Source organism: Schistocerca piceifrons, chromosome 3, assembly GCF_021461385.2.
Source record: "Schistocerca piceifrons isolate TAMUIC-IGC-003096 chromosome 3, iqSchPice1.1, whole genome shotgun sequence".
NCBI classification, from domain to species: Eukaryota; Metazoa; Arthropoda; class Insecta; order Orthoptera; family Acrididae; genus Schistocerca; species Schistocerca piceifrons.
In genome coordinates, this window is record NC_060140.1 from 486,289,674 (window position 1) to 486,361,762 (window position 72,089).

A 72,089-nucleotide genomic window follows, 5' to 3' on the forward strand; every position below is an offset into this window, starting at 1 on the left:
AGGTCATTGTTAAACCTAATCACGAAGATGGCGAAAGTTGAAATTGAAAACTTATCATGAAGTAAGAACAATTAATTCGGAGGAATATTTCGCTTCAGTAAGGTACCTTAACTCAGCAACGTTATTGAAAATAGACGATGGACAAAATACTGAGAGTTACATCCTCACTCAATGCACCATAGTAATATTAGACCGGCTGAAACTCTTTGCTGTCTATGAAGGTGAATGAAACAATGATTAAAAATGTTAAATTTGAAGGATAAGATAGTTACTGTCTGATGCTCTAGAGAAATCGACGACTTATGAAAGAGGTTGCAACAGTCGAGGAGGGTGAAGAAGACACTCGTGATTACACGGTTGCTGGAAGTCACAAAAACAAGCTCTCGTACTCCTACTGAAGTGCGCATGCAAGCTAGTGTACTGTGGAAGCGGAATTTGAAAATCGTCAGAGTCAACGCAGAAATGGCTCTGAGGACTATGGGACTTAACTTCTAAGGTTATCAGTCCCCTAGAACATAGAACTACTTAATCCTAACTAACCTAAGGACATCACACACATCCATGCCCGAGGCAGGATTCGAACCTGCGACCGTAGCTGTCGCGCGGTTCCAGACTGTAGCGCCTAGAACCGCTGGGCCACCCCGGCCGGCGTCAATGTACAGATTCTGACATTCTAAAATAATATAAAGTATTTATAATTATTTTGTTTTACGTGACGCTGTAGATAAAAATAATTAGATAATAAAGAAGAAAAATGTAATTGCTGCTCATGGGTTTCTAGCAACGGTTGAATCATGCTGGTAAAATTCGCTTGCACAATCATTAGTGGAGAACGAGTGTTGAAGACCACTTTCTGCCAAGTTACTGCAATTCGTTAGCATAGTCTTCACACCGTTTCGATATGTGTTTATCGAAGATCCACCGTTCAGAAAGACAAGACCAAACTTAATACCTAGGAAAGAATAATTGATCTTAACTCACACATCGTTCAGGCAATGGCAGGCGATCCTGGAACAGGGAAAGGAAGTTTTTGTGCAACGGTAAATGATTGTATACTATGCTATATAAAGAAATGAATTAACTCACCTAAGAAATCTCATCGACTTAGTATTAGTAGAATTTACAGTCAACATTCTTGTAGGTGAAGGTGAATACTGTCGTGTCACAGGAAATTTCTACAACATGGTGCATGTCATGCATCACTAACAGAAAACAAATCATATTATTACGAAGAAGATCTGTTTTAATCTTCAAGTTTCCATCATACTGCTACTTAATTAAATGTGGTGTTCCACAAAGTTACATCTTAGGACATTTAAAATTTGTTATATATATTAAAGGCATTTCATACTTTAAGATGGCATGTCATAAGTAAGATTAGCATATGATAAGTTTATTTTATCTGCAGACTATACAAGACCATGAACAGCAACTCAAGTAGAGTTTTTGGATTAGCTTTTGAAGAAAACTTACGCTAGAGCGTAGAAGCCCAGCCGCCCATGGAAGAGCAGCACGCAGCAGCAACATCGGTTGTTTGTGTTTGCGTAAAGCATTTATTTTAGCGCTTTCTCAAGAGCGTCTGTCCAGAAGACGATCTTATCTGTGTTCTTTTCTGCACTATCTAATGTTTTATTACATTTTCTAGGTGTTAGCTTTACTTTTTCCACACATTAGGTTCTGCATGAGCTGACTTTCCAGTGAAAAGTGACTGTTTATAAATCTGTTTTCAGTAGCGTTATTTATTTTTGTTTTAAGAGCTTGAGGATTTTTCTACCTTATTATAGACTCAGAACATTGTAGAGCAGATGTTAGTGCTAATTTTTTTCTTGTTTATATTTTCTTGTTTATATTAAGTGTGCATCACAATTCAGTAACGCCGCAGTGAGATGCTTTATGTTTCTCTGAGTTCTGTTTGTTATTTCTCAATTAGTCCTCACTGTTTTGTACTCTTTTAGATTTTATACACATTTTACACAATATAAAATGGAGTGCACTTATTACGTGCGGACACAAGGAAACTTGGCCCCTTCCGAGAACAGTTGTTGGCTGCGCTGGCCACTTTCGACTGGCTTCAGGCAACTGCTAAAAGTTGCAACGATACAGAACCACAAGTGGTGAAAGTTGCTATACCTTTTATACCATTCGAATCCCATGGAAACCGTTTGTCACCGTTCACAGAACACTAGGAATGTGAGAAATCGAAGTGCAGAAATAAAATGACATACTTTAGGCCAGTAAGGATTCACTATCCGGGTAAATACATTTTTAACAACCAGACGACAAGCATAAAAATTTTGACTATCAGTACAGTACCGTTTAAGGCGCCTGCTCGTGAAAAATGATCAAAAATTTGAAAAATTATTTCTGCTCTATAGAAGAGAACATTTCATGCCGATTACAAAAAATTGTGTAGTTTATGAAGATTTTCATTTTCCATATGTTTGTAAATTTAGTTTGAACGTAACGTTGCACATTTACCACTTCATTCTGTCATTTTAAAGTACATAAAACACCTAAAGTATTCTTATTTTCCTTCCTTTTTGAGCTTTTAGATATGGATCGTAAACACAGGTGAGTTCAAGAAGACTCTGACTGCTAGAACTTAAGTACAGCTGCTTCTTGAAGTCTGTGGCTTAGATGCAACCAAAGGTCTTATGATATAATTATTTACTGCTTGCTTTCGGAATCTGAAACACATATGCTTCGTAGTTATTGCCATGTTTTTCTATGTTACTGTATGTGTTTTTTGAGTTATAAATGGTCGAGGATAAAAAAAATTAACACTAAACGCAGGTTTCGAGGCAACCAGTTCAAAGCAACATCCAACAGGACACACCATTTGGTTCACCAATGACCTACAGAAATTGGGTGTGCGGGAATACATTACACTCACAAGCATTCCTTGCTGTTATTGAGGTTATTATGCCTAAATAGAGGCATCTGGAAAATATATATTTTCTTAGGAGACACGTCCATAGTCTCCCACACAATCCCAAATAAAACTTCAACAGCTGCGTTTGGGAGCGAATACTGGAAGCTGTAACTGAAGGCTAACAGTGCTTAAGAAACTTGTAGCGGATGCAGTAGCAATTATCAATGAGGGTTCAGTTTCTAGGATTCATGTTCTGAAAAAGACTTCCAGACTGGAAGAAATATGGCTATTAATCGGCTGCGAGTAACTAAAGCGGAGAGAGCTACAGAAGCTATTACCAAGGAAACTAGGATAAATAAAGAAATGGAAAGACAGAGTATGGAGGGTAAATAAACTGGTGACCAATAGGAAAATACATCTGGAATGTTCTAAAACTGCAAAGAACTGACCTAACAAGTTCGTAAATCTTCTTTTTGCGATTTATTTGAAACCTGAATTTTTATCATTCAGGTACACTTTTCTCCTACGTGACTGAAGATAAAGACCACTATTGACACATATAATTAGAAGTACCTTCTCTACCTCCGTTGCCTACTATTTTCAGAAAATTGTAAAATACGATGATGATGATGATGATGATGATTTGTGTCATAATCAACCTACATTTTTAAATGTATATCTGAACCATGGACCTTGCCGTTGGTGGGGAGGCTTGTGTGCCTCAACGATACAGATAGCCGTAGCGTAGGTGCAACCACAACGGAGGGGTATCTGTTGAGAGGCCAGACAAACTTGTGGTTCCTGAAGAGGGGCAGCAGCCTTTTCAGCAGTTGCAGGGGCAACAGTCTGGATGTTTGACTGATCTGGCCTTATAAAATTAACCAAAAGGGCCTTGCGGTTGTGGTACTGCGAACGGATGAAAGCAAGGGGAAACTACAGCCGTAATTTTTCCCGAGGGCATGCAGCTTTACTCTATGGTTAAATGAGGATGGCGTCCTCTTGGGTAAAATATTCCGGAGGTAAAATAGTCCCCCATTCGGATCTCCGGGCGGGGACTACTCAAGACGACGTCGTTATCAGGAGAAAGGAAACTGGCATTCTACGGATCGGAGCGTGGAATGTCAGATCCCTTAATCGGACAGGTAGGTTAGAAAATTTAAAAAGGGAAATGGATAGGTTAAAGTTAGATATAGTGGGAAGTAGTGTAGTTCGGTGGCAGGAGGAACAAGACTTCCGGTCAGGTGAATACAGGGTTATAAATACAAAATCAAATAGGGGTAATGCAGGAGTAGGTTTAATAATGAATAAAAAAATAGGAGTGCGGGTAAGCTACTACAAACAGCATAGTGAACGTATTATAGTGGGCAAGATAGACGCGAAGCCCATACCTACTACAGTAGTACAAGTTTATATGCCAACTAGCTCTGCAGAGGACGAAGAAATTGAAGAAATGTATGATGAGATAAAAGAAATTATTCAGGTAGTGAAGGGAGATGAAAATTTAATAGTCATGGGTGACTGGAATTCGACAGTAGGAAAAGGAAGAGAAGGAAACATAGTAGGTGAATATGGATTGGGGCTGAGAAATGAAAGAGGAAGCCGTCTGTTAGAATTTTGCACACAGCATAAATTAATCATAGCTAACATTTGGTTCAAGAATCATAAAAGAAGGTTGTATACATGGAAGAATCCTGGAGATACTAAAAGGTATCAGATAGATTATATAATGGTAAGACAGAGATTTAGGAACCAGGTTTTAAATTGCAGGACATTACCAGGGGCAGATGTGGACTCTGACCACAGTCTATTGGTTCTGAACTGTAGATTAAAACTGAAGAAACTGCAAAAAGGTGGGAATTTAAGGAGATGGGACCTGGATAAACTGACTAAACCAGAGGTTGTACAGAGTTTCAGAGAGAGCATAAGGGAACAATTGACAGGAATGGGGGAAAGAAATACAGTAGAAGACTAATGGGTAGCTCTGAGGGTTGAAGTGGTGAAGGCAGCAGAGGATGAAGTTGGTAAAAAGACGAGGGCTAGTATAAATCCTTGGGTAACAGAAGAAATATTGAATTTAATTGATGAAAGAAGAAAATATAAAAATGCAGTAAATGAAGCAGGCAAAAAGGAATACAAACGTCTCAAAAATGAGATCGACAGGAATTGCAAAACGGCTAAGCAGGGATGGCTAGAGGACAAATGTAAGGATGTAGAGGCTTATCTCACTACGGGTAAGATAGATACAGCCTATAGGAAAATTAAAGGGAACTTTGGAGAAAAGAGAGCCACTTGTATGAATATCGAGAGCTCAGATGGAAACCCAGTACTAAGCAAAGAGGGGAAAGCAGAAAGGTGGAAGGAGTATATAGAGGGTCTATACAAGGGGGATGTACTTGAGGACAATATTATAGAAATGGAAGAGGATGTAGATGAAGATGAAGTGGGAGGTACGATACTGCAGGAAGAGTTTGACAGAGCACTGAAAGACCTGAGTTGAAACAAGGCCCCGGGAGTAGACAACATTCCATTAGAACTACTGACGGCCTTGGGAGAGCCAGTCCTGACATAACTCTACCATCTGGTGAGCAAGATGTACGGGACAGGCGAAATACCCTCAGACTTCAAGAAGAATATAATAATTCCAATCCCAAAGAAAGCAAGTGTTGACAGATGTGAAAATTACTGAACTATCAGTTTAATAAGTCACAGCTGCAAAATACTAACACGAATTATTTACAGACGAATGGAAAAACTGGTAAAAGCCGACCTCGGGGAAGATCAGTTTGGATTCCGTAGAAAGGTTGGAACACGTGAGGCAATACTGACCTTACGACTTATCTTAGAAGAAAGATTAAGGAAAGGCAAACCTACGTTACTAGCATTTGTAGACTTAGAGAAAGCTTTTGACAATGTTGACTGGAATACTCTCTTTCAAATTCTAAAGGTGGCAGGGATAAAATACAGGTAGCGAAAAGCTAGTTACAATTTGTACAGAAACCCGATGGGAGTTATAAGAGTCGAGGGACATGAAAGGGAAGCAGTGGTTGGGAAGGGAGTGAGACAGGGTCTTAGCCTCTCCCCGATGTTATTCAATCTGTATATTGAGCAAGCAATAAAGGAAACAATAGAAAAATTCAGAGTAGGTATTAAAGTTCACGGAGAAGAAATAAAAACGTTGAGGTTCGCCGATGACATTGTAATTCTGTCAGAGACAGCAAAGGACTTGGAAGAGCAGTTGAACGGAATGGACAGTGTCTTGAAAGGAGGATATAAGATGAACATCAACAAAAGCGAAACGAGGATAATGGAATGTACTCGAATTAAGTCGGGTGATGCTGAGGGAATTATATTAGGAAATGAGACACTTAAAGTAGTAAAGGAATTTTGCTATTTGGGGAGGAAAATTACTGATGATGGTCGAAGTAGAGAGGATATAAAATGTAGACTGGCAATGGCAAGGAAAGCGTTTCTGAAGAAGAGAAATTTGTTAACATCGAGTATAGATTTAAGTGTCAGGAAGTTTGAAAGTATTTGTATGGAGTGTAGCCATGTATGGAAGTGAAACATGGACAATAAATAGCTTGGACAGGAAGAGCATAGAAGCTTTCGAAATGTGGTGCTACAGAATAATGCTGAAGATTAGATGGGTAGATCACATAACTAATGAGGAGGTATTGAGTAGGATTGGCAAGAAGAGGAGTTTGCGGCACAACTTGACAAGAAGAAGGGACCGGTTGGTGGGACATGTTCTGAGGCATCAAGGGACCACAAATTTAGCATTGGAGGGCAGCGTGGAGGTTAAAAATCGTAGAGGGCGACCTAGAGATGAATACACTATGCAGACTCAGAAGGATGTAGGTTACAGTAGGTACTGGGAGACGAAGGAGCTTGCACAGGATTGATTAGCATGGAGAGCTGCATCAAACCAGTCTCAGGACTGAAGACCACAACAACAACAACATCTGACAAGAAAATAAATTTTGTATATTTTTACAGATTAGCATCAGAAGAGGGAACTGGAGGCATAACGTACTTCTTTGAATGTCATCTGTAGCCAGATTGTCTTTATAGACTGTACAGTCATGTGTACCATAGAAAATGGTACCTTAGTTAAACATTGTGCTGTATTTCTTATTTTTTTCAACTTTTCCCAAATATTGGTGTCAACATCACAATATGTTAGCTATGTAAATGGTTTTGTCAAAAGTGATTTGATTAATAATCATGACTGCTTGTACAAATTTTGAGCTACTTCTGATTTACAGATCATTAATACCGTGAGGGAGAAGAAAATGTTAAAAAGGCAGCCCGTTCACTAGCGGGTATCTTTAAGAACTTACGGACTTGTTTGTGACCAACTCCTTGTACGCAGTTCTTAGCAGAATCATGTGATGTATTTGTTGTTAACAGTGTCACCTCTTCAGTATAGTAATGTGCAAATAACAGCTGTAAACTGTCTTTCTTCAGATGCTTAACTACGGCAGCCTAGGAATAACTTTACTTACTTTGGAACGCCTACATTTCCTTTCTTGTGGTATGCTTGTTATTCTCACTGGCCCATTGGGGAAATGGAATGATTCACGTTCCCGCCGGACGGTGATATCGAGATGAGCTTCATAGGCTTATTTAACAGAGGAAGGTACATACCTGGTACCCCTTGAGGTGGCAAAAGGCGAAGAGAGACGGCAAAAGGCACAGCTTCCGGCCCGCAAGACACGAAGGCAGCAGTGCAGCCGGTAGGCGTTTTGCTGTAACGAAGCCCTTAGTACCGGGCTTATACACTTACTGCAGCGATTCCACTGTGGCTTTCTCTTAGGTTACCATTGGACCGTACTCCTCAGCTGCCGATGAACGCCTTGAGATTTGTAGCGGTACGACTGCTCTCTCTAGTCACTCACGAAACTAATTTACTGATGAAATATGATATTGTATACAAAAATAAGTTTGATACTGTTTTGTGAACGAAAATTTGATTAAAATTTTTTGACCTATTCCATACCATTCATGACTATTTCAGTTATTACCTGTGGAAGACACATAATGATATTAGTTCCATCTTATTATCTGTATTACTTATAAGTATTTCTTACTTCTCGCTGAAGCGCCAAGGGAACTGGTATAGGCATGCGTATTCAAATACAGAGACATGTAAACAAGCAGAATACCGTCCTGCGGTCGGCAACGCCTATATAAGACACGTGTGTCGCACGGTTCTTAGATCGGTTACTGCGGCTACAGCGGTAGGTTATCAAGATGTAAGTAAGTTTGAACGTGGTGTTACAGTTGGCGCACGAGCGATGGTACACAGCATCTCCGAGGTAACGGTGAAGTCGGGATTTTCCGGTACGACCATTTCACGAGTGTGCCGTGAATATCAGGAATCCGGTAAAACATCAAATCTCCTACGTCACTGCGACCAGAGAAAGATCCTGCAAGAACGGTACCAACACGACTGAGGAGAATCGTTCAATATCAAAGAAGTGCAACCATTCCGCAAATTGCTGCAGATTTCAATGCTGTGCCATCATCAGGTGTCAGCGTGCGAACCATTCAACGAAACATCATCGATATTGGCTTTCGGAGCCACTCTTGTAGCCTTGATGACTGCACGACACAAAGCTTTACGCCTCGCCTGGGCCCGTCAACGTTAGGACTGTTGATGACTGGAAACATATTGCCTGGTCGGACGTCTCTCGTTTCAAATTGTATCGATAGCATGAACATGTACGGGTATGGAGACAACATCATGAACCAATTGACCCTGAGTGTCAGTAGCGGACTGTCCAAACTGGTGGAGGCTCTGTAATGGTATGGAGCGTGTGACGGTGGAGTGACATGGAACATATCATAAGTCTAAATACGACGCTGACAGGTGACACGTACGTAATCATTCCGTCTGATTACCCGTACCCATTCATGTCCATTGTGCATTCCGACGAACTTGGGCAAATCCAGCAGGACAATGCGGCACCCCACACATCCAGAATTGCTACAGTGTGGCTCTAGGAAGACTCTTCTGAGCTTATCCACTTCTGCTGACCACCAAACTCCTCAGACATGAAGATTATTGAACATGTCTTCGATGCCTTGCCAACGTACTGTTCAGAACAGATCTTCACCCCCTCGTACTTTTATGGACTTACGGACAGCGCTGGAGGATTCATGGTGTCAGTTACCTCCAGCACTACTTCAGACATTCGTCGGGTCCATGCCACGTCGTGTTGCGTCACTTCTAAATGCTCGCGGGGGCCCTACTTGATATTAGGATGGCATGCCAGTTTCTTTGGCTCTTCAGTGTATTTTCTGACTTGTTCAGCATCACCTTCTGTCTGCTCGCTAAGGATCAGTGAAAATACAAATGAAGCTCTTAATCAAATCTACAATTGTCGCTGAAGGAAAAATGATGTAGTTCTGCTTTTCTTGTAGATGACCTCAGGTCGTCGTTTCTTTTCTGCGACGATGCCGCGGGAGAATATTACAAGGAAAATTCCCGTATAATGCTATCTGCCATCTAATGACAGTAAGAAATGAAAAGAGTGTATATTATCCGCGAAAAGAAACCATTCAAATATCTTGGTGACTTTTTCATTTCACGACGGAGAGGTATGGCTATAGTTACAATGTAAAAGTCTTTGTTTCAAACTGACATAACATATTGAGGAGCTCTGATTTTGTGTCAGACGTTAATTGCATACTAGGTTACCTGGCCACGTGGTGTGTACTCATAAAGAGTGAACTTAAATGGTCGAGAGATGACAGAATTTATTTCTGTAAGTTTGGACACAAGCTGTAATTATTATTCTCTTAAATAGGTATTAATTAATTTTACCATTACCGAGGTACGTCAGCTAACGTCTTTCCAAAGATTATTAATTTCACAGAATTTTACGTATTTTTATTGCTTGACTTCCGGCAACCACTGCCACATACAATTGTAGTGAGGTGTCGAAAATTATAAATTTCTGTGAATACATTCATTAAAATACCTTCAGATTTTTAAAATATTTTTTCAACCGAATTGGAGCTTATAAATATATTATTCATCATAGTTCGTAGACGTTTTGCTGTATATAGATGCTCTACTTTATCAAGGAAACATAGAAATTCATCAATCTCTAGAATATCCGTAGCACACAGTTCGACCACCATCCAATCTCTCGACTGCAGTATGCTTGGGCTTTGAGAAGAGGCCTGGTATAGCCTGTTACTGCAGAAACTGTGCTCAAAAGTACTCTGATGTATATCAGAAGAAAGAGAAAGAAAAAATTATAGTTTGTATGTTTGATTATTTCACTGAACCTCTTGCTTTAATACATTTATTGAAAAAACATGTAGTTACAACAACGGAAAGAAAATTTCAACGCCAAGAAATAGTTGCACGACGTAAACGAAAGTTGGTAGGAGTGTTTCCCCATCTTAAAGATGATGTTTATTCAGATTTCACACCAGTCTCGTAAGAATGACGTTAGTAGTGCCATTATGAATATACAAATCAGATTTGTTTTAAATATACGCTGTAACGATTTTGAGCGTTAGTTATCTTTGACATTCACCGCGGTGAGTTTTAAGGCGATAAAGACGACTTTATCAACACCTCACTGAATTTTAACGACGCCGTGTAATAGGGCTACTAGAAACTGGACGTTCCTTTTTCAATACTGCGGAAAATTTTAGCAGGAATTTAGCGACTGCACATCACCGCCGGCTGCGGTGGTCCCGAGAATGTACAGTCACAAGAAGACCGGGCCCTCGCCATCCAGAAATAGCATTTACCGTCCCTGTACTGACCGACCAAGTGCAACAGGCATGGAACTTCATCCCACAAACTGACATACGGCACCTTTACAACACAATGGATGCATTGAAACCCATAAACACAGCTTTGGGTAAGACAGGAAAAGCATGGAATGGCGAGCCCAGAATAGCAACGTCATTTGTCCTTTGAATGGTTACATTTATTTAACCACCACATAATAGCATGAACATTTAAATACAGTAACCAAAAATAATTATGAGCGATAAAGTAAGGCTAATTAGTTGCTTACAGAAATAGTCGGCCTTAACGAAAGATTTTGCCTCAGCAAGCCACAAAACAGAGGGCTCTAAGCACTATGGGACTTAACAAGTAAGATCATCAGTCCCCTAGACTTAGAACTACTTAAACCTAACTAACCTAAGGACATCACACACATCCATGCCCGAGGCAGGATTCGAAACTGCGACCGCAGCAGCAGTGCGGTTCCGGACTGAAGCGCCTAGAACCCCTCGGTCACATCGGCCGTTGCCACAAAACATAGTGCAAGAATAAGTATGAAACATTTAAATAATAAAAGAAGTACTCCTTTCCTTAAGGAAGAAAAGGTGCTCATAGGGCAACATCATTGGTCTCTTGAAGATAATTTAAGAAAAGATCACTTAATGACTTCAAAGGATTTCCGGAAAACAATTTTTGTTAATCAAACAGGCCCTTAACACACAAGAGGGAAAACACACTGCTAAAATCAGCATAAAGTCTATCGAAAGTGTTATCCAGCACCAAAACAGCAAAATAGATTGTTGTCCACACGTGAGGCAAAAACAATCAGAACTTAGGCTCAACCAGTAATAATGTTTAGATGATTTGGAAATATTCGCATAACATAATCATCAAGACATTATCTCGTTCTTAAGCAAGTTTAGACAAAAACTTAGCTACTCGAAATTCATAACATGGCATATTCCAAAGGAGATGTACGACCTTAAGTAAAACTTTAAATAAGGTTCCATAGATCAGAGCATTAAGCAATATAGCCTCTACTTAACTTAAAACTTATTAGCAGTCAGCGCGAACCGGCGCGCTATGGCAATCGCGGACACGCCTCCAAGGCGCCCAGTAAATACCAAGGCGGTGTGCAACAGTAACAAGCCACCGCAACCGCCAGCCGCTGATAAATCGGCTCAGAAGACTAAGGAATAGCAAAGCCAGACAAATCAGCGGGTGCGGTCAGAAGGACGCGGTACTCAGCTCAGTGTCGTAACTCCAACTTCACCAGTTACAGCAAGTCTTGACATAAACAGAGCTAATGGCTATCTGAACCACTGTGTCCGGAACTCGACCCGTGGTGCCCTCTCGTCCGCTGTCACTAGCTGCCTCGCTTCTTAATGCCCCATCAACCCTGCTCAAGGCCTACTTTAGGACTTGTTCTGGCAGAGATAACCAGCGACAAGCTACCATCGATTCGTGCTGCAAATTGTAGCGCCAGTCAATAATGCCCGAAATGAAGGTACGTGAAATAGACTGTGAGATCCCCATGGCTCATTCATGTTTGCATGGTTGCATTCCACTGTCTAGAGATCACGCAGGTTATTAATGTACATGCATTTCACAATCGCATTGGTTTATCTCGGGCTTACATTAACCTGTAATCTTCCAAAGTTAATCACTTAAATATGTTACCCAGACAAATGCATTCCCGAATTATCGATTTTGTTATTGTGGTCTTCAGTCCAGAGACTGGTTTGATGCAGCTCTCCATGCTACTCTATCCTGTGCAAGCTTCTTCATCTCCCAGTACCTACTGCAACTTACATCCTTCTGAATCTGTTTAGTGTACTCAGCCCTTGGTCTCCCTCTACGATTTTTACCCTCCACGCTGCCCTCCAATACTAAATTGGTGATCCCTTGATGCCTCAGAATATGCCCTATCAACCGATCCCTTCTTTTAGTCAAGTTGTGCCACAAATTTCTCTTCTCTCCAATTCTGTTCAATACCTCATCATTAGTTATGTGATCTACCCAGCTAATCTACAGAAATTCTTTTGTAGCACCACATTTCGAAAGCTTCTATTCTCTTCTTGTCCAAACTATTTATCGTCCATGTTTCACTTCCATACATGGCTCCACTCCATACAAATACTTTCAGAAATGACTTCCTGACACTTAAATCTAAACTCGATGTTAACAAATTTCTCTTCTTCAGAAACGCTTTCCTTGCCATCGCAAGTCTACATTTTATATCCTCTCTACTTCGACCATCATCATTTATTTTCCTCCCCAAATAGCAAACTCCTTTACTACATTAAGTGTCTTATTTCCTAATCTAATTCCGTCAGCATCACCCAATTTAATTCGACTACGTTCTATTATCCTCGTTTTGCTTTTGTTGATGTTCATCTTATATCCTCCTTTCAAGACATTGTCCATTCCGTTCAACTCCTCTTCCAGGTCTTTTGCTGTCTCTGACAAAATTACAATGTCATCGACGAACTTCAAAGTTTTTATTTCTTCTCCATGGATTTTAATACCTACTCCGTATTTTTCTTTTGTTTCCTTTACTGCTTGCTCAATATACAGATTGAATAACATCGGGGATAGGCAACAACCCTGTCTCACTTCCTTCCCAACCACTGCTTCCCTTTCATGCCCCTTGACTCTTATAACTGCCATCTGCTTTCTGTACAAATTGTAAATAGCCTTTCGCTCCCTGTATTTTACTCCTGCCACCTTTTGAATTTGAAAGAGAGTATTGCAGTCAACATTGTCAAAAGCTTTCTCTAAGTCTAGAAATGCTAGAAACGTAGGTTTGCCTTTCCTTAATCTATTTTCTAAGATAAGTCGTAGGTTCAGTATTGCCTCACGTGTTCAAACAATTCTGCGGCATCTAAACTGATCTTCCCCGAGGTCGACTTCAACCAGTTTTTCCATTCGTCTGTAAGGAGTTCGTGTTAGTATTTTGCAGCCGTGGCTTATTAAACTGTTAGTTCGGTAATTTTCACATCTGTCAACACCTGCTTTCTTTGGTTACTCTAATTATTTCTTGGTGTTGCGTTTTTTTACGTCAGTGTATATATGTATGTATGTATGATAAATCCTCCTGAAACACTGCACCGCTTTCCACCAAACGTTTTACACATATCACTTACAGTGGGGACTGATTCGCTATGGGTGTAAGAGTCACCTTCCTATCAAAGCTGCGGGGGTGAAAAAGCGGTGTAACCCAAGACACGCCAGTGTCCATACTTTGGTCATCCAGTAATGGAGAACGAGAGAACTTAGTGATTTGCAACAAACCATACACATACGAGGGTCACTCCAAAAGAAATGCACACTACTTGTGTAAAAATACAGTTTTCAGTCTGCATGTGTGAAAGTATCACAGTATGTAGATACATCCTTCCCGCTTGTTTTCAAACTTAGTTCAACCTGTTCCCGTGAGTGGCGCCGTCGCAGCATGTCTTCAAGATGGCTGCTACATTTGACGTTCGTTAGAAGCAACGTGCTGTCATAGAATTCCTGTGCTGTGAAAACGAGACAGTGGGAAACATCCACAAGAGGTTGAAACAGATGTATGGAGATGCTGCTCTCGATCGCAGTAGAGTTAGTCAGTGGGCAAGCAGCTTACGTGATGAAAGCGGGCACAGCAATATTGAGGATTGTCCTCGCAGCAGCAGGCCTCCTACTGCACACACTCCAGACAATGTGCAGAGAGTTATCGAATTGGTGACTGCTGACAGACGCATCACAGTGAACAAATTGTCACGCTACGTTGGGACAGGGGAAGGAAGTGTTCACAGAATGAAAGTGTTGGCGTTAAAAAAGGTTTGTGCCAGGTGGGTTCCCAGGATGTTGACAGTGGTTCACAAAGAAACAAGGAAAACGGTATGCAGCGAACTTTTGGAACAGTTCGGGAATGGCGGAGATGAATTTCTTAGAATAATTGTGACAGGTGATTAAACATGGCTCCATCATTTTTCACCAGGGACGAAGAGGCAATCAATGGAGTGGCATCCGCACATTCATCCAAGAAAAAAAAATCAAAAACAACACCTTCTGCTGGAAAAGTTATGACTATGGTGTTTTTGGATTCCGAAGGACTCTTGCTTGTGGACATCATGCCAAGGGGAACCACCATAAATTAAACAAAATACTCGGATGGACAACACTGAAACACCTGCCTTACAGTCCTGACCTGGCTCCATGTGACTTATCTTTTTGGGAAACTGAAAGACTCTCTTCGTGGAACAGGGTTTAAAGATGATGACTCCCTTGTGCACGCTGCCAAACAGTGGCTCCAACAGGTTGGTCCAGAATTTTAACGTGTGGGTATACAGGCGCTGGTTCCAAGATGGCATAAGGCAATTGAGAGGGATGGAAATTATGTGGAGAAATGAAAATATTGTTCCTAAACGATGTGTCTACAGAATGTAAAACTTTCAAACATGTAGAATAAAAGATGGATAAAGAAAATATAGTGTGCAATTCTTTTGGAGTGACCCTCGTACTTTCAAACCTTTGTGAACATTTTCTCGCTAGCAAAATGATAAAAGGAAAACAGTTTACCACTTACGACATTTTCGCTGTTCATGCCGTAAAACTGCCGCGCGAAGCTGTATTCGCGACACATTTTGTAGACAGTATTCACATATAGCATTGAAAGTACCAGGAAAATTATACGGCATATAGGGAAGGAGATACGAAATCATAAACACTGATATGCGTGAAAAATTGCAGCATCATGCATGAGGTTTAATGTATCACCTCTTTACTATCAACTCTTTTTCACAACACAAAAATGGTTCAAATGGCTCTGAGCACTATGGGACTTAACTTCTGAGGTCATCAGTCCCCTAGAACTTAGAACTACTCAAACCTAATTAACCTAAGGACATCACACACATCCATGCCCGAGGCAGGATTCGAACCTGCGACCGTAGCGGTCGCGCGGTTCCAGACTGTAGCGCCTAGAACCGCACGGCCACCCCGGCCGGCCTTCACAACACAGTTCGCACAGATTAGTCACATAGTACAATGGTTGCCCAGAAATTAATTCACCGTATTCTTTTTCTTCAACAATTCTTTAATGAGCATAATGAGAATTACACTCAAGAAAGAATGGTGTTTTATCCACACATCCCATTTTTCCACGTAATCTACATCGCGTTCTATGGCCTTTTCCCAGCGCGAAACATGGGTGGGTATGCCTTGTCGGTATCACTCCTTGTCCTGGTGGCGGAGCCATCGCTTTACTGTGTGAATCATCTCCTCATAGTCGTCAAACTGTCTTCCACAAATGACATCCTTTAATCTGTCCTCACGAATGGCAACATCAGCTGGCTGCAACATGTCAGATGTAACACCTGTGGATGGTCTCCTCAACCGCTGCAAATAGTGTAGCTCCACCGAACCGTCTTCTGATGACCTTATCGTCCCCGCCCAGCGACTAACTGTTCTTATGTCGACAGCAGATCCTCCATAAACTTTGCACAAGCGTTTGTGAATATTCCCCACACTTGCTTTCTTTGCAGCGAAAAATTCAATGACGGCACTTTGCTTGTAACGTACGTCATCTACAGACGCCATTTTGAAACAGTCCTGCAGCTACACTATCTGTCTGAAGTGACGGAAACTTGGCACGCTCACTCAGGAGACTTCAAATAATACATACGTAACGTTCCACATTTTTAGTATTGTTTCCAGCTGAGAAAAAAATGCGGTGCATTACTTTCTGGGCAGTCCACATATAACACTGGCTGTACCTGAAAAATTATTTCATTGTAGAGAACATAGTTCAGGAGATACGATGTCATAAACATTGAGCTGCTTGGAAATGAAACAGCAGGACGTAATTCACTAAAGATGCAAGTGAAATATGCGTACAAATACGTGTGGACTATGTTAAAAATATGTGTGTGTACGCTGGAAAACCTATGGGTAAAAGCTCATCCTAAATCCCAGGACAATTTCTATAAAATTTGGTACACACATTAGTTACGATCTGGGAAGAAATATTGTGGGCCTAAGAACTACTAGCCTCCTATTGAGGAGAGAGGAGCTAATGGACAGGCAGCGATGTGGAAGGAAGAGTTGGACACAGGTAAGGAGGATGAAGAGATGGACTGAGATATGGAGGTGGGAAAAGGACAGAGGGGAGAGGAGGAGATGGAGAAAGGAAAGAGGTGGAAATGGACAGAGACACGGGGAATAAGAAACAGGCAGACAATGCGTGAGGAGGAGATGAACAGAGAGAGAGAGAGGGGGGGGGGGGGGAAGGAAATGGACAGATAAAGCGAAAAGAGTGAGATGGACAGAGAGGGGAGAGAGGAGGTGGTGGACAGGGCATGGAAAGAGGAGGGGATAGACAGGGAGAGGGGAGAAGAGGAGATGGAAAGCGTAAGGGGAGAGGTGGAGATAGACAGGGGCAGGGTGAAAGAGATGGAGGTGAAAGAGATGGACAGAGAGGAGGAGGAGAGATGGGCAGAGAGAGGGACAGGAGAGGATGGACGGAAAGTGAAGGTGATGAAAAAGGTGGACGAACACAGGGGGTGGAGGAGATGGACAGAGAGGGGACGAAGGAGAAAATGGGCAGGGGGACGTAGGAGAGGGACTAATAGAAGACTGGAATAGATACTTATACAGGCAATGCCGGGTATTCAACTAGTTCTGTATAAAACTGTTGTAGCCCATTATGACGAGTCTCTACAACATGGATAATGATTCACTTTAAAACATCGTAAAATTATGGAAGAATTTCTGGATTTAATTTTAGTGATCTTAACCAATCTAAAGTAAGTAGCTGAGTCATGCACATCTGCATCTCAACAAAACTGAGCTACATGTACAACAGTATAGAAAGTAATTTGTTTGCTAAAAGAGTGGCTATTCGTTCCAAGAATTAGAAAGGTTATTATTCAATAAATTAGCAGTGTCGAGCAGCCCAGTTTCTATCTGAGAAATATTCAGACACTGGTACAGTCTCATTGTAGGCGTAAAGCATATATCTTTCTGCAAATTTTGTCTCTGCAGATTCAATCCTTAAGGGGCACTGAAATAGCAGACCTACTATTCACTTTGCTGTTTTGCTTAATGTGATGATGTACATATTAAAAATTAAGTCAAAGCACGGATTGCCATGTACGTCATCAGATGTTTCGATGTAAGAGGTAGCAAGAAGGAACCATTGGACTTATCAAGAGAGCTTCGCTCAATAATAAAGCAAATTTTAATGCGCGGATGGATCATTTAAGCTGCAGGCTAACTAAAAAGTCAAGTGAGTATAATTCAATTAACAGTTTAATTTATAGCGTACCAGTTCTCAGATAAACTGACTAAACAGTGTAAGTCACCTCGTCCTCAATTTTTAAGACACAGTTGTTTCCAGACACTATATTATTTTTATTACATAGCATGAGGGAACTGCAACTGAAATAATCTACCAGTCGTCATGTACTCGTTTAATCTTATTAAGTAGTGTTTGCTATTATTAGGCCTTAAGATTTATTTCTAATTAAAAGCACCTGTCGTGCACAGTCGCCACTTCTGAATCGTCGGCTCTTTGACATCTAAGTCACGGACGTACCCTACCTGGCATTTGATGTTATGTCGGTCGTTGGTTGCTGATGCTTTGTGGTGCGCTTGTGTCCGTGGAGTCATCGTGGGTGCGCGTTTTTGACGTTCCACATTCAAATCGGCAACCATGTGACAGACAGCAGAAAGTCATCACCTCATATTTGTCCACGTGAACGGGGTGGCGTTAGTTCGTCAAATCCCTGAATCATACTGTACGGATGATGACGTGCGTAGTATGCTGCCTCTGCGACACTGAAGATTCACCCTCTAACCCAGACATTGCTCGCCATGGAAACCGTGTAATTCACGATACCCTGTGTCCCATGCGTCTTGCACCGATTATTTCGCCACGTTCAAAATCGGTCAAATCGCGACGTGGTCTCATCTTCACTACGTGCTTGTCTGTAAGAGACTTCTCAGACTGCCACAACATTCGGACGTCATACAGTCCACACCTCTAACTAGGACTTAACAATCCGCTCACTTCATAAGACTCACATGTTTGATTGTCGTTCTGATTATATGTATGAGCAAAGCGAAAGCAAGACTACCTAAAAACAAGCAACGAATTTTCCTCTGTATTTTCGTAGTAAAACGAACAGCGAGAAATGGACAAAATTGACTAGAGTGAGGTTTAGTTTTGCAAAGTAAGATTTAAATGCTTGAAAGTAATCAGGTTAATCGAGAAAAGCTTAATTAATGATTTGAGGGATAACTGAAACATTTCACTAACAGCTGCTGATAGTAAATGAAGTGCTAGAAATTTCGTCTCGTCTAGGCTCAGCTAATCTGTGCATAAAAAGTTACATTTGCGTACAAATAGTAGACTTTTTCTTTCATGTTGAAAAAATAAAATAAATATCAAGTTACGTAAAATGGAACGTCTCTGATTCTTTTTGATCAATTTGCTGTTAACAATAATTGCATACCGATTAACCTTTGAATATATTTCATACTTTCAGAAAAAAACAAGTAATTTAAAAAATTTTGAAAAGGTGGTCAAATATTTTGTGGAATTATTTGTGTGAAAGTAAGAAACAAAATAGATTAGAGAAACATTTCATGCGCCTTAGTTGCTGTACATAGTTTCGAGCATAATACAGCTTCAAAAATTTATATAATCTATTTTACTTGTTATATTTAGATTAATCATTTCACAGACATCTACCGTTCTCTTTTCACATTTTTTTAAAAGTAAGCTACACCAGCAACTTTTGTGGCATACAGAGACTATAACCTTACTTACGTTGGTTAGTTTATGTATGTTTCCTTAATGCAACGTACGTACAATATGTAACCCAAAACATTCTTTTCTCGGCCAACTTCCGTTGATAAAAATGCGGAATTTATTGTGGGACATCGTGGAATATTTCCGCTTCAGCGCTTATAGTTTCATAAAGTTCCGATATGTGGCGGCGCTATACGTTGCCTTCAGAATGACGTCGGTAACGGAGGTGCATTCTAAGCAGACAGCTGTGATTGAGTTCATTTCGGCTCAAAACCACAGCATCGCGTATATTCATAGGCTCTTGCAGAATGTTTAGATGATCTGGCAGTGAAAAAAGCACGTTGTTTCATTGAGCGAGGCGTCTGTCATCGTCGGAACAACGTTCCGGCCTGCTGGACGCTGCTGTAACTTCTACAGTGTTGGAACGTGCGGACATTCTCATTGGACATGGTCCAGGGATCAGACTCAACCACCTCGATGCTCAGCTGTACGTGCCTGCTGGTACTGCTGACACTCCGGTTAGGGTACTCAAGTCCGTGTTCTTCTTCATCCATCCAACAGCCTGGATCTCACATCTTCCGACTTCCATCTGTTTGGTCAATTGAACGATGCACTTCACGGGAAACAGTACTTGGATGATGGGGAGGTTACTGATCCAGGAAGACGTTGGCTCCGACGTCGACCAGTAGAGTGGTACCATGTGGGCATACTGGTCTGCCCAGTATGGTGTCATAAGGCCGTCGCATTGAACAGAGATTATGTTGGAAAATAGGGTTTTGTAGCCCCAAGAGTGGGGAATTATATGGTGTAGTGCAATCCTGAATAAAACCAACCTGCTTTCAGAAAAAAAAAAAAAAAATGTGTTGCATTGCTTATTGAACGCCCGTCATACCAAGAGCAGTCTGAAAATGTAATTTTTGTTGTTGGATTTACGATATTGTGGCATTTTACATTGTGTAAAAGTGTTGTATAAACATACTCGCAGACAAAGTCCTTTCGTTTCAACTCAGCAGAAAACGCGGAAATGTTTTATAGAAATTGGTTTTAAGTACTATAACTTTAATGGAAACGTTAAACCAGTTACTAGTTTCATTCTGAGTCTATAAAATTAGAAACGTGTCTCCACAAAATGTTTGTAGCATTAAATTCCTTATTCGTTCCAAGATCTTAAGAATGCAATGTGAATTTATAACGCCGGCCACTGTGGCCGGGCGGTTCTAGACGCTTCGGTACGGAACCGCGCTGCTGCTACGGTCGCAGGTTCGAATCCTGCTTCGGGCATGGATGTGTGTGAAGTCCTTAGGTTAGTTAGGTTTAACTGGTTCTAAGTCTAGGGACTGATGACCTCAGACTTTAAGTCCCATAGTGCTTGGAGCCATTTGAACCATTTTTTTTTTTTAATTTATAGCGATTCATGAAACTATACTTTTTACATGAACTAGATGTGAAGAAAGTACGAGTATCACTGAAAGTGTAGTCGTAAGAAATAGTAAAAATATCGTTTCATATTATACAATTGCTTGTAAGATGACATGTTGCTGTGTGAGAAAGCACATGTGTAACTGCAGCCCGTCCAGCCGGGAAAAGGGCGTGGCAGCAAGCATTTAACAAGCACCAGCACAAGCACCAGCACAAGCACCAGCTAGGAAGAAATGAAGAACTTATACACTTTTTCTGCCCTTTATTGACAATAAATAACTCTGTCCATAGCTTCAGGTACATTTCCTAGTGGACCTTCAGCAGGGGAGCAGCGACAGCAGGTGCGGCGTAGGCCAGAGGGGCGTGGATGGCGGGGGCGGCGTAGGCCACAGGGGCGGCGGCGACGGCGGGGGCGGCCAGGAGGCGGGCCGTCTGCGATACGCGGTACGTGTTGGCGTACGAGGAGGCGGCGGGCGCCACGGCCACGGGGGCGTGGGCCACGGCGACGGCGGGGGCGGCCACGGCAGGCGCCACGGCGACGGCGGGGGCGGCGTAGCCTCCCAGGTAGCCGGCGTGGGCGGCGGCCACGGCGCACAGCAGGATCACCTGCGACAACGTGCATTTCACAGTTCGACAGAAGCTTCGTGCTGGCGGTGGTGCCAAGTAATGCTGATCACTTTTAATGCGATATCACAGGGTAATGAATATCTGAACGTGCTCATGTCCGTCAAATGAAGTTGGGCAAAGTAAATCGAACAATATGCGGCCTGCCGCTGTGATCTGTACTTTATATTGCAAAAATGAATGTCTCATCATGAATTCACTGAATACAGCAGACGCAGTTTTTTTCGTCTAAAACTGTGGATCTGCTTCAATGACTTCAGAAAGGGCACACAGAGAGGATATATCTAATTCGAATGAAATGTGCACCACACAACTCATGTATGCTATTGGGTAGGACATGAGTAGAGAAAATGCAAGTGATATGGAAGTAATGTATACGGAACTTACAACCTACTGAAAATGGCAGAAATGTATGAAATTATGCATAATGTTCTTATGGCCGTGGATGTGGGGTGATGGAGCGGGGAGAGGGGGGGGGGCATTAAGACCAGATACAGACAAAGTAGATCCAAAATAAAAGAAATAGCCTACATGTATATTTTCCTATTTCTACATTCTGACGGAGTAATAAATGCGGCGTTAAGTTCTTGTTGACCTGGTGACTTTTTGAAACGTCTATACCAACATCTACATACATACTTTGCAAATCATGGTGCGCTCTGTTAGTACCCAAATCTTGATTTGCCGTCTCTATCAGAGCAACATCTAGAGAGCTGAAATGTGTTTTTTCGTTCTTTACTTAATACTGGCTCTCGAAAGGCTGGAAGCTGAAATTCGTGGTTGAAGTGATTTTCTTCAAGCGTCTGCAAATTCAGATTTTCGGCGCTTCTGTGACGCTCACCTGTGAGTCAAACAAATCCGTGCTCTTATGTGCTGTCCTTCGTTGTGAACGTCTAGTATCCCCTGCTACTCCTGGTTGGTATGTCTCCCACGCACTTGAAACACATTATAAAATGTCACACACATTCGGTAAGCAGTCTCCTTTGCAGACTGATTGCACTTTTCCCAGTTCCTGCTAGTGAAACTAAGTTTGCTTTACCTATGTGCCTATTTGATCCCTCCGTTTCTGATCCATACAAGCAGTAACAGAGCTTTAATAAACTTTATACAAGTGGTTTATGTAAACTTTTGACGCTGTAGAATCTCTTCACGATACCATCTCATCTGGTGTCTAGCTGCATCGTGATACGCATTTCCAACTCTGGAGGGTGGGACGCGTAGTTCTATTTTACGTTTTGTTGTCGATTAAACAGTCACTAGGGTTACTCTAGTACTAGTTTTCTAGCCATAACATTCCTCCGTTAGTATATTACCTTATCACACCTGTGCCACGTTTATGGCTTACTGTCTGTATCTAAATGACGGCCTAAGCAGAAACACTGCTTCCAATCTTCCCTAGTTACTTAAATTATTCTCTTTTTCCCGGAGAAGTCGTCACTTATTCGTCTGTGTGGCCAGGTTCTACAAACTCCCTTCTAGCTGCTGAGCTGCTACGGCTCATCTGTTTAAGTGCGCACGGAGATCATTTTCGTAATCACACAATACTATTGTCCATAAACAAATCGTTAGCTGAACAATGGTTTGATTTCCCACTTGGATCGCATACGGAAAGAAATGTTTTCGTATTTCTACTTGTTTGCTGAAGTAAAGCATAATGACTAAGACAAACAGCGGACCATGGTTCGATCTAGACAACGTGCCTTTACGAGATACTGTTATAAGAACTTAACTGCTGCAGAAGTGTAGACGAATATTTTCCTCGTGTTAGTACTTTTCTGTTGTACCCTTTTCCGTTCTTTCAGCTTCTCTTCAATGTTAAGACTAAGTATTATGATAACACACCCAAAACTACACTCCGCAGCAGTCTCAACCGTTTTTCGCGAAAGCAAAGAAGATAAAAGATCTGTTAAATTCATTGGATGCATTAGTCAGCACAAAGTTTGTATCAGAGATTAAATAAGGCGGCAACGACGGAAGTAGCTGAAAGAAAGAGAGATGACGAACTGTTGACTAAGAATTGGGCAATGAAAAACAAAATCATAAAACTTTTGCTACATAGAAAACAAGCATACACAGTTGTGAAGGAAACATGTCCTTCGCCATCAAATATTGATATGTAGTTAGGAAAAAACTTCTGAAGTCTTCTTCATGAGTACAGCGTTGTGTAGAATTAAAATGTAGACAGCCGAGATACTAGAGGAGCTGAAACTAGTTGAATTCTGTAAATGTAATTACGGAACGAATAATGGATGGATGGAGGGTTTACTTGCAACTCCAGTCGATGTTAAAGCTCTTAGAAACTGAGCACTAACATCAATCACTGTGCCATACAGAGTTTTGAACCTACGTCATATCAAAAACAAATGCAGCGTATGAATCACAGCGCTGCCTCACCCAGCCGAAAGCAAGATGTAGTAGGAAGAGAGAGAAAGGGTTGGAGTGGAAACATTTGTAAGAAGCCGAGATGTGTGCTAATGTGTCCAGAAATAAAAGCGTTGTCGGGGAAAGACCAGCAGAAGGGAAAATTCAAGAGAGGATATTATTAGAACACGAGGGAGATATAAAGTTGAAAACTGTCGTCTCCCAAAAATAAAGTTACGTGATTCATTTACTAATTTTTTGCTGCCACGTGTCTGCAGCACTGCTGCACTTTTAATTCTGAGCCCTACAGTTTAAACTTCATGACTAACCCTAGTATGTGCTGAGTATTCAAAATTCTTGGGTGCAGTAATGCTGCACTGACAGAAACGGTCCAGTAAGACAGGGCAAAAATGAAAGAAATAAGAGGAGACATGTAGTGTCCCGAGCACTCGGAAGTGTGTGTCGTCGCACAGGCAACTCACCAGCTTGTACATGTTGTGATGGGAGTTGTTGTCCGGCGAGAGCAACAGGTGCCGCAGCCAGGTTCGCCGTCGGTATATATAGCGAGCGGTAGCTGTGGGACCTGCGAGCCACGCCCCCGCCGGTTGCCTGTGACAGGGCCACCGCTCCCGCAGACACTGCTCTTGATCTACTTTGCGATCTGATTCAGCGCTTGCCGATTGCGAATCCGAAGCTGACCGCCGCGGCAGACTAGGTCAGCCAACGGCGTCTGTGTTAATTTGTAACTGTACGCCCACCTTGCCCTTGGTCGCGTACTGGATATCACCGCAACTTGGTGACAGCAGAGAGGTTAGTGGGAGCTGTTTCCGTTTTGATATCTTAGAACACATCCGCCGTACTTACCAGATGATAGAGTTGTAGCATACGTGATGATGAGTGGCTTAGTTTCTTATTGCGTTACAGTCCACTGTCCATACATGTGCCTTCACTCATTACTGACAGGACCTTGACCTCCCGAGTTTGTATAAGAAACTTGCAAACAAAACACGTGTATGAATATTTAAATTGCACAATTTCCCCATTATTCGTTACCAGCTACACGGTTTAGGTAACGTATTCTCCTGGCAATTATTATTGCAAAATCGGGAAGGATATAAACTCACTAAATTTTACCTAATTACCATATACAGTACGGTAGGGAGCATACTTGATTAAGGGGGGACGTTGATGAGAAACACACACTATTTCAAAATTGCACAAAATTCACAGTTTTGGCGATATGGCAATGAAATTTTGTACCACGCTTTACATGAAAGTAACACAAAATTAGATATAAAATCCTTTGATTATATATATATTCAACTTTTTTAAATGAATTTTGAAGTTTTATTTAAAAAAATTAAGTATGTTCCTCTTTATCAGAAAGTATCCAAGGTTTTTCTACAAAAATTTCTCTGTTTCATCTCTTTATATGTTGTAAGCTCCTCTCATGAGGTTTTTGGAATAAGTCAAATAGGAGAATTTTCATAATTTTTAAATTATATTTCCACAACTACAATTTTAAATTCATGCAAAATTCCAAGCACGTTGCCTCATATCTCAGCTTTCAATCAGAATTTCATAATTTTATCTTGAGAAAACGTTTATTAGGTTTACAGAAATATGTGTGCAAAATTTCATATTTCTAGCATTCATAGAATCTGAGGAAAAGGTACCTAAACGTTAACAAACAAACTTTTAGGGAAACGCAATTTAAAGTTCAACCTAACTTTTTTACTTATGTCACTTCTTCAGAAGGCATCACATTTGTACTCCAGCGTCGTCTTTCCCTTCAAGGCTTCTCTTCTGATTTCTTGTTATCTGTCTTCCTTCCATTACCAGGTCTTCAACTGACTTTCAGCAGGTTTTCTTACTTCGGACGTAACCTCATTGCTGGTTTGTCGTTGTTTCTCACGTCTTCCATTCGCTAACTTATTCAAACGCAGTTTATCCAGTTTTTATACCTGTTTGTGGTCGTGGCGTAACTGAATGAAGAAAGAATCGAACACTTGTATAAATCTCCGTCAGTACCACAAGGCAAAAAAAGAATTGCTTCGTCATAAACGATGCAGCTAGTTTGTTATTGTGTATAAGATACGACACAGTCAAAGATGATCTATAAAACCAAAGAGTATATATCACGGCCTTCCAGATGTATCCCGCACACGTTTGGTTGAAAGTAATACGCAGAATCGTTCACTGAGCTGGTATTGAAGTGCTGCTTCAAAACGTGGGCCGGTCGGAGTGGCCGAGCGGTTCTAGGCGCTACAGTCTGGAACCGCGCGACCGATACTGTCGCAGGTTCGAATCCTGCCTCGGGCATGAATGTGTGTGATGTCCTTAGGTTAGTTAGGTTTAAGTAGTTCTAAGTTCTAGTGGACTGATGACCGCAGAAGTTAAGTCCCATAGTGCTCAGAGCCATTTGAACCATTTTTTCAAAACGTGGGCGTGATAGGGAGGCCGCGTCACACTTTTAATTAATTTTCAGGCACTTCCGATGCGATTTCAACATTAAAACTTTGGAAACTTATTGTCGATGAGTTGTGCTAACATAAAATAAATCCAAAATCGACAGTTTTGCTCAATTTCATCAACGTCTCCCCTTAAGTTACTACTAAATTTGCAGCTGTACAAGAAAAGAAATTTGTTTCACAGAGCTGCCATCTCTGGCGATGATAATGGCAGGAATCCGGCAAGTCAGATGCCACAGTGAGTCTTGATAGTTGATTCGTCCAGTCTCTTGGCAACCCATGGGTGAGAGATATCTAGAACGTTCTGTCTAGGTCACAAGCGAACAACCTCTGTGCCAGGACAGCATGGCCAATACGCAGTCTTGCTTGTCTTCTTGAAAAATAACGAACAAGGATTTCGAAGACAGAGCCACCAGCCTGGAGAGTACAACGCTTCAGCACCTGCTGTCCAAATTAACAGCTAAGGGCACCAGGGATGATCGTGTTGTGTATCCAGTGATTCCTCGTACCATCACACCGCGCACTGGGCCCATATGACGACAACCAATGGAGTCTGGTTAGTTCCGATCTCCTCAGTGCCTCTTCACAGGGACATGACACATCCTGTATACAGAACCGGGTCTAGTATGAAAAGACGCCATGTTGGCCCTCCTGTATGCACATTTATTGTCGGGTGCACCACTCTTGGTTCTCCTCTTTTAGCTAGGGCAACAAGAGAAGCTGCAACAATGGTTACCAACTAGCAGTTCGTGGTGCTGCCTAAGTCGTTCCATTGTCTGTGTGGATAATTGTCTTATTAACTCCAGTTCGTGACGTGGCTATACGATACTGCGCATCCAAACGAGCCTCTCAGGGCATAGTCGCTTAGGGCTGTTGAGGTTCTCCATTAGGTTGACTGTGGCACTCATGTTCCCATCGATCCCATACTCCTGTGCTAGTCAAGGTATCACAACTAATGCGAGCAGCAATATCACGAATAAGAAGCAGTCTGGACGAGCAACGATTCTGCTGCTTTCTAGTTCCATCTACTGCTACAGGTACTTCTTTCTTAAACGAGGCATAAACGAAACTATAAGCAATCAGTTAGGATTTCTGAAAGGATAACACGATGCATAATATTTCCTTGTATACGTAACTAGCTAACGATTGTATGAAAAGGATAACACAATGTTTAATCTTTCCTTGTGCACGTAACTACTTAATGACAGCACGCATCACGCCACTTTCAACTGTTTTGTAATTTACTGGAAGTATACATACAAACTATGCAAATACTTATGTAGAAAATAAATAAAAGAATGATTTCTTCATCATTGCGTTATACGTGAATAAAGTTTCTTAATTGCACTGGGATGTACAATATTTTTGAACTTTCCGTCTTGCGGAAAAACAAATTTTTCGACTATCCCACTCGTGAGCATGCAACACATTACTGACCAAGTGAAAATAGTGGATTTTCGAGGTTTAATCAACAGACTTGAAACGATAGATCTTGTGCTTTGCTGACAGTCATTGAAAATGCTAGACAAAGGTGGAACTGTAGTCGGTTGAAATTAAATAGCATGTCAGTGGGAATGATAGGAATACGTGAAATGAGCACGTCTTCTCCGTTTAACTTGCCTTTCAGAATTAATCACCTCAGTAACGTTTAGCGTAAATTATTCTGCTGCGAGCCTGGCTCCACTGCACAATCGAGGTGGATTAATGTCGAGCAAAAGCATTACTGAGACACCGATTTTTTGTGACTAAATATGCTGGGTGACACCATTAATATCTAACGAGTTTAAAAACTCGTTTCGGTAGCTTAAGAAGCCGTCCGCATTCACGACGTAGTTAATCGATCTGTAGAAGAGAGATTCGACCGCAATTTATTCTTGGATGACGTATTTGATTACATTGATTTCAGTGTTTTTTGCTGCCAGAATAACAAGTTCGCAAAGTCACTGAGTATTTTTGTACTCTCGAGAATCGCAGCATTGTCTTTCTCGCAGTCGACTTCACAGGAAAGCGACTACGTGGTTGTTGGAAAAATAATTAGGAATGTTCTCTTGCTTAATATCGGGGATACCATTTATAAAGACCATATTCAGCAGTATAACAATGTACTGGCTAAAACTAAATATCGGCTCCATTTTGTACACTGAAGAGCTAAGGACACAGGTTGGTGCACCTGCCTAATATCGTGTAGGGTCCTCGCGAGCACGCAGAAGTGCCGCAAGACGACGTGGCATGGACTCAACTAATGTCTGAGTTGTGCTGGAGGGAACTGAAACCATGAATCATGTAGCGCTATCCATAAATCCATAAGAGTAAGAGGAGCTGGAGATCCCTTCTGAACAGCACGTTGCAAGGCATCCTAAATAGAGTTCATAATGTTCATATCTGAGGAGTTCGGTGGCCACCGGAAGTGCTTAAACTCAGAAGAGTGTTCCTGGAGCCACTCTGTAGCAATTCTGGACGTGTAGGGTGTCACATTGTCCTGCTACTGCCCAGGTCCGTAGTAATGCAAAATGGACATGAATGGATACAGGTAATCAGAAAGGATGATTACGTACGTGTCATCTGTCAAGTCGTATCTAGACGTATCAAGGACCCCATATCACACCAACTGCACAAGCCCGACACCATTACGGAGCCTCCACCAGCTTCAACAGTCCCCTCCTGACAACCAGGTCCATGTGTTCATGAGGTTGTCTCCATACCCGTATACATCCATCCGCTCGATACGATTTGAAACGAGACTCGTTCGACCAGGCAACATGTTTCCAGTCATCATCAGTCCAATGTCGGTGCTGACGGGGCCAGGCGAGGCGTAATGTGTTGCGTCGAGTGGGACTTCCGAAAGCCCGAAAGCCCATATCCATATTTCATTGAATGTTTGCATGCTGACACTTATTTATAGCCCGGCACTGAAAGAAGCAGCAATTTGCGGAAGGGTTGCACTTCTGTCAGGTTGAACGATTTTCTTCAGTCGTCGTTGGTCTAGTCGTTTTGCAGAATCTTTTTCCGGCCGCAGCGATGTCGGAGATTTGATGTTGCACCGGATTCCTGATATTCACGGTAAGCTCGTGAAATAGTTGTACGGGAAAATCCCCACTTGATCGCTACCTAGGAGATGCTGTGTCCCATGCCTCGCGCGCCGACTATAACAGCACCTTTAAACTCACTTAACTCATGATAAAATGCCACTGACGCAGCAGTAACCAATCTCACAACTGCGCCAGACACTTTTTGTTATATAGGCGTTTTCGGCTGCAGCGCCGTATTCTGGCAGTTAACATATCTATGTATCTGAATACGCAATCCTATACCAGTTTGTTTGGCGCTTCAGCCTAAGTTCAAATGGTTCAAATGGCTCTGAGCACTATGGGACTTAACATCTGAGTTCATCAGTCCCCTAGAACTTCAAACTACACTCCTGGAAATTGAAATAAGAACACCGTGAATTCATTGTCCCAGGAAGGGGAAACTTTATTGACACATTCCTGGGGTCAGATACATCACATGATCACACTGACAGAACCACAGGCACATAGACACAGGCAACAGAGCATGCACAATGTCGGCACTAGTACAGTGTATATCCACCTTTCGCAGCAATGCAGGCTGCTATTCTCCCATGGAGACGATCGTAGAGATGCTGGATGTAGTCCTGTGGAACGGCTTGCCATGCCATTTCCACCTGGTGCCTCAGTTGGACCAGCGTTCGTGCTGGACGTGCAGACCGCGTGAGACGACGCTTCATCCTGTCCCAAACATGCTCAATGGGGGACAGATCCGGAGATCTTGCTGGCCAGGGTAGTTGACTTACACCTTCTAGAGCACGTTGGGTGGCACGGGATACATGCGGACGTGGATTGTCCTGTTGGAACAGCAAGTTCCCTTGCCGGTCTAGGAATGGTAGAACGATGGGTTCGATGACGGTTTGGATGTACCATGCACTATTCAGTGTCCCCTCGACGATCACCAGTGGTGTACGGCCAGTGTAGGAGATCGCTCCCCACACCATGATGCCGGGTGTTGGCCCTGTGTGCCTCGGTCGTATGCAGTCCTGATTGTGGCGCTCACCTGCACGGCGCCAAACACGCATACGACCATCATTGGCACCAAGGCAGAAGCGACTCTCATCGCTGAAGACGACACGTCTCCATTCGTCCCTCCATTCACGCCTGTCGCGACACCACTGGAGGCGGGCTGCACGATGTTGGGGCGTGAGCGGAAGATGGCCTAACGGTGTGCGGGACCGTAGCCCAGCTTCATGGAGACGGTTGCGAATGGTCCTCGCCGATACCCCAGGAGCAACAGTGTCCCTAATTTGCTGGGAAGTGGCGGTGCGGTCCCCTACGGCACTGCGTAGGATCCTACGGTCTTGGCGTGCATCCGTGCGTCGCTGCGGTCCGGTCCCAGGTCGACGGGCACGTGCACCTTCCGCCGACCACTGGCGACAACATCGATGTACTGTGGAGACCTCACGCCCCACGTGTTGAGCAATTCGGCGGTACGTCCACCCGGCCTCCCGCATGCCCACTATACGCCCTCGCTCAAAGTCCGTCAACTGCACATACAGTTCACGTCCACGCTGTCGCGGCATGCTACCAGTGTTAAAGACTGCGATGGAGCTCCGTATGCCACGGCAAACTGGCTGACACTGACGGCGGCGGTGCACAAATGCTGCGCAGCTAGCGCCATTCGACGGCCAACACCGCGGTTCCTGGTGTGTCCGCTGTGCCGTGCGTGTGATCATTGCTTGTACAGCCCTCTCGCAGTGTCCGGAGCAAGTATGGTGGGTCTGACACAACGGTGTCAATGTGTTCTTTTTTCCATTTCCAGGAGTGTATTTAAACGTAACTAACCTAAGTACATCACACACATCCATGCCCGAGGCAGGATGCGAACCTGCGACCGTAGCGGTCACGCGGTTCCAGACTGAAGTGCCTAGAACCAGCCTAAGTATACTGCCAGTTTTACAGCTGTATTTATTTATTATTAGATATTCTGTACATCAACAAGATAGCATACTGCTTATCCCCCTCAGAGCCAGAACTGAAACAAAAATGATGCGCCGGCCGGTTGAAAATAATACACAGAATCGTTGTTCACTGAGCTGGTATTGAAGTGCTGCTTCAAAACGTGGGCCGGTCGGATTGGCCGAGCGGTTCTAGGCAATACAGTTTGGAACCGCGCGACCGCTACGGTCGCGGGTTCGAATCCTGCCTCTGGCATGGATGTGTGTGATGTCCTTAGGTTAGTTAGGTTTAAGTAGTTCTAAGTTCTAGGGGACTGATGACCGCAGAAGTTAAGTCCCATAGTGCTCAGAGCCATTTGAACCATTTTTTGAAAATGATGCACGTTCACACTTGGCGATAATCACTTTGTTTACATTGGTAACTACAGCTCGCGCAATAAAAGGTGTCCAATAGGTCCATAGTTCGATTTCGTGATATATCGGATTTATCTGGAGTACTTCCTGTCGTCTTCCCTGCTTTTTCATTTCTGCAACCGCCTTCGGTCTAGAAATTGTAGTATCAGAATTGCGTGGTGAAGTTAAACGTTGCAGTTTCTGTAGGTAGCACCGAGGGTCGATTACGTCAGTATTTCCCCCCACGTGTCTCCGCCCACCGTAGAGACCAGTCTTCTATTTAGACTCTTGTTCATCAGTTTCAGCAACGGTTTTTGAAGAACGCCGACGTGAGGAAACAGCACACTAGTAGTGTTAAAAATTATTATTAATGCAATTTGTGCGCTATTTCTTCCTATCGGATGTCTTGTTATTCCGTTCTTCTTTGTGCCATCTACACTTCTTGCTTCAAACAGTCAAAGAGAAAGACTAGACATGATGAAAGCTCAGAAAGTAGTCAGAGACATTTACGCAGTGAAAGTAAAACTATGTTCTACTACAATTTCAAAAGAACGTCTTCCAATATTTATCGAAAATTCTGAAAAAATGTAGTATAAAATAAGAATTGCTTTGCTCGATATTGCCCCTATTGTATCGATATATCGATTACCGACGAATCGTTGTTCGCTGATGTATATCGATATTTGTCGAATCGCGTCTGTATATTGATATATCGTAATGACTATATTTTAACAACAGCCGTATAAGCTATACAACTGTAAATCCTCTACAGACAATGCTGACCAGTTTGCAAGAAACCGCACCTAAATTGCTTCATTTTTCTTGAGATAATACATTCTGAATAAACAAACATTCATTTTTATATAAACGTGGATTTAGATGACGTTACTCCTACTTTGTTTGGACGAGCTGAAATGCTAATCATTTGCATATCCCAGCATGTGGTACATGTGGAATATAGACATTCCGAATAAATGCTTAACTTGCGGACATAAAGTCGTACGTCATTGCAATCAAATGAATACCCTTAGCTGCATACAGGCGTTGATATAAGTCAACGGGGACAGTTGAAAATGTGTGCCCCGACCGGGATATATATATATATATATATATATATATATATATATATATATATATATATATATATATATATGTTGAGATCACCCTCCAGGTGCATTGGACTGAGTCCTGGTATTACACAATCTCACTGAAATACCTGACACACCCAAGCTGCAGGCGGGGATCGAAGAAGGCACTACCCAAGAAGTTGGCATAGTACTGACGGTATCGCGGATGGTGCACGAGAAAAGTAAAGCGATCTTGCAGGAACGTCCAAAAATCAAGAACACTCTTATCACCTTTACAGAACAAATAAGAGGTCGAGAGGCCTTTTATCCAGATCACAGGATTGGTTTCGTACGTGGGAAGTATGTCTCATCTGGGAACAGAAGAAACTTCGGTGTAATGGCATGAAGAGTCGTACGTAGAAGGAAGGCAAGGATCTTCTGAATCAGCTGCCACACCTCTGCAGAAGATCCACACATCAGTCGATGTTCGTTCCTATCAAGCGTGTGACAACGAGAACACAGTGGCCAATCCGTCATTTTCATGGCATGTAGACGAAGCTGTGTCATTTATTTTCCATTAACGACCAGATACCAGGTCGCACGAGCGCTCGTGTCGAGGAGGATGTGGTGCACAGAACGCCAAACCACAGGTCCATGCGATCGTAGGATGTCGGCTTTCCACAACATTCCGAGTATGATTTCTCATCATTAGGCGGTAAACGCACGTGCGATAGGCTTTCTGGTACTAGGCATATCGGCATGGACATACCCGCATTCGATAAAAAAGGTCCTGACATGTGAGAGCGAGGATGAAATATGGGCTACTGCAACAGGTGCCACTCGAGAGGGAGGGGCCAGTTCGTCAATCAGGCTTCCCGAAAATCCGGTACGGCGGCGGGTCCACGATTTAACCATCGTACTTACATAAAGGGCTGCTGCTCTCGCTTGGACGTTGACAAGGCCAAAGCCGCCATCTCGAGGAGGAAGTGTCAGCGTGTCGTAGCGGACTTTGAAGATAAGATCCGCGCTCCCAAAGTAGCTGAACGCCGCCTGAAGTCCGTGTGCCATTGCCTTTGGCAGCGGTAAAATCTGTGCTAAATGGAGTAGTCGTGAGACTAGATGAATGTTAACAAAAATGATTCAAATGGCTCTGAGCACTATGGGACTTAAGATCTGAGATCATCAGTCACCTAAACTTAGAACTACTTAAACCTAAGGACACCACACTCATCCGTGCCCGAGGAGGGATTCGAACCTGCGACCGCAGACTGAAGCACCTAGAACCGATCGGCCACAATGGCCTGCTGAGTGTTAACCAAATCCACTCTTTGTAACATGTCCAATGCTCTCAGGAGGTTGCCACGAATGTTGGTGCGGATAGCTTGAAGCAGGCGTTTATAGTTAAATAACATCGTGCGCTGTATATCACGCTTGAAGGTGATCACCAAACATTTGAGTTTGTCCACTAATGGCAATGGAGCCACACTCGCTGTTGGAAGACCTCTACCGACAGACATAGCGCTAGATTTCGTCAGGTTCACATGGCTACCTGCAGCAGTCCCGTACTGGTTGATCCATGCCAGTGCCTCTCGCACTTCATCCTCCGATAGAACCAAGAACACCACGTCATGTGCACAGGCGCTGCAGATGAAAGCATTCCCCCTCATTGTTATCCCTGTGAGCCGGCTCCTCAAACCACGTAACAGTGGCTCAAGGACGATGGCGAAAAGCAGCATCAACAGCGGACATCCTTGACAAACCGACCACATGACATTAATAGGGCCCACCACACCGCCATTGACCAGCACTCGCGACGTGGCACCTCGGAGGAACCGCAAGACGATGTGTATAAACCTGTGGAGAAAGGCCATCCGTCGGAGTACGTTTCCAGAAAGGCATGACTCATTCTATCAAAGTCGTGGTCGAAGTCCACTGTCACTAAGGCACCATTACGGCGGCAGGTCGTGGCCAGGGCTATGACGTCATGGTAATCGCTGAGTGCCGTCTGAATGTTACTGTCACCACCACAGCACGTTTGATCCAGAGAGATGAGTTGAGGAATGACGCGCCGAAGGTGAGTTGCAAGAATGCGGGTAAAAACCTTGAAGTCACAATTTAACATGGTCACCGGCCGATAATGCCCAACTCCCCGACCTCCCGATGGCTTGGGGACCGGGATAAGCAAGCCTTCTACGAATTCGGGTGGGAGCGGAAGGCCAAGGTTCATCAGTTCTTCATACATCGCAGTCCAGCGTGAGCCCATGATCTCGTGTAATGTGCTGTAAAACTCCAGTGGGAACCCATCTGGACCTGCGGCACGACGTCATCAGCCGTAATTGTCGCTGTGAGAATCTCCACAGCAGCCTCATCCAGGTTACACGTCAAGGAATGGAGTACATCAGTCGTTACCCCTATGTTCTGGTCCTCTGCTGCATAGAACTGGTTGTAGGGTTTCTCAAAGGCTTTTACGATATTCTGGGACGTCAATTGACGATCAACTGGCATGTCGAGGGCGTTGACCAGCTTTCTCCGACACCGCTGCTTCTCTCGTATAATATGATGTATGGACGGGGGCTCTCCTAGTACACAATCGTGACACCTTGCGCGTACTATTGAGCCTTCAAGGCGGTGACGCATAAGAGAAATTATCTTCGCCTTAATACGTTGAATTTCAACCTGTCATTGAACAGAGGGGGCATGGTTTGAGAGTTCCCGGAGAATTGTGAAATATTATTCCATGGTATGTCGTTGCCACAGCATTTCGTCGCGACCGTAATTCATCATCGAACGACGTAAAGCAGGCTTGGTGCAGTCGAGCCACCACCGGAGTGCTGAAGGATACGCTGGAAGGCGTCTCACACAGTTGTTCCACGTCGTTTCTGCGACCTGCCTGCATTGCGGATCCTTGAGATGGGCGACATTCAGTTTCCCCAGGCCTCGACCGCGCCACACCTTCTACCTCTGGAACGAAACAGTGCAAATGTAGGCGATATGGTCGGAAAGGCGATAGGCCATAACTCAGCGTCAAGCATGGCAGTTACGATTCCTTGGGAAACGTAGACACGGTCAAGACGACTTGCAGAATGGCTGGTGACGTACGTATATCCAGGCCGATCACCATGCATGCGGCCCCAAGTTTCGGTGAGGTTCAGTTCATGCACGAGCAGCTTGAGTTCCTGGCATGTGCTGAACTGGGGATGTTGGTCCTTCTGGGATAACACACAGCTGAAGTCGCCCCCAACAATGGTCGTAGCGGCCTACAAACGAAGGAGCGACCTGTTCTGAATAGAATCGCGACCGTTACCGTCGCTTGGCCGTCCCGTGGGAGCGTAAACATTGATGACTCGGACACCGTGGAAAGTCACAGCAAGACCCCTAGCCGATGGTGATTAAATCACGTCGTCTATCTCAATGCCTTCCTTTAAAAGAATAGCTGTCCCACTGCCTCAGTCAGCACAAGGCGTGAGGTAGGACACATAGCCATAGATATTAGGGAACGTCGCCAGGTGAACTTCCTTCAAAAGGGCAACATTGAGGTCCGACGCCCTCAGCATTTCACGGAGCAATTGTAGTTTGACAGGGGTGCCAATGGTGTTGACACTGATGGAGCCAATCCTGCAAGCTTATGGACTACTGGGACGATCTTGGATGCACGAAGAGCAGCAGCGAAGAGGAATGAGGGCCCAGTAGTCTTCACATCCCCACCCAGCAACTCTGTTGATCAGCAGTCGTTGGATGGAGCAGCAGCATTCGCTGCTATCTCAACGATGGGTGTTTCGTCGTCTACATCGTCAGACCACGCAATGGTGCGTGAATGGTGTGCGTCCGGTGGAGTACCTGTGGAGTCCGAAGGCGGCGTCATGTCGGCGGCGGAAGAGCGGTTCTGGCTCAGCTGCTGTTCAACGTCCATAGGTACAGCGTCTGGTGCATGCAAGGATGGTTGTACCTCTGACGGGGTGCACACTGGTGCTTCCACCATGGAATCGTCCATCGGGGCAACGATAGGTGTGATCCTCATCGTCTTGAGACTGCGTCCTGCAGGTGTCATACGGGGCGATCCACCGTTTCCGACGTCTCTTCGGCGACCGTTGCTTGCGCATGTGATCTTCAGTGTCCGAAGACGCCTGGGGATCCGGATGTTCAGGCACAAAAGCATCGGTAGGAACAACCATGGAGTCAAGGGCCATCCCCTGTCCTAGAGATAGCTCACCAATGCACATGTCGGGAGGAGGAGGGAAAGGCATCGATCCTTCCGCAACAGCGTGAGGCATTACCGGTGACGACGGTGTGGCAGTAGTAGGAGCCAGTGGTCATCGCGGTCTGGGGTCGTTATGGAGAACTTCGACAAACGTCAGCGGTAGCGTCGTCGGAGTGGTCGTGGCCGGCAGGTCCCCAGGCGGTAACTGTGTGATTCTGCGTTGCAGACAGCTGGAACGGAGGTGTCCTTCTTTGCCACATCCCGAGCATGTCTTCAGCTGGCCATCATAAGTAATAATTGCACGGCAGGCACCTATATATAAGCAGTACGGCACATGTTTGGTTAGCTCTATGCGGATCTGTCGTACTCCACTGAGAACCGGGTATGTAGTGAACTGAACCCACTCTTCCACTACCTCGGAAGGCGCCTCGAAAGGGAGTTCAAATACGCGTATCGTCCGCAGTCCAAGTCCCACATGTTCCACAGTTACGTCACCAATGTGTCCATCAGAGTGACGGAACTTAAGATCACTTCGAGTTGGATTTATAATTTTGTCACATATGTCTTCGTTAACGAATTTCACGTATGCCACACTGCTCACTATCGACAGATGGATGCCAAGAAGATCGTTGCAATCAATCCTGACTTTATCTCTGATAAACAGTTCGATTTCCAGTGCTTTGGGTCGGGCATATTCAGGTGCAGAGCTTATCTTCAGTGTAGATTTTCTGTTGGCATAAGCCATTGGCCGGCCGAAGTGGCCGAGCGGTTAAAGGCGCTACAGTCTGGAACCGCACGACCGCTACGGTCGCAGGTTCGAATCCTGCCTCGGGCATGGATGTGTGTGATGTCCTTAGGTTAGTTAGGTTTACGTAGTTCTAAGTTCTAGGGGACTTGTGACCACAGCAGTTGAGTCCCATAGTGCTCAGAGCCATTTGAACCATTTGAACCATAAGCCATTCTCTGGCGAAGGACAAATGGCGCGCTAAGAGGGCAGAATCACATAAACAACTCCGCGAGCGAGCTGCGCGGCGAGGACGTAAACAAGACGTCCGTACCGCTAGCGTGCAGAAAGGCGACTGTGGACTCAAACCCGGGATATCCTACTTACATGGCAGACGTTCTATCCAGCTGAGCTACCGAGGACACAAAGGATATTGCGACTGCAGGAACTTATCTCTGCCTCCCGTGAGACCCGCATTCGCAACTTATTGCCCTAAACTATATTCATAGTGCCACTGCCCATCATACTCGTTACTCGCGGCTTTACTGCCGATTCCCGTAAGAGTTCGGGCACTGTTTGTGCATCTGCACAGAAGTAGATGGTCAAATGGCTGGTAAGCCTTATATATATATATATGAAGATGGTATCTGTTCTTTCGAATATGTCCGAAAGAACAGATACCATCTTTATATACGAGGGTGAGTCAAATGAAAACATTAAATCTTTTTTAAATATTATTTTTGTGCATAAGTGGTACAAAGCTATATCACTTTTCAACATAATCACCCCCACGCTCAATGCAAGTACTTCAGCGCTTACAAAGTGCATAAATTCCTTTAGAAAAAAGTTCTTTTGGCAGTCCCCGCAACCACTCACGCACTGCGTGGCGTACCTCTTCATCATAACGGAACTTCTTTCCTCCCATTGCGTCTTTGAGTGGTCCAAACAGATGGAAATCAGTTGGGGTTAGGTCTGGTGAGTATGGTGGATGAGGAAGACACTCAAAATTCAAGTCTGTGATTGTTGCAACAGATGATTTTTTAGGAGATCTGTGTATGATGCACTGGTGGCAGTGGTCCCTCTAGGCATGTAATGCTCCAAAATGGCGCCTTTTGCGTCCCAAAAGAGAATCAGCATAACCTTCCCTGCTGAAGGTGCTGTTCGAAACTTCTACGGTTTTGGTGATGAGGAATGGTGCCATTCCTTGCTCGCTCTCTTCGTTTCCGGTTGGTGGAAGTTAACCCAGGTTTCGTCCCCAGTAAAGATTCTTGCAAGGAATCCATCACCTTCTCGTTCAAAGGGCCGAAGAAGCCCTTCACAAGCATCAACACGTCGTTCTCTCATTTCAGAAGTCAGCTGCAGTGGCACCCATCTTGCAGACACTTTGTGAAACTGGAGCACATCATGCACAATGTGGTGTGCTGACCCATGACTAATCTGTAAACATGCTGCAATGTCATTCAGTGTCACTCGGCGGTTTTTCTTCACTATGGCTTCAACTGCTGCAGTGTTCTGTGGAGTCACAACTCGTTGTGCCTGACCTGGACGAGGAGCATCTTCCACTGAAGTCAAACCATTTGCGAACTTCCTACTCCATTCGTAGACTTGCTGCTGTGACAGACATGCATCACCGTACTGAACCTTCATTCGTCGATGAATTTCAATAGGTTTCACACCTTTACTGCGCATAAACCGAATAACATAACGCTGTTCTTCCCTGGTGCAAGTCGCAAGTGGGTCGGCCATCTTTATATTGATACTGCGACGATATGTGTACATCTGCACTATGCTGCCACCTACAGGCCATTCTGCATGCTGTTTGTAGCACGCCTACCAACTTACAGGATAACGGCGCGAAATTTCGATTTGTTATTACAAATTTAAGGTTTTCATTTGACTCAGCCTCGTATATAACGTACGTCATTGTTGGCTGTGATGATGCGTCGTCCCAGTCTTCGCGCGTAGTGGCATCTTCTCTTCGTGAAGTTTGAGTAATATCCAAACTGTACCAGTTAGTATGAGTGACCGTGGTGAGCGTGCATTGTGCGCAGTGTAGTGCTTGTGTTGTCCTTGACAACGACAGGTATGAAAGAGTGTGCCTATCCCTCTCAAATAGCACCGCTGAGCTTAACATAACCATCCGATGGAAGGATCACCAGCAGAAGTGTCAGATGCCTTCACTCCGACAGACACTATAGTGAAGTTTCGGATATAACCCAGGGCTTTGGAGCGAAGTCTGTTGATGGAGAACTATACGCCATCATCTCTCCTCCCAGTGCCGGCAAAATACTGACGATTAAAACTTCTTCTGCTACTGGATATTCCTGGAAAGATACGCACAGTAGAAACGTGTGATAGGTAGTTTGGCTATGGAGAGCGGATTGTCATTCGTGAAGACGATGGTTCAAACCCGCGTTCGGCCATCCTAATTTAGGTTTTCTGTGATTTGCCTAAATCGCTTCAGGCAAATGCCTGGAAGGTTTCTTCGAAAGGGCTCGACCCACTTTCTCCCCCACACTTCCCTAATCCGATGAGACCGATTACCTCGCTGTTTCGTCCCTTCCCTGAATCAACCAACCAACTCAGAGTAGCACATGCAACCTACGTCATCAATTATTTGCTGGATGTATTCCAATCTTTGTCTTCCTCAACCCTATTTACCCTCTACAGCTCCCTCTCATACCATGGAAGTTATTCCCTGATGTCCTAACGGATGTCCTATCATCCTGTCCCTCCTCCTTATCAGTGTTTTCCAAATATATCTTTCCTCTCCGACTCTGTACAGAACCTCCTCATTCCTTATCTTACCAATCCATCTGATTTCCAAAATTCGTCTGTAGAACCACATCTGAAAGTCTTTGGTTCTCTTCTGTTCCGGTTTTCCCACAGTCCATGTTTCACTACCATACATGCTCCAAACGTTAATTCTTAGAAATTTCTTGCTCAGTTAAAGGGTTATGTTTGATTTCCCTTGGCCAGGAATGCCATTTTTGCCGGTGTTAGTCTGCTTTTCATGTAATTCTTGCTCCATCCATCATTGTTTATTTTTCTGCCTTGGTAACAGCATCCCTTAACTTCATCTACTTCGTGACCATCAATCCTGATGTTGATATTCTCACTGTCCTCATTTCTGCTACTTTTCATTTACTCTAAATCCATGTTATGTTCTCAGTAGGCTGTTCATTCCATTCAGCAGGTCCTGTATTTCTTCTTCACTTTCACTGACGATAGCAATGTCATCAGCGAATCATAACACTGATATCCTTTCACTTGAAATGCAATTCGTCTTCTGAAGTATTCTTTTATTTCCATCATTCCCTCTTCGATGTGTAGATTAAACATTATTGGCGGAGTACTATATCCCTGTCTTACACCCTTTTTAAGCTGAACACTTCGTTCTCGGACATCCATTTTTATTGTCCCCTTTAGGCCCTTGTATACACTGAATATTACCCGTCTTTCCCTACTGCTTACCCCTATTTTTCTCAGAATTTTGAACATCTTGCACCATTTCAACGTGTGTTGATTTTTCTTTAGTCTTGCCTCCATTATCAACAGCGACGTCAGAAATGCCTCTCTGGCGTCTTTACCTTTCCTAAAGGCAATCTGATCGTCATCTAACACATTCCCAGTTTTCTTTTGCATTCTTCTGTATATTATTATTTTCAGCAATGCATGATCCGTTAAGCTGATTGTACAGTAATTCTAGCACTTGTCAGCTCTTGCAGTCTTTGGAATTGTGCGGATGATAGTTTTTGGAAAGACATATAGTACATCGCCAGACTTATACATTCTACACACCAACGTGAATAGTCGTTTTGTTGCCAATTCACCCCATGATTTTCGAAATTCTGATGAAGTGTTGTCTGCCTTGTTTGATATTAAATCTTCCGAACCATTTAACGATGGAATTCGCATGGCACTTTCAATGTTATCAGCATTGGTTCTAGTTTCACCGAAGGTTATTTGGCTTTTCTATGTGATGAGTCAGTCCTTCCGAGAATCATTTCATTTTCGATTTCTTCGCATCTTTTATGCCGCCATTTCGTCTTGACTTCCCTGCACTTCGCATTTATTTCATTCCCCAGCGACATGTATGTCTGTCTTCCTGAGTCACCCTGAACATTTTTGTACTTCCTTCTTTCATCGATCAAATGAAGTATTTCTTCTATTACCTATGGTTTCTCCACAGTCACCTTCTTTGTAGCTATGTTTTTCCTTCCAACTTCCGTGATTGCCCTTTTTAAAGATGTACATTCCTCTTCTGTGCTGCCTAGTGAGGTATTGCTTATTGCCTCAGCGAACTTCAAGCATATCTCGTCATTCCTTATTACTTCAGTGTCCCACTTCTTTGCGTAATTATCCTTAAACTTCACCATATTTTTCACTAACACTAAATTGTGACCTGAGTCTGTATCTGCTCCTGGGTACGCCTTATAATCCAGTATCTTCTTTCGGAATACCTGCCTGACCATGATGTAGTCCAATTGAAATCTTTCTGTATCTCCCGGACTTTTAGATGTATACCTCCTCCTCTTGTGAGTTTTGAATAGAATATTCGCTATTACTATCTGAAATATATTGAAGAACGTAATTATTCTTTCTCCTCTCTCATTCCCCGTACCAAGGCCATACTCTCGTGTAAACCTTCTTTCCGCTCCTTACCCTACAACTGCATTCCAGTCCTCTGTGACCAGCAGATTTTTATCTCGGTTTACCCTTCGATGTTCCCATATACTTTCACTATCTGTTCGTCTTCAGCTTGCGACGGCGGAATGTATACCTGAACTATTGTTGTCGTGTTGGTTTGCTGTATATTCTGGTGAGAACAATCCTACCACTGAACTGTTCACAATAACACACTCTTTGCCCTATCTTCCCATTCATAACGAATCCTGCCCCCGTTATATAGTTCTCTGCTACTGTTGATATTACCCAATAGTCATCCGACCAGATATCCTTATTATCTTTCCATTTCACTTCACTGTCTTTCACTATATTTAGATTCAGCCTTTGCATTTCCCTTTTCAGGTTTTCTATCTTCCCTACCATATTTAAACTTGAAACATTTCACAGCACGACTCATAGAACGATATCCTTTCAGTGGTTATTCAGTCTTTTTCTCATGGTCACCTCCCACTTGTCAGTCTCTTCCCGGAAATCCAAATGGGGGCTATTACTGGAGCTTTTGCCAGTGGAGAGACCATGACACTACTTCAACTTTAGGGCACATGTCCTGTGGATACACATTATGTGTCTGTAAAGAAGTGGTTTCCATTGCTTTCTGCATCCTCATGCCGTTGATCGTTGCTGATTCTTCCGCCTTTAGGGACAGCATCCCAGGGGCGTGACAGTGCCCTGAACCTCTGTTCGCTCCCCAATCCTCTCTGAACTACCTCACAGAATTTATACAAAGGCAAATTATTGGTGTTCGCATTGTTGATTCCCTTCCTACCAGAAGACGAAACCTCCCTTAACCAAACTGAAAATTTCTTGATGCTTTAGGATGTGTGGCATCAACTAATCCCTTGTTAAAGTCCTGTCACACATTTCTTTTCTATTTAATATCTCATCATTTCTGGTTCGGTCTACCCACCCAGACTGCAGCATTCCTCCGTAGCATCACATTTCAAAAGATAGAATTCTCTTCTTGAGTGAACTGAAAATCTATCACTTTCCGCTTCACTACGATGCTGTATTTCAGACAAACACCTCTAGAAATTACTTCTTAACACTTCAATTTATATTCGGTATATACAGAATGGTCCATTGATAGTGACCGGCCCGACTATCCCACGAAATAAGCATCAAACGAAAAAACTACAAAGAACGTAACTCATCTAGCTTGAAGGAGAAAAGCAGATGGCGCTATGGTTGGCCCACTAGATGGCGCTGCCATAGGTCAAACGGATATCAACAGCGCTGTTTTAAATAGGAACCCCCATTTTTATTACATATTCGTGTAGTACGTAAAGAAATATGAATGTTTTAGTTGGACCACTTTTTTCGCTTTGTGATAGATGGCTCTGTAATAGTCACAAACGTATAAGTACGTGGTATCACGTAACATTCCGCCACTGCGGACGGTATTTGCTTCGTGATGCATTACCCGTGTTAAAATGGACCGTTTACCAATTGCGGAAAAGGTCGATATCGTGTTGATGTATGGCTATTGTGATCAAAATGCCCAACGGGCGTGTACTATGTAGGCTGCTCGATATCCTGGACGACATCATCCAAGTGTCCGGACCGTTCGCCGGATGGTTACGTTATTTAAGGAAACAGGAGGTGTTCAGCCACATGTGAAACGTCAACCACGACCTAAATGGTGCAATGTATGCTGATTTCCTTCGTAATGTTCTACCGATGTTACTACAAGATGTTTCACTGCATGACAGAATGGCGATGTACTTCCAACATGATGATGCCCCTAGTAGGTGTTTTAGCTGCTGTCGCGGCTATTCCGCACTTCGGTAGCAGCCAAATTGCGTGAGAATCGGGAATCTCAAAAACGTCGGTGTTGAGAATGCTACATCAACATCGACTGCACCCGTATCATATTTCTATGCACCAGGAATTGCATGGCGACGACTTTGAACGTCGTGTAAAGTTCTGCCACTGGGCACAAGAGAAATAACGCGACGTGACAGATGTTTTGCACGCGTTCTATTTAGCGATGAAGCGTCATTCACCACCAGTGGTAACGTAAACCGGCATAATATGCGCTACTGGGCAACGGAAAATCCACGATGGCTGCGACAAGTGGAACATCAGCGACCTTGGCGGGTTAATGTATGGTGCGCCATTATGGGAGGAAGGATAATTGGCCCCCATTTCATCGATGGCAATCTAAATGGTGCAATGTATGCTGATTTCCTACGTAATGCTCTACCGATGTTACTACAAGATGTTTCACTGCATGACAGAATGGCGATGTACTTCCAACATGATGGATGTCCGGCACATAGCTTGCGTGCGATTGAAGCGGTATTGAATAGCATATTTCATGACAGATGGATTGGTCGTCGAAGCACCATGGCCCGTACGTTCACCAGATCTGACGTCCCCGGATTTCTTTCTGTGGGGAAAGTTGACGGACATTTGCTATCGTGATCCACCGACAACGCCTGACAACATGCGTCAGCGCATTGTCAATGCATGTGCGAACATTACGGAAGGCGAACTACTCGCTGTTGAGAGGAATGTCGTTACACGTATTGCCAAATGCTTTGAGGTTGACGGACATCATTTTGAGCATTTATTGCATTAATGTGGTAATTACAGGTAATCACGCTGTAACAGCATTCTTTCTGAGAAATGATACGTTCACAAAGGTACATGTATCACATTGGAACAACCGAAATAAAATGTTCAAACCTACCTACTTTCTGTATTTTAAATTAAAAAACCTACCTGTTACCAACTGTTCGTCTAAAATTGTAAGCCATATGTTTGTGATTAATACAGCGCCATCGTTTACGGTCCACAGTTTATTTGGAAAATCCAGGGCGCACCAATCCATATTCCAAACCCCCGACAACTAATGGTGTAGGAGTCTTGTATCTGCATCCCCAAAATTGGCATACTGGCTGCCAACTTGCCCAACCAGTCTACATATTCGTTTCCTGAGATTTCAATGTGACCAGCGGCCACACGAAGAAGACTTAACATCCAGTTTGATGGAGGTCATAGAGGAGATCTTGGACAGCAGCCACCTATAGACGTCGAGGGCACCACTGGTCGATAGCCACGTATTTCATTTCATTTCAATGGAAAATAATTCTCAGAAAAACACAATAACAGCAGAAAGAATAACAAGATACAGAGACAGAGGCAGAAGAGACTTTTAAGACCTCTGCGCGCTTATATACACTACTGGCCATTAAGATTGCTACACCAATAATAAATGCAGATGATAAACGGGTATTCATTGGACAAATATATTATACTAGAACTGCCACTGATTACATTTTCACCCAATTTGGGTGCATAGATCCTGAGAAATCAGTACCCAGAACAACCACCTCTGGCCGTAATAACGGCCTTGATACGCCTGGGCATTGAGTCAAACAGAGCTTGGATGGCGTGTTCAGGTACAGCTGCCCATGCAGCTTCAACACGATACCACAGTTCATCAAGAATAGTGACTGGCGTATTGTGACGAGCCAGTTGTTGGGTCACCACTGACCAGACGTTTTCAATTGGTGAGAGATCTGGAGAATGTGCTGGCCAGGGCAGCAGTCGAACATTTTCTGTCTTCAGAGAGACCCGTACGCTAGTATGGCGATGACGAATACACGCTTCCAATGTGCGTTCGCCGCGATGTCGCCAAACACGGATGCGACCATCATGATGCTGTAAACAGAACCTGGATTCATCCGAAAAAATGACGTTTTGCCACTCGTGCGCTCCAGTCTGTGACGCAGCGTCATGGGTAACCGCAGCCATGGTCTCCGAGCTGATAGTCCATGCTGCTGCAAACGTCGTCGAACCGTTCTTGCAGATGGTTGTTGTCTTGCAAACGTCCCCATCTGTTGACTCAGGGATCTAGATGTGGCTGCACGATCCGTTACAGCCTTGCGGATAAGACGTCTGTCATTTCGACTGCTAGTGATACGAGGCCGTTGGGATCCAGCACGGCGTTCTGTATTAGCCTCCGAACCCACCGATTCCATATTCTGCTAACAGTCACTGGATCTCGACCAACGCGAGCGGCAACGTTGCGATACGATAAACCGTAATCGCGATAGGCTACAATCCGACCTTTATCAAAGGTGATGGTACGCATTTCTCCTCCTTACCCGAGGGATCACAAAAACGTTTCACCAGGCAACGCCGGTCATCTGCTGTTTGTGTACGAGAAATCTGTTGGGAACTTTCGTCATGTCAGCGCGTCGTAGGTGTCACCACCGGTGCATAGACTGATGCTAATCTGTGTTCGCATCGACCCTCTGTCCATAATCATGTTGTATAAATGGAGATGATGTTTTAACTACTGACGACGCCTTTGGCACAATTGTTTTATTAATCTCCATTGCAGGATGTAATTTAGGTATTTTGCTTCTGATGAAGGTATATTTATATATACCGAAACCATGGTCAAGAATTTTAATAAATCTTTATCCTGCAACTGTTTTGGCTGTCATCATTTACCATGAAGCATTTCAACATTTGCTGTTTCAGCCATGTTTAAAATCTTGAACTTTGAAAGTAACATTTTGTCTACAGACTTGAGTAAAAACCCTAAGAACTTTAGTCTTATGTACAATCAGTAAGAGGTTAGAAATCACCATTTCAGTCACGCATTGACCATACAGGCAGCGAAACGTAAGATTACAGAGAGGAGGCCGAAATACTGAATTCGGTCTTCAGAAATTGTTTCACCGCGAAAGTTCATAATACGGTCGCTCCTTTCAACTATCGTAGGAACGTCGGAATGGGAGATATTGAGCTAAAAGTCCGCGGAACAGAAAAGAAGCTACAGTCGTTTAGCAGTGGAAAGGCATCAGGTCCGGATAAGACACCCGTGAGATTCTACAAACATTACGCGAAAGCACTTGCTCCCTTTCTACGAGGAGTTTATCGTAGTTCGCTGGAGCAACGAAGGGTACTTAGCGACTGGAAGAAAGCCCAGATCGCTGCCGTAGGATAGACGCACATAATTGCGCCTGAATCGTTGACATCAGCCTGTTGTAGAATAAGGGAACATGTTTTATGTTCAAGAATCAAGTCGATCTTGGAGAACGAATACCTTCTCTGTAAAAATCAACATGGATTCCACAAACAGAGATCTTGTGAATGCAAGGTCGCTCTGTTTCTCCATGAGATTCATAGCACTGTAGACAACGGCTGTCAGGTTGATGCTGTGTTCCTTGACTTGACGCCGCCCCGCACTGCCGTTCAGAGAGAGAGGACAAAAACTCAAAAAACGAGCTTACCGAGTATCGGACCAGTTTTTCGACTGGATTCAAGACTTCCTTGGCAATAGAACTCGACATATCGCTCTTAACGGAAGAGAATCGAAAGATGTAAAGGTAATTTCGGGAGTGCCACAAGGAAGTGTGACAGGACCGTTACTGTTTACAATGTACTTAAATGTTCTAGTAGACATCGTCGGAAACTCTTTAACACCGTTCGCAATGATCAGGTTGTCTATAAGTAGTAACTCCAGTAGGCCGTATCGATTTGCAGAAAGACCTACAGAGGATTGACGAATGGTCTTGTCAGTTGACCTCGAATGTAAATAAATGTAACATACTGCGCATACATAGGAAAAGAAAACTTCTTCTGTGCAGCTACACTACTCTTGGTAACAGTATCTGTTGTAAAATATCTAGGAGTAACTCATAGAGAGAAATGAACGAAGAGCGGCACTTTTCACCCTGGGATCGTTTAGTCAGCGCGAGAGCGGTACAGAGATGTTCAACAAACTCCAGTGGTAGACGCTACAGAAAAGGTGTTGTGAGTCGCGGTGACTGTTCTACCGGAATTTCGATAGAATACATTTCGGGAAGAGTCGGACAAGATATTACTTCCTCTCAGATACATCTCGCGTAATGACTCTGATGAGATACTTCAAGAAATTAGAGCTAATACAGATACTTACTGACAATCATTCTTTCCACGCGCCGGTGTCTTTTGGAAAAGGGAAGGGGGAACGAGTTATTGGTGCCAGAAGTATTCTCCGCCATATACCCTCAGGAGGTTTGAGGACTGTTGATGCAGTTGTGGATTAGCGACGTTTTGTCACCAGTCCATAATAACAGAATAATTGCATTTCATTTGATTTGGAGTGCAACGTATTGCAGTGAAAATACACTGAAGAGCCAAAGAAAATGGTACAGCTGCCTAACACCGGGCAGGGCCACCGCGAGTACGCAGAAATGGCGCAACACTACGTATCATGGACTCGACTAATGTCTGAAGTAGTGCTGGAGGTAAGTGACGCCATGAATCCTGCACGGCTGCACGGCTGTCCATAAATCCGTGAGAGTACGAGGGGGGGGGGGGGGGGGGGAGATCTCTTCTGAACAGAACGTCTCAGGGCATCCAGATATGCTCAATAATGCTCACGTCTAAGGAGTCTGGTGGCCAGCGGAAGTGGATAAGCTCAGGAGAGTCTTCCTAGAGCCACCCTGTAGCAATTCTGGATGTGTGGTGCGTCGCATTTCCTTGCTAGGGTTGCCCAAGTCCTTTGCAATGCACAATGGGCATGAAAGGACGCGGATTATCAGACAGGACGCTTACGTACCTGTCACTTGTCAGACTCGTATATAGGCGTATCAAGCACTCCAACTGCATACGCTCCTCACCTTTACATAGCCTACACCAGCTTGAGCAGTCCCCTATTAACTGGCATGGTCCATGGATTCATAAGGTTGTCTCCATACCAGAACACCCCCATCCACTCGATACAATTTTAGACGACGCTCGTCCGACCAGGCAATATGCTTCCAGTCATCAACAGTCCAAAAGTTGACGGGTCTAGGCGAGGCGTAAAGCTTTGTGTCGTGCAGTCATCAAGGCTACAATAGTAGGCCTTCGGCTCCGAAAACCCATGTCGATGATGTTTCATTGAATGGTTGGCACGCTGACACCTGCTGATGGCCCAGCATTGAAATCTGCGCAATTTGCGGAAGGGTTGCACTTCTGTCACGTTGAACTATTCTCTTCAGTCGCGTTGGTACCGTTCTTGCAGGAGCTTTCTCTGGTCGCAGTGATCTCGGAGATTTGATGTTTTACCGGATTCCTGATATTCACGGTACACTCGTGAAATGATCGTACCGGAAAATCCCAGCCTCATCGCTACCTCGGGAATGCTTGTCCCATGGCTTGTGCGCCGACAATGACACCAAGTTCAAACACACTTTAATCTGATAACCTGCCATTGTAGCAGCAGTAACCGATCTAACAACTGCGCCAGACCTTTGTTTCCGTATATAGGCGTTGCCGACCGCAGCGTCGTATACTGCCTGTTTAAATACATATGCCTGCTCCAGTTCCTTTGGCGCTTCAGCGTTTGTTCAAACAGTTTATGTATCGACTGTATGACTTGTGTAGAAGCAAACTCATCTACTTCATGACCGCGCTGTTATTGCACTTGGCGTCCTATGGCCGCTACAGGAAACATGTGGTGATTTTACAGTAAATAATTACAGTGGCAACTGAAGAAAATGCATCGCACTTGACTACTTTCAGGGACATTTGTGCGTGTACTATCGAGCAGTTTATTGTGTTCTCACGAAATACCACGACAAAAACTCCTTATAAGTTGACAGAAGCATCCTCATAAATGTGTGTGAAATCTTATGGGACTTAACTGCTAAGGTCATCAGTCACTAAGCTTACACACTACCTAACCTAAATTATCCTAAGGACAAACACACACACCCATGCCCGAGGGAGGACTCGAAACTCCGCCGGGACCAGCCGCACATCCTCATACACAAGTGCAATAATGTTGTGGTGTACTAATACATCTACATACTTAGTCTGCAATTTACACTTCAGCAGCAGGCAGACGGTTCATCGAATCATCTTCAAGCTATTTTTCTAGCTTTCCATTTTCGAACAGCGAGTGAAGAAAACGTACTCATAAACTTTTTCCATTCACTCCAAGGCCTCCAAGGGTCACTTGTAGTCCCTACTTGCTCTCTCCATTACGGTCATCGTTGGCTAGCTTCTTGAGCTTTGCTGTTTTTAAATAAAATGTGATGTAGTGTTCTCAGTTCAAATGGTTCAAATGGCTCTGAGCACTATGGGACTTAACATCTATGGTCATCAGTCCCCTAGAACTTAGAACTATTTAAACCTAACTAACCTAAGGACAGCACGCAACACCCAGCCATCACGAGGCAGAGAAAATCCCTGACCCCGCCGGGAATCGAACCCGGGAACCCGGGCGTGGGAAGCGAGAACGCTACCGCACGACCACGAGATGCGGGCAATGTTCTCAGTCACATACTTCATTTCATGCGTAGCTTAACTGTCTTTCTCATTAAATAACAATGAAAGTAATTTTCTTTTGAAGCTACATGGCCATGTTTGTGTGATCTTCCCACGTAATTCATTTCATCGTAATTGTTCCAGAACAGCTGTTGAATTATTGTAAATTAAATGGGTTTCTGCCTTTCTTATTTGTATGTCAGTTTCTTAACGTAACAGCAAATTAAGTCACGTTAACGTTCATATAGCCAAATAAACGGAAGTCCTTAAAAAAATCACACAGTAAGAAAGAATAAAATATAAATTATCAATTTTTGACTGAGCCTAATGTTTCTTTTCTCGTCTCATAGTCAAAATTAAAATTTAATGCAGTTCATTCAGTTAGAATCTTGAAGAAAATCTCTGTCTTGACAGATCAAGGAATAAGTCAAAATAAGTATTAGGATAGTATGCCACTGCATGGTTAGAAAAACATCTCTTTATATTTTCATTTCTTACGCAGCTTGTCATGCAGTGTTCCGATCCGATATTTGAATTCCAAGAACTCTGATTTGTCGATACTCATTCCGTAATGTACTATCTGACTAGATAAAGCTTAAACAAAACAGGCTGTGGGGTTTGCATTTGGCTTGCATCTGGCCACAGCATCTGTTTCGCTTGATGTTGCTGTATCGCCGTTCTCAGTATAATACGAGTATGAAGTCTTCCCAGAAACTACCGCGGTACTCTGCTGACTATACAACATGTAAATCTGTGCGTTAATTTGTCGTCTTTGTTGCATTCTCCAACAGTTTAGCAAGCAAGTGAATATCACATGGATTACTTCGTACTGTAACTATTAGATAGACAATCTTTTACCATGTTATGAGTACAATAATACCTGCTTTACTCGTTGGCATCAAGCTCGCATTCATACTCGATTTTGTATCGAGTTTGTTTTTCTGTCAGTGTTATTTACAAGCTAAGATCGATACACTGATTTATGGATAGGTTCAGTAATGAAGAGCTGTCTGATACCTCGTATGCGGTACCCTGAACACAATGTAAGACCAGTACAATGACACTTTCCCGAGCGGTTCCTGCAACGACACAAAGATACCACAGATGGTTTGCATCTGTACATGGGTACCTACGAGAAACCGCATTTTGCATAGTACAGAATTTTACTCTGTTGTGAAGATATTTTCACAGAAAAAACGGTAGTTGTGGTAAGAAACCGAATAAATCGTACCCTCACAAATCGTCAAAATTTCAGATTCGACACGTACAGAGCAGCTACCAAGACATTACGTCATGTTTCCACATGCCCGTTGGGTACTCAAAGAACATTGTGTTGTGCCATATTATCTGTGTGTCCATTGTTGCTGCATGAACTGCTTAGCCATCGTTAGGTTCCACTACAGATAAATATTAAACATAGCAGTATTTCTCCAGTACTGGGTGACTGCACCACTTACGTGATTTCGCCGCCTACCTCCTGGTGTTCGTTGCTTCCTGTTCGAGGTTTCACGATTTATATTAGCTTAAGAAGTAAGAGTGTTTTACCTTGGTTTAACTACGATTTAGGACAACTACAGGATTGGAGTAATGGAAAGAAGGAATAGCGAAGCACAGATTATATTCTGTTTATGATGTCTTTATTAAATAACGATGAGTCAGAATGGATGATACATCACTGACATTTGCCCTTCTCAGTGCACCTTGAGGATGGGAGCAGCGACAGCAGGGGCGGCGTAGGCCAGAGGGGCGTGGACGGCGGAGGCGGCGTAGGCCACGGGGGCAGCGTAGGCCACGGGGGCGGCAGCGACGGCGGGGGCGGCCAGGACGCGGGCCGTCTGCGAGATCCTGTACGTGTTGGCGATGGAGGAGGCGGCGGGCGCCACAGCCACGGGGGCGTGGGCCACAGCCACGGCGGGGGCGGCCACGGCAACAGCGGGGGCGGCGTAGCCTCCCAGGTAGCCAGCGTGGGCGGCGGCCACGGCGCACAGAAGGATCACCTGCGACAACGCGTATTTCAGAGCTCGACAGGCGGCCGTGTTGGCAGTGGTTGCAAGAGGAGCTATTCACTTGCAACATGGTGGGACTAGAGTTATAAATACATGAACATAGTCGTCTGTGTAGAGTGAAGCCAACCAAAATAAATCGATTGATACGCGACCTCGGCTGTGATCTGTGCATTACATCACCAAATGGCTATGGATGAAAATTACTGTAAGAGGCAAAAAACTGCACTGAACACAGCAATTCAAGCATTTTTTTCGTCCACAACTGTGGATTTGTTCCGGTTGCTTCAGAAAGGAGACATAGAGACAGTAACCCTAAATAAAGTTTAATATGCACCAACATCTGAGATAAGTTATTCGGCAGAAGTATGAAGAAAATGAAGTAAAATGGAATTTCTGAATACAGACCTTACAATGTCCTACAAATAGTAGGAAGTTACCCATATTATTTTTGTGACTGTATGGGTGTGTGGGTTGGGGGGATGAGAGGAGTAAGGAAGGGGAGAGGGGGAGAGACTTCGGCACTCATTGTATAAGGTTGTACAATCTCCATCATAGCTGCTAACTGCTAATGTCAATCTATTTAACTTGGCATAAAGGCCCCTTTTCCGGAAAATAAATCGTATGGTGAATATCTGTTTTATCCTTCCCCTGGATCGCATTGAATGAAATTTTCGCTATTCCCATATGATTAGTGTACTAAAACATCTCGACTTATACGAGCAACGGACTGCGATCCAATATTGACATCCAGCTTTTATAAAACACCAGCTGTTGTTAGATACCAACTGAACTCCAGGAGCAATACATACCGAAACATTCCACTTGCTACACCTTCGTCCAGTTCTTCGTTCTTGCAACTAATTCGTGTCAATGTTAAAATTACATGCTACGAGAAGACACACAAACTGACACCTCCCAGCTCAATTCAACTATTCTCCCGCAAAGCGGGTAATATCTGTTAAATTCAATTTACACGTTAGTCAGGGCTAAATTTGAATTTTAAATTAAATAAAGCGGCAATTATACTAGTAGCAGAGAGAGACAAAGCGATGAAGAAATTGGTAGCAAAACTTCTGCTACGTAGAAAGAAAGCATACACTGTGGCATCAGGAATGTTCGGCATACCAAGACACAAAATGTCGAGTGGTGCAGCTGAAGATACCTAAACAAAGGGTGAAAGAGATTTTCACCATCTGGCATTGATATTTAGCTAAGAAACAAAGCTGCCGTAGAGGACGAGACGAGAATATATTTCCAATAGCAATTACGAAATGGGGAAACGAAGGGAGGTTTAATTACAGTTTCAGCTGACATAAATGCTGCTAGAAACAGGCTGGGTTTTGGGACCATAGTCACACCAAAAGCGTAAGCAACATCTCCATCGTAGTGCTGCCTCTCTGACTGAAGTCGAGACGTAACAGAAAGAGAGAGAAACAAAGACATCGAATGGAAGAGTTTGTAAGAAACAGAAAACGTGCTAATACGTTCAGAAGCAAAAACTTTGCCTAGTAAGAGGCAGTAGAAGCGAAACGCCCTGGACAGATACGTACTAGAATACGAGGGACTCATACAGTTTTAATTATTACATAAAAAAGTTACGTAAATAACTTTTTGTTTTATTGCAGTCACATGTCAGAACCCTCTGGTGAAGTGTAGATGTGCTGCACCATTTCGTTTTGGCTGTTCTAGCAGCGTACCGAAGTGCTGTGGCGCGGGGATTGCACTGTCCACCATACTATAGACATTAATTACATAACTTTACTTCTTTTGGAAGTGATAGTCTAAACTGTATAACTACTCTTCATATGTGTTGACTGTTCAAAAGTATGTTTTTTCTGATAGAAAGAGTGCCATAGCATAGGGAAACAGTTGAAGAAGCAAGAGAAGGGAAGTAATGGCCTGAGCCACTCGGAGGTACGTGTCATCGCGCAGGCAACTCACCAGCTTGTACATGTTGTGATGGGAGTTGTTGTCCGGCGAGAGTAACAGGTGCCGCAGCCAGGTTCGCCGTCGGTATATATAGCGGGCGGTAGCTGTGGGGCCTGCGAGCCACGCCCTCGTCCTCTGCCCGCTACACGGCCACAGCTCCCTCAGACGGTGCTCTTGATCCACTTTGCGCTCTGGTTCAGCGTTTGCAGATTGCGAATCCGAAGCTGACCGCCGCGGCAGACTAGGTCAGTCCACCGCGTCTGTGTTAATTTGTAACTGTACGCCCACCTTGCACTTGATCGCGTACTAGATATCACCACAACTTGATGACAGCAGAGAGATTAGTGGGTGCTGTTCCCATGTTGATGTCTTAGAAGTTGTATGCTATATTTGCCAGATAATGGCGTACATAGCATATGTGACGATGAGTAGATTTAGTTTCTTATTATGTTACATCCACTGTCCCTAAACGTGCCTTCACTGATTTCTAACATGCATCTGCAATTAAAACCCACCTTAGAATTTGTATGTAGACTGAAACGCCAAGTGAAAAATTGTACGAAGGCGGAAATTAAAAAAATTTTCAAATGTGTGTGAAATCTTATGGTACTTAACTGCTAAGATCATCAGTCCCTAAGCTTACACACTACTTAACCTAAATTATCCTAAGGAAAAACACACACACCCATGCCCGAGGGCGGACTCGAACCTCTGCTGGGACCAGCCGACACACATTCCTAATAACAATGTAGCCGCTTTCCTGTGATGTCGACTGCAACAAAGACAGTGCTGCAATTCTCGAGACTACAAAAATCCTCAGTGACTTTGCGAACTTGTTATTCTGGTAGCAAAGAACACCGACACCAGTGTCATCAAATAGGTCATCCAAGAATAAATTGCGCTTAATCTGTCTTCTACAGATCGATTAACTGCGTCGTGAATGCGGACGGTATCTTAAGCTATCGAAACGAGTTTTTAATCTCTTTATATGTTCCTAGTATATATATATATATATATATATATATATATATATATATATATATGTGTGTGTGTGTGTGTGTGTGTGTCTTGTGTTTATGATTATCGAATGTGTCTGTGTGTGTACTTTGCCTTGTTTCTGGAGAAGGCTTTGGCCGAAAATTTACGTGAATGCTTCCCTACTGCTCAGCTTGCGAGAAGCAGTCTGTCCGCTCCACTGTACAGTTATTCCCTCATGAATTTTATTGTAAATAATCCACTGCACCTCAACAAGCACAATGATATACATAATTACAATACCAGAAGGAAAAAAAGATAGTCTTTACGCCACATTAAGGTTGTCTGTAGAACAAATAGCGATCACAATGCTGTAACCAACAGTTTTGATCACTTATACAATCAAAAGTTTTGATCACTAGCCCAGTGATATAAAGTGCCTGAAAGACAGAAAAGTAAAATTTAAAACGAAACTGAAAACATTTCTCTTTGACAATTCCTGCCGGCCGAAGTGGCCGACCGGTTCTAGGCGCTACAGTCTGGAACCGCGCGACCGCTACGGTCGCAGGTTCGAATCCTGCCTCGGGCATGGATGTATGTGATGTCCTTAGGTTAGTTAGGCTTAAGTAGTTCTAAGTTCTAGGGGACTGATGACCTCAGAAGTTAAGTCCCGTAGTGCTCAGAGCCATTTGAACCATTTGACAATTCCTCCTACTCTTCAGAAGGCTGTCTGTTATTGTAATGTGTAAATGGTGATGGGTAAGAATTACGGACTAACATCTGTCTGTCTTTAATTAAAAAACAAAAATATAATAAATGATGAGCAAGGAGACATATTTACAAAAAAACAATTATCTGAATTTAAAATGACTCGTTCCACATCATTATGATTTATCATGGATATGACACTTGGAACATGGAACTAACTAACTAACCAACTATTGGTATATCACAATCGATGGTACAGACATATATTTCGGAAACCTCAAAGTGAAATTAAAAAATGAACTGAAGCAGATGGTCAAAGTAGACATACGTTCCAATTGTGATATATATCCTTATTCCTCAAAAATTGACAGAGTTACTGGCGAGAAATATTCGGGTAAAATAAGCAAATAGCTTACTGTTGGAAAGGTAGGCCTATAGTTACACAGGTTAGGATATCATTACAAAAAACAGACTTACATAAATGTTAAAGCAAAATATCCAACTAACCTGATCTAAGCGTTTGAGACCATTCCCTTAATCACATTTATAGCGCTGCACAATACTGGAACAGGCTTAAAAAATTATATCTTTTTTTACCGTGTAAATTACTAGTACTGATCAGACACTAAATGACGCGTCAGGTATAAGATTTCAAAGTGAGAAGAAGTGTAAATTACAGTGAAACTGATCCACTGACAATATAATACATGTAAAACAAGAACTCTATTCTGCATGGAGGTACTGCTCTATGTCGTTCTCTTCTTTGACATTTCACTTTGATGATGTGCACAGATACGATAGCATGCCTTGCGTCTTCCGTCATTGCACATGTTTTACACGTTTTTTGCAAATTGGAGCATTAAAAATGTTGAGCATACGAGTTGAAAACTGTATCAGTTGTATTTGATACCGATACAAATACGGTAAAAATGGCATTAAGTGGATTACGGAAGCATTCTTTGCACATCACTTCGTTCTCATCTCGTTTATTCGAAATATATCTACAAAAATAAGTTACATTAACGAGGCCTGACGTGTCATATTACTTCAGCAATTACGCATTTAAGAACACAAAAACGTTTGAAATTGCCTTCCCGGCACTGTGTTATTCACGAAAACACGGTAGTTAATCGTATTTAAAACAGTTGTTGCGTGTACACGACACAAACAAGGAACAAGAAGCGTTCGTATGTAGTAGTCTACTAATGTTTTGGGCTGTTTCAGATGGCGGGAGGCACCGTCCACTCTGGCTTCAATACAAGGCACCGTACAAGTCTGTAGCGCTATATCCCTTCTTTTTTTACCTTAATGCTGTTAACAGCAAGATCCATAAACACAATTATCTCTGGTGAGCGTAATAAAATTCTCAAATGCAGTAAATTATTAATTACGTAATTTGTATTCAATTTAGGTTCATCTCGAAAAATAAAAGTGCTGAGATTTCACTGATATACGCTGTCAGAACACCATGGTTTGAAAATAATTCCAAGATTCGCAGTTTATATCACTTCTAGTAAACTCGATAAGTCAGAGATTGAACACCACTTTCTTTTAGCGTCGTAAGGTTCGTAAATTTTCAGTCAGTAAGAATCAACGATCTTCCTGATCGTCGCAAACATCTGAGAATAAATAAAATGAAGTTATAAATTTCCAAAATAATTACTTCTTTAACACTTTCTTTTTAGAAGACACAAAAACGTTTTATTTTGTAACACTATACACAGATCACTGCTGTGTAGGCGTAATTATTTCAATGTACGCTACTGGCCATTAAAATTGCTACACCACGAAGATGACGTGCTACAGACTCGACATTTAACCGACAGGAGGAAGATGCTGTGATATACAAATGACTAGCTTTTCAGAGCATTCACACAAGGTTAGCGCCGGTGGCGACACCTACAACATGCTGACATGAGGAAAGTTTCCAACCGATTTCTCAAACACCAACAGCAGTTGACCGGCATTGCCTGGTGAAACGTTGTTGTGATGCCCCGAGTAAGGAGGAGAAATGCATACCATCACGTTTCCGGCTTTGATAAACGTTGAATTGTAGCCTATCGCGATTGTGGTTTATCGTATCGCGACATTGCTGCTCGCGTTGGTCGATATCCAATGAGTGTTAGCGGAATATGGAATCGGTGGGTTCAGGAGGGTAATACGCAAAGCCGTGCTGGATCCCAACGGCCTCGTATCACTAGCAGTCGAGATGACAGGCATCTTATCCGCATGGCTGTATCGGATCGTGCAGCCACGTCTCGATCCCTGAGTCAACGGATGGGGACGTTTGCAAGACAACAACCATCTGCACGAACAGTTCGACGACGTTTGCAGCAGGATGGACTATCAGCTCGGAGACCATGGCTGCAGTTACCCTTGTCGCTGCATCACAGACAGGAGCGCCTGTGATGTTGTTCTCAATGATGAACCTGGGTGCACGAATGGCAAAACGTCATTTTTTCGGATGAACCCAGGTTCTGTTTACAGCATCATGATGGTCGCATCCGTGTTTGGCGACATCGCGGTGAACGCACATTGGAAGCGTGTATTCGTCATCACCATACTGGCGTATCACTCTGCGTGATTGTATGGGGTGGCATTGGTTACACGTCTCGGTCACCTCTTATTCACATTGACGGCGCTTTGAACAGTGGACGTTACATTTCAGATGTGTTACGACCCGTTGCTTTACCCTTTATTCGATCCCTGCGAAACCCTACATTTCAGCAGGATAATGCACGACCGCATGTTGCAGGTCCTGTACGAGCCTTTCTGGATACAGAAAATGTTCGACTGCTGCCCTGGCTAGCACATTCTCTAGATCTCTCACCTATCGAAAACGTCAATGGTGGCCGAGCAACTGGCTCGTCACAATGCGCCAGTCACTACTCTTGATGAACTGTGGTATCGTTTTTGAATCTACATGGGCAGCTGTACCTGTACACGCCATCCAAGCTCCGTTTCACTCAATGCCCAGGCGTATCAAGGCCGTTATTACGGCCAGAGGTAGTTGTTCTTGGTACTGACTTCTCAGGATCTATGCACCCAAATTGCGTGAAAATGTAATCACATGTCAGTTCTAGTATAATATATTTGTCCAATGAATACCCGTTTATCATCTGCATTTCTTCTTGGTGTAGCAATTTTAATGGCCAGTAGTGTACATCTGACATCAAGCGTGGCTCTTTCAGAGCAGCTAACATTGAAATCTGAAATAGACCTGAGGTTACAACATTAAATTTTCGTTTATGAAATATAATTTCATTGCTGAAAACGTGGGCCACAGCATCTAAGAGAAGCTGCCAGCATCTTCTTCCTGGGCACGACCGTCGGCTCCCTGAGTCTGCATCCGGCAGCTTCAACATCCGGCCCAGGTGGAAGATACCTTCCGCAGCCGCTTAGCTGCTGCTCCGTTCAGAAACACAAAAAACAACAAACAATAATTAACATAAATTACAGAAACTTTGTCTGTGTTATACTTTAGTTAACATGAATAAGTCTAGGCTTACACTTGCCATATGTCGTTACTGCCATAATTGATGCTGTAAAAAGCCCTGTATCGTCACAAGCTCTAGGAAGTACCCGATACATGAGTGAGGTTGAGAATGATCGATTGCTTACAGGACTTTTTTTTTAGTCATAAGTCTTCTGACTGATACGATACGGCCCGCCACGGATTCCTCTCCTGTGCCAGCCTCTTCATCTCAAAGTACCACTTGGAACCTACTTCCTATATTATTTAATGGACGTATTCCAATCTCTGTCGTACTCTACAGTTTTTGTCCTCAACAGCTCCCTCTGGTACCATGGAAGTCATTTCCTGACGTCTTAACAAATGTCCTAATATACTGTTCCTTCTCCTTGTCAGTGTTTTCCATGAATTCCTTTCCTCTCCGATTCATCGCCGGACCTCTTCATTCCTTATCAGTCCACCTAATTTTCAAGATTCATCTGTAGCATCACATCTCAAATGCCTTGATTCTCCTCTGTTCCGGTTTTCCCACAGTCGATGTTTCACCACCACACAATGCTGTGCTCCAAATGTACGTTCTCAGAAATTTCTTCATCAAATTAAGGCCCGTGTTTGATACTAGAAGACTTCTCTTGGCCAGGAATTCCCTTTTTCATGTCCTTTTTGATGTCCTACTTGCTGAGTCAGTCATTGCTTATTTTGCTGCCTAGGTAGTAGAATTCCTTAACTTCATCTACGTATTGACCATGATTCCCGATGTTTCTCGTTTTTCTCATTTCTGCTACTTCTTATTTCTTTCGTCTTTCTTTGATTTACTCTCACAATCAGTCCCTACTTCATATTCATTAGACTGTTCATTCCATTTATCAGGTCATGTAATTCTTCTTCACTTTCACTCAGGACAGCAAAATCATCAGCGAATCGTATCACTGTTATCCTTTAACCTTGAATTTTAACTCCACTCTAGAACCTTCCTTTAATCTCCATCATTGCTTTTTCGATGTACAGGTTGAACAGTAGGGAGGAAAAACTACATCCCTGACTTACACCCTTTTTAATCCTACCGCTTCGTTATTGGTCGTCCACTCTCATTATTCCCTTTTGGCTGTTGTACATATTGTATATGACCAGTCTCTCCCTATCTTGCATCTCCCTGTCTTGCATCGTTTTACATAGTCGAATTCTTTTTCCAGGTCGGCAGATCCTATGAACGTGTATTGATTTTTCTTTACCCTTGTTTCCATCATCAACCGCAACGTCAGAGTTGCCTCTCTTGTGACTTTACCTTTCCTAAAGCCAAACTGATCGTCGTCTAACATATCCTCAATTTTCTTTCCCATTCTTATCTATATTATTCCTGTCAGCAACTTGGATGCATGAGCTCTTAAGCTGATTGTGCGATAATTCTCGCATTTGTCAGCTCTTGCAGTTTTCGGAATTGCGTAGATGACGTTTTTCCGAAAGTCAGATGGTATGTTGCCAGATTCATACATTCTACACACCAAGGTGAATAGTCGTTCTGTTGCCACTTCCCCCAAAGATTTTAGAAATTTTGATGGAATGTTATCTATCCCTTCTGCCTTATTTGATCTTAAGTCCTCCAAAGCTGTCTTAAATTCCATTTCTAATACTGGACCTCAGTTTCTTCTTCTATAACATCAGACAAATCTTCACCCTTACGGAGGCCTTCAAGGTACTCTTTCCGACTATCCGCTCTCTGCTTGCATTTAACAGCGGAATTCCCGTTGCACTCTTAATATCACCACTCTTTCTTTTAATTTCACCGAAGGTTATTTTGGCCTTCCTATATGCTGAGTCGCTCTTTCCGACAATCAATTCTTTTTTCATTTTTTCGCATTTTTCGTGCAGCCATTTCGTCTGATCCTTCCTGCAGTTCCTATTTATTTTATTCCTCAGCGAATTATATTTCTGTATTACTAAAATTCCTTGAGCATTTTTGTACAACCTTCTTTCATGGATCAACTGATGTACTTCTTCTGTTACCCGTGGATTCTTCACAGTTACCTTCTTTGTACCTATGTTTTTCTTTCCAGTTTCTGTGTTTGCAGTTTTTAGAGATGTCCATTCCTCTTCAACTGTACTGCCTACCCAGCTATTCCTTATTGCTGCATCTATAGCCTGAGAGAAATTCAAGTATATCTCGTTATTCATTATTACTTCCGTATCCAACTTCTTTGTGTATTGATTCTTTCTGACTAATCTCTTGAACTTCAGCCTACTCTTCTTCACTACTAAATTGTGATCTAAGCCTATATCTGCTCCTGGGTATGCCTTAAAAATACAATATCTGATTTCTGAATCCCTGCCTGACTAAGATGTAATCTGACAAATCTTTCCAAACCACCCGGCCTTATCCAAGTACATCTCATCTTGTGATTCTTGTACAGAATATTCGCTATTAGAAATTGAAATTTATTCCAGAACTCAATTAGTCTTTCTCATTCCTTATCCCAAGCCCATATTCTCCTCTAACCTTTTCTTCTACTCCTTCTCCTAGAACTGCATTCCAGTTCCCTATGACTATTAGATTTTCATCTCCCTTTACATACTGTACTACACTTTTAATATCCTTATATAGTTTCTCTATCTCTTCATCTTCAACTCGCGACGTAGGCATGTATTCCTGAACTATTGCTTTCAGTGTTGGTTTGCTGTCAGTTCTGATAAGAACAACCCTATCGCTGAACAGTTGGCAGTAACACACTCTCTACCCTACCTTCCTAGTCATAAAGAATCCTACTCCCGTTATATCATTTTCTGCTGCTGTTGATATTACCTTATACTCTGCTGATCGGAAATCCATGTCTTCTTTCCATTTCACTTCACTGACGACTACTATATCTAGATTGAGCCTTTGCACTTCCCGTTTCAGATCTTCTAGCTTCCCTAACACGTTCAAACTTCCGCCACTCCACACCTCGCTTCGTAGAACGTTATCCTTTCGTTGGTTATTCAGTTTTTTTTCTCATGGTAACCTCCCCTTTGGCAATCCCCTCCTAGGGATCCGAATGGGGTACTATTCTGGAATATTTTGCCAATGTAAAATTCATCAAGATACTTTTTCAATTACAGGCCACATGCCCTGTGGATACACGTTACGTGTCTTTAATGCAGTGGTTTCCATTGCCTTCTGCATCCTCATGCCGTTGATTATTGCTGATTCTTCCACTTTTAGGCGCAGTTTCCCACTCCTAGGACAAAAGAGTGCCCTGAATCTCTGTCCGCTCCTCCGCCCTATTTGGCAAGGCCGTTGGCAGAATGAGGCTGACTTCTTATGCCAGAAGTCTTCAGTCGCCAAAGCTGGTTATGAAACAAAGTCAAGAGGTGGCAGGTTTCGAACCCGGGACGGAGGACGGTTTGATTACTAATCTAAGATGCCACCCCTAGACCGGAAATTAACATCTACTACTTGATGACATTTAATATTAAAATTCTTTTTGTGTAATCTATAAATTTTACAGTGACTGAGGTCATTTACCTACGTATCATGTCATAACCCAGCCCCTTCTCATCCATGAACACATTACTTTTATCATCCTTATCAGTTACATCATCAAGCCAACCGTCCTCCCCCTCTACCCTCCACCCTCCCCTCCACCCAGTCATGTTGTAGTATTAAAATGAGGCAGCCAATCAGAAGGTTGTTTCAATAAGTAAATAAAACAAGAAAATAAAAAGCTCCAAGTTAGGCATTTGAGATTTTTGCCCTTCTCCATCTCCTCTTTCCAGCCAACATGATTTTAGCGTTAAAATGGGACATTCAGTCAAGTAAAAACAGCGCCAAGTTCGAAGATAAGGTGTAAGAAGTTAAGTAACCTTCACCTGAATAAGCGCCAAGTTCAAAGATATGTATTATTTCTGTAGAGTGTAAGCTAAAAAGTACACTCTGTATTACAGCAAATTTGTAACACATTGCCCCCTCATGTAACAAAATGCCCATGTAATAGCTTAACTGTAACGAGTTACCCTCAACATTACAGCAAAATTGTAGCTAATTGCCTACGATGTTATGTTTGGTTACAGATAAACGTCAAAAAAAATTCTAACAAGCAGCTCTATACACAGTCGTGTTGTTTGAAACTGGAACAGATTGTTCCACAGTGAGCATCAGTGGATAATGACGGTCAGGTGGACAATGATGGTCAGTGCAGAGTGACTGTCAGTTTACCGGGTAACTTCTATTACCCTGCATACTGCTAGGTATGCCAGTGACACAGACACATTGCATAAACCTGTGTAAATATTCTACTGCCGCATCATTTAAATTTCACCCCACAATACATCTTTCTTATCTATCGTTCCGCCTCTGCCTCATCATTAAATTTCATCTCACATAAATGTGTCCGCTAAATATTTACGCATTCCATTGATTTATAGACTAGTAAATTTCATATCTTGCATCTCTTCCTTGTGTTATCTCTCATGTTTGGCCACACAACAATCAATAGCTGACACCCACTGCACTGTAGGTTCAACTTTTTGCCCCACGCCCAAGAAAGTATAAATAGTTAAGCCCTTTCCTTAGTAAATATACACACACACACACACACACACACACACACACACACACACACACACACACACACACACATAACTGCATGTATGCACACAGACACATGTTATGTGTATCAGTGCATGTCCACTTGCTGTGAGAAAGGCCAGTATAGGAGTTATCACCTCACTCCTTAAATGTTCTGTGAACAAACAGCACGGATTAAACTGGTATGAGAGAAGGATACGATTCCTGCTAATGTTGTGCTGCATATGCTACAGATACATGAAAAGGAAAAAAAATACTTTAGGCATAAAATTTCTTTTTCGCACTCAGTTATGTATATAATGTTCTTGCACAACGTGTTTGTCACTATGTGAGCAGCTACGATGGAGGACTACTTTTTTCTCTGAAAGTATACATCAATATAACGAATATGTGAGCTCACATGAGTTGTAATTTACATTTTTGACAAAATTTTTTCAGGTATTTACGTTATTAACAGTTATTTATATTTTCTTTTTATGTACTTCCATTTTAACAGGTATTTACAGTCTTCCATTTTAACAGGTATTTACAGGAATATCATCATCATAATTTCTCATGTGGTAATGGCAAAAAGTCAAAGTATTTCCCTCATCAGCAAGTATCAAATATTTATCCTCTCTGCATAGCTGGCCTAATAGCAGGATGGACTGAATTACTTACTGCTCAGTCGTTTGTACTTCTGAATCGAAAACGAATTGACTATAGTCATCTATGGTTAACCGAATAACGAGACATCGTTTTATGGCTTTTGTTGTGCATATAACAACCCCAGGTTCAGGTTCAGGAGTATACATTTTTGCTCAGAGGCCAATAAATCCTTTAAAAGGGTCACCGTTAAGTTCGCCATTCATTAAACCAACTTCTTTTTTATTTAGCAGCGGAATATTGTACCTGTTATGTACAGAAACACTCGACATATCGAACCTCGTATGCACATCGCTCCTAAAATCCCCTTAGATATTTGGAATTTTAGTGTAATAGATTAAACTATTGGTGTCTGCGTATCACAGTTTTACATGGTTTGCTGGAAACTGGCTTAATATTTATTCTTAGTGAATGTCGATAAACAAGGTTTCCTTAACATCGAAAACGGCCATTCCTACTCCTACTTTATCAAACCCTCCATTTAGCCTAACCCACTTCAATAGCGACTAAATTTTCGTTAAAAATAACGCTCCGTCGAATCTTTTGTTTGTCGGTTAATGCAGTTGCGCTATATTTGCTTTCCCAGGATGTTTATAGCCTTACAGCTCAAGTCTTTTGCACGTTTTCCATGTTTTTCCAAATAAACGATTATTAATCAGCTTGAAATAATTCTTATTACATTTTTTGCATGCAATCATACATATTTGCGAGTTAATCTCAATGTATGATTTCAACCAAGGAGCTTGCTTTAATCATAAAATTAGATGAATCTTTTCTAAAGTCAGTTTATATTGTAAATATTGTTTCAGATTTCTGTAATCAATAACATAGTTTCTCTCATCATACAATGTCAAAAATACTTCCTTAGGTTTTCTACTATAAGATGGTGGCAGTATTTATCTGAATGTAAGGACAAATCCGAATACAAAGCATCAGTACTCTTGGGTATTTGAGATCGACTTCTAAAACGTATATCGGATTGATGTGGTACATTATACATCAAAAAATTTCGAAACTGGTTGCCTGAGACACTGCAACATTGGCCATCCGTACAGGCTGTTTACTTCAAGGCAAGTGGTGTAAGATTCGTCAATTTTGTGATCATAATTGGCTATGAACCTGTTGTAGCCAACTGAATGTCTGCAAGAACAATGGACAGTTCCATCTGTAACGGCTCTTTCAAGAAATTGGAGTTTTTCGATATCGATTATAAGCTGCAATTCAGCTTTAATAATTTTGATCAGAACATCCCACAGCACGCCAGGTGAAGTAATGTAACGAGCAGGATCCAATTCACATGTCTTACAGCAAAGATCGCGAAAGTTTTGGAACACGTCTCAATATGTGAGTTTACAACTATAAATCGGAATATTATCCCAATGCTTTACGCTTCATTACATTCCACACACTGGAAACTCTTAAGCGCAGAAATTTTGTTCTCTTTTCACCTGTTAATAAACTTTGAAGCTTTTCCTTAGAGCGTTTATTAAAGGTTCCGCCAACAGTTGCAGTTACTTTTCTTGATTTTGACTTGATAAGAGGCATGTGTGGATTGTGGCATTCATTCTACAAACATTTATAAAGCATATGTTGCCCTCTTTGATGTTTATTATTAATGTCAGATACTACCAGTGCAACATCAGTAGGCCAGGATCGAAAGGTTCGAAACTAGTCACTTAATACAAATACTGCAACGGTTGACAGAATAGCCGATAAACGGACCAAGGAACTAAAAAAAGTTTCTGGTTCCAGGTAAATAAAATGGTGAAACTGAAGAATTTGGAAATTTTTAATTGACAATGGATGACCTATCAGTAAAATCGATTCATTGCTCACGTATTCATAAGAAAAAAAAAACCTTTTCTTTAACTTATGATCATGGCGAAAATCAGCTATCATTACCTTGAGTTCATCGAGTTTCAGGCAAGATTCAAACATTTCAAGGAAACACATCAAAAAATTTAGTTAATCGATAAACTCAAAATTTATATTGCATCACTTCTCTAGAAGAGTTACTGAAACACTCTTTATATATGATCTATATTTGTCCATATTACATGGCAGATAAGAAATATGAGCTGAAGATGAACAGATAGAGAAAGTGTATGAGGATATTGAAAGGGTAATGCAGTATGTAAAGGGGGACGAAAATCTAATGGTCATGGGCGACTGGAATGCAGTGTAGGGGAAGGAGTAGAAGAAAAGGTTACAGGAGAATATGGGCTTGGGACAAGGAATGAAAGAGGAGAAAGACTAATTGAGTTCTGTAACAAGTTTCAGCTAGTAATAGCGAATACCCTGTTCAAGAATCACAAGAGGAGGAGGTATACTTGGAAAAGGCCGGGAGATACGGGAAGATTTCAATTAGATTACATCATGGTCAGACAGAGATTCCGAAATCAGATACTGGATTGTAAGGCGTACCCAGGAACAGATATAGACTCAGATCACAATATAGTAGTGATGAAGAGTAGGCTGAAGTTCAAGACATTAGTCAGGAAGGATCAATACGCAAAGAAGTGGGATACGGAAGTACTAAGGAATGACGAGATACGTTTGAAGTTCTCTAACGCTTTAGATACAGCAATAAGGAATAGCGCAGTACGCAGTACAGTTGAAGAGGAATGGACATCTCTAAAAAGGGCCATCACAGAAGTTGGGAAGGAAAAACATAGGTACAAAGAAGATAGCTGCGAAGAAACCATGGGTAACAGAAGAAATACTTCAGTTGATTGATGAAAGGAGGAAGTACAAACATGTTCCGGGAAAATCAGGAATACAGAAATACAAGTCGCTGAGGAATGAAATTAATTGGAAGTGCAGGGGAGCTAAGACGAAATGGCTGCAGGAAAAAATGTGAAGACATCGAAAAAGATATGATTGTCGGAAGGACAGACTCAGCATTCAGGAAAGTCAAAACAACCTTTGGTGACATTAAAAGCAACGGTGGTAACATTAAGAGTGCAACGGGAATTCCACTGCTAAATGCAGAGGAGAGAGAGAGCAGATAGGTGGAAAGAATACGTCGAAAGCCTTTATGAGGGTGAAGGTTTGTCTGATGAGATAGAACAAGAAACAGGAGTCGATTTAGAAGAAATAGGGGATCCAGTATTAGAATCGGAATTTAAAAGAGCTTTGGAGGACTTACGGTCAAATAAGGCAGAAGGGATGGATAACATTCCATCATAATTTCTAAAATCATTGGGGGAAGTGGCAACAAAGCGACTATTCACGTTGGTGTGTAGAATATATGAGTCTGGCGATATACCATCTGACTTTCGGAAAAGCATCATCCACACAATTCCGAAGAGGGCAAGAGCTGACAAATGCGAGAATTATCGCACAATCAGCTTAATAGCTCATGCATCGAACCTGCTTACAAGAATAATATACAGAAGAATGGAAAAGAAAATTGAGAATGCGCTAGGGGACGATCAGTTTGGCTTTAGGAAAAGTAAAGGGACGAGAGAGGCAATTCTGACGTTACGGCTAATAATGGAAGCAAGGCTAAAGCAAAATCAAGACACTTTCATAGGATTTGTCGACCTGGAAAAAGCGTTCGACAATATATAATGGTGCAAGCTGTTCGAGATTCTGAAAAAAGTAGGGGTAAGCTATAGGGAGAGACGGGTCGTATACAACATGTACAACAACCAAGAGGGAATAATAAGAGTGGACGATCAAGAACGAAGTGCTCGTATTAAGAAGGGTGTAAGACAAGACTGTAGCCTTTCGCCCCTACTCTTCAATCTGTACATCGAGGAAGCAATGATGGAAATAAAAGAAAGGTTCAGGAGTGGAATTAAAATACAAGGTGAAAGGATATCAATGATACGATTCGCTGATGACATTTCTATCCTGAGTGAAAGTGAAGAAGAATTAAATGATCTGCTGGACGGAATGAACACTCTAATGAGTACACAGTATGGTTTGAGAGTAAATCGGAGAAAGACGAAAGTAATGAGAAGTAGTAGAAATGAGAACAGCGAGAAACTTAACATCCGGATTGATGGTCACGAAGTCAAAGAAGTTAAGAAATTCTGCTACCTAGGCAGTAAAATAACCAATGACGGACAGAGCAAGGAGGACATCAAAAGCAGACTCGCTATGGCAAAAAAGGCATTTCTGGCTAAGAGAAGTCTACTAATATCAAATACCGGCCTTAATTTGAGGAAGAAATTTCTGAGGATGTACGTCTGGAGTACAGGATTGAATGGTAGAGAAACATGGACTGTGGGAAAACCGGAACAGAAGAGAATCGAAGCATTTGAGATGTGGTGCTACAGACGAATGTTGAAAATTAGGTGGACTGATAAGGTAAAGAATGAGGAGGTTATACGCAGAATCGCAGAGGAAAGGAATATGTGGAAAACACTGATAAGTAGAAGGGACAGGATGATAGGACATCTGTAAGACATGAGGGAATGACTTCAATGGTACTAGAGGGAGCTGTAGAGGGCAAAAACTGTAGAGGAAGACAGAGATTGGAATACGTCGAGCCAATAATTGAGGACGTAAGTTGCAAGTGCTACTCTGAGATGAAGAGGTTAGCACAGGAATGGAATTCGTGGCGGGTCGCATCAAACCAGTCAGTAGACTGATGACCAAAAAAAAAAAAAAAAAAAAAAAAAAATAGAAATATAACCTGGATTTAATTCAATGTGTTCGTCACTATTTGTTATCTTTTGCTTACAAATGTTCATGTTCAAGAAATGTGCATTCTAATTGCTCACATTGTGAAAAACGACTGACACTGCATATGAGGTCTGTAATTCTTGCTACAACTGGGATGTCCTGCGTTTTGGTACCCTTTGTGGGAATATCATTGGTGTCTGTGTTTTACATGGCCTTCGTCAAACAATTTCTTGCAAATATAGCAGAACTCCGCTAATTCTCCAATGGGGCTTATTTCCCTCTTTTCATTTTGAAACAGAAAATTGCTGAAGTTTGTAAATTTTACAAAAGGGTTCTGGACACCAGGTAATACACTGTTAACTGCTTTAAACTGTTCGCAGTCAACTAAATGTATATATTTGCATCTAATTTTTCCTGGGAATGAAAACAGCACAGACGACATTTACGTATCAAGATTGACTCACGGTGAGCAGTATTAATGCTATGAACTAGTCTCAACAAGTTTTCTATGCAACAGAAATGATACACATCTCTGCTACCTATCTGTAACGTTAATAGATTCACATGTTCCTTGCGATGGTGTTTCGTGATATAGTGCACTGCAACTCAGATTTCTCTGTGATCTCTCTTGTCTTCCACAGCCATCCATTCATAATCTGGATATTGGGTGCCATAGACGTTTACAGAGACCTTCTCCTATTGCTTTTCAGAAATATGAACATGTTTCAGCTGCCCAGGTAATGGTATGTTGGCAAAGCTTAATTTCTTCAGAAGAGGTCAACATGTATATTCAAAATGTGCATTTTCTTTTACAGAGTGAGGACATTCCATCGGTTGAGGGATGTCTGCAAAAAGTTCATTTTATCGACTTAGAAACAGTTCACATGAGATCTAGCATCTCGGACGAGGCATCGTATTCTTTTCCGCAAAGGAGTTGAAAATATCGGCCAAGCTAGTAGAATGTCTGCAACAGTCACACACAAGTGCGCCCAACCCGGTGATGCGGAGGACGGGGGCTTTCTTACTGCAAGAGGCGTATCATATTGAGTTATTATTACACACGCCTTAACGAGCAGAAAAAATATGTTTCGCAACAAAAAGCTTTTTACCACTAAAATTGTGGTGAGGTCCCTGTATCTGTTCCGTGTTGCAAAGATTCAAAACACTTATCCGAGATTGAGATATCGGGTGTCTCGGACCTTGCATTGCTCAAAGGTCGTGTTTCTTACGAGTGTGAGATTTGACAGCTTTCATCAACCACGTGCGGAAGTGTGTATTTGTGTGTTGTGTACACACATTTCAGAGACTAATATCTTTGGCTTTCACGGTTATAACAGAGCCTGGCACCACTTTTACCGAGCATTTGAATATTATTCTGATGTAATGTAGAGGTACGTATACACAATTATCTTTGACTTTTTCGAGGAGCTTTGAACTTGACGCCAAATCAAATGAAGCTTGCGTAATTTACCGCTTATCTACGGAATTGGTGCCATTTTACGTAATTCACTGCCTACTTTTAATACTACTTGGTGACTGGCTGAAGTGGAGGGGGAAGGGGGGAGACGTGACTTGATGACGTAACTAATAAGGCTCATGGTGTCACTGGTATGTGTGATGATCTCCTTGATAAGGAGGACCTGACTTGTGACATCATAGGTAGGTCAATGACGTCAGCTGTGCTTAGCGTACCTCTGTCACCTTGCACGCCATACGTTAGAGTATAGCAGTTTATTGCCATTCCCAATTTACTTTTTCATCCTGTAGGATAGAATTATCGGAAAGAAAGGTAAGGAACACGAGAAAAATCGCAAGGAGAGGAATTACCACTGCGGCAGTTTCTAGAAGACATTTTCGTTCGCCGCACCATAAAACATTTGTAACAACTATTTAATGCAATGAAAAGGCAGCAAAAATGTGAGTATTGTTTTAAAACAAGAATGTGAAAGTAATGTACGCCATGAGAGGCGAGAGTTACTAGAAACTGAGTATAAAATGTGTACCAAATACAACAGAGGAAAGGCATTGTATTATACTGGCAGTATGGTCACGAAAAAGGTCAAATGAACAAAGTTGTATAATGAAGTCTCACACAGGAGAAACAAACGTTCTTTAGTAGTCTGACTATGATAGGCATTGATTCAAATGGCTCTGAGCACTATGGGACTCAACTTCTGAGGTCATCAGTCCCCTAGAACTTAGAACTACTTAAACTTAACTAACCTAAGGACATCACACACATCCACGCCCGAGGCACGATTCGAACCTGCGACCGTAACGGTGGGGGACGAAGTGAACAGAGCAGTCGTCGAAGTATACCGTGCCTGGCAAAGTGGCGCTATCCAAAACAAGCGCCGTGGCAACTGTGCTGCATCACAAGCTTCTGATGACAGGGGTCATCGATGGCAGACGAGACGTGTATGGGCGAACAGCGGTGTTGCTTTTTGAGCAGCTGACCGTCCAGATGAAGCAGAGGCTGCCAAATACGTGCACCCATGACTACTCGTGATCGGCGATGAAGGTGGGGGTTTGCAGGTCAGCACCTAAACAGGACGCCGACTGAGC

General features: G+C 42.8%; 1 protein-coding gene across 2 annotated transcripts; it reads right to left on the reverse strand.

The window, feature by feature from the left end:
* Positions 1–21,091: 21,091 nt before the first annotated feature.
* LOC124790020 (cuticle protein 38-like) lies at positions 21,092–54,575 on the reverse strand. 2 transcript variants are annotated; one of them, XM_047257572.1, is made up of 2 exons: positions 54,541–54,568; positions 21,092–21,450 (listed from the first exon to the last, which is right to left on the reverse strand). In XM_047257572.1, the coding sequence occupies exons 1-2, from the start codon at positions 54,550–54,552 to the stop codon at positions 21,151–21,153; spliced, it is 312 nt and encodes a 103-aa protein (XP_047113528.1). In that variant the 5' UTR covers positions 54,553–54,568; the 3' UTR covers positions 21,092–21,150. The 2 variants fall into 2 exon arrangements, with proteins under 2 accessions (XP_047113528.1, XP_047113527.1); XM_047257571.1 differs by lacking the exon at positions 21,092–21,450 and adding an exon at positions 52,214–52,590 and having other exon boundaries at positions 54,541–54,575.
* Between the last annotated feature and the right edge of the window lie 17,514 nt (positions 54,576–72,089).